Consider the following 72,089-nt stretch of genomic DNA (forward strand, 5'->3'; position numbering starts at 1 on the left):
GTCTAGCAGGGAGACAATGTTAATGACGTAAATGTCAGAGTATCTGAAAAAAAGCTAATGAGAACCTGTATGAAATACGCACAAGTTAGCGTTCTGGTGAATAAGCAATGAAATCAGAGTTTCTCCAACTTTAGAGGACTATTATTTTGTCTTGAAATTAGGGTTTAACACGTTATATTTACACAGACACATATAAATAAAATATACACCAAAACATTTCATTCAGCGTGTGCTACAAAGGGCTCCATTAGAGGATGTACAACACTAATAAAAGTTGTTACCCAAGGTTTATTCTCTCACAACTCTACAAAAATACAGTTCTATTTGGATGGTAAAACCAGCAATTCACTTATGTACTCCGTGTACCGCGCCGCAGTCACAGCACACTCCACCAGTCAGAGTGCCTTGCAAGCAATCTCTGCCAACTCTGTCTTCCAAGAGGGAGTCCTGGCTGGAATCAGGGATCCGGAGCCCACCCTTTAGCTGCAAACAAGCTCTCTCCAGCCCCAGATTGTTTCTGGGAGGTTTGGCAATACTTTGACTTGCAGTTCCACTTACTAGTTACAAGTGGGTCCCTCTGTCCTGAGGGAGAGAGCCATTCGGAAGCAATTCCTTGGGAAGTACTCACAGTATTTTTTTTAAGGTGCAAAACATTTGTTGTCAGTGAAAAAAAACTTGATTGCAGCACCAAAAGACTCTGGGATGTCACCATACAGCGGGTATGGCACTGATACCACTGCCAGGACAGCAACTGTCACACCGTATGGCTCTGTCACTCTAATCCTCCTCCACTTAGTACCAGCCCCCTAAGATCCCTGGCACTCAGTACTGTGTCCTCCTGATCAGTGTCCATAGAATCATCATCACTCTGTCCTCCTAACATGACCTGCTGTACAGCCAGGGTGGCACCATCTGAGGTCAGAGATTGCAAACTGTCTGCTCCAAGAGAACCGGGGGCAGAAAGAGTCACCACTGTACCTGTCAAAACACAACAATATATTGGATATTGGAATAGCAGAAAGAGCAAGAACTGAGGTAAACAGTATATTCATATGATTACTAAGAGGGAGGAATACTGAGACCTGAGAGAGTAACAGTGAAGGAGGACGGCCTGAGAAAGTGACAGTGAAGGTGGACGGCCTGAGAGATGACCAGTGAAGGAGGACGGCCTGAGAGAGTGACAGTGAAGGTGGACGGGCTGAGAGTGACAGTGAAGGAGGACGGGCTGAGAGAGTAACAGTGAAGGAGGACGGGCTCAGAGAGTAACAGTGAAGGAGGACGGGCTCAGAGAGTAACAGTGAAGGAGGACGGGCTGAGAGAGTAACAGTGAAGGAGGACGGGCTGAGAGAGTAACAGTGAAGGAGGACGGGCTGAGACAGTAACAGTGAAGGAGGACGGCCTGAGAGAGTAACAGTGAAGGAGGACGGCCTTAGAGTGTAACAGTGAAAGAGGTTGGTCTGAGACAGTAGCAGTGAAGGAGGAAAGGAAGACGGGCTGAGAGGTCGGGCAGTGAAGGAGGTCGGGCTGAGACAGTAACAGTGAAGGTGGACAGGCTGAGAGAGTAACAGTGAAGGAGGTCGGGCTGAGAAAGTAACAGTAAAGGTGGACGGGCTGAGACAGTAACAGTGAAGGAGGACGGGCTGAGACAGTAGCAGTGAAGGAGGACGGGCTGAGAGAGTAACAGTGAAGGAAGTCGGGCTGAGACAGTAACAGTGAAGGTGGACGGGCTGAGACAGTAACAGTGAAGGAGGACGGGCTGAGACAGTAACAGTGAAGGAGGTCGGGCTGAGACAGTAACAATGAAGGAGGTCGGGCTGAGACAGTAACAGTGAAGGTACAGGCTGAGACAGTAACAATGAAGGAGGACGGGCTGAGACAGTAACAGTGAAGGAAGTCGGGCTGAGACAGTATAAGTGAAGACAGTGGTGTCACAACTACTGTATGACCCAACACGTAGAACTATGAAACACAAAACAACATATACCGGGCCTTAGAATGGCTGGACTTAACATTAAGAGAAAGGTCAATAAACAAGCCTAAGTCAGGGTTATACATGGAGACAAAAACGTAATACTAGCCAAAAGTCAGGGATACCAAAAGTAGGGAAAGTCAAATACCAGAAATATCAATGAACAGGAACGCACTCTGACAACCAACAACTGGAACCCACAACAGGGCACTGAGAAAAGGCTAGTCAGGGTTTAAATATGCCTCTCTGTGTACTGATTGGCTAGTATATGACTTTTGACCCCAAAACGTGTGTGCGTCGATGACGTGACGTCACACGCAAGTTGGCGCCATATTTGTTATGGACAAAAGGAATACTGTTATTAAACTCATGACCACAGTGGCCAGCGCCCCTTAGAACGTCACACCGGCAGGGAACCGTCGGCAGGGCCGGACTGGCCCACCGGGATACCGGGAAATTTCCCGGTGGGCCGCGGCACCTGGGGGCTGCTCTGGCAATATATGTGCCACCGGGTGGCCGGTCCGGTGGCACACACTATGAGGGGGCCGGCCGGCAGGCGGCCGCATTGCACGCTGCAGCCTCACCGGTCCGGCGGCACACCTAATGCTGAGGGCTGAGGGAGGAGCATGTCTCTCTACCATGCTCCCTCGCGGTTCCCACAATGCCCAGCAGCATCCGTGCTGGGGATTGTGGGAACCGCGAGGGAGCATGGTAGAGATATGCTCCCTCCCCCTTCAGCCTTCAGCATTAACAGTGCTGCCGGACCGGCGAGGCTGCAGCGTGCAATGCGGCCGCCCCCCTGACTCCTCTCAGGTGGGTGGGGGGGATGGAAGTGGGGGTGTGAATAGAGAGAGAGACAGGGGGGGTGAAAAGAGAGAGAGAGAGAGAGAGAGACAGGGGGGGTGAAGAGAGAGAGACAGGGGGGTGGAGAGAGAGAGAGACAGAGGGGGGGTGGAGAGAGAGAGACAGGGGGGGTGAAGAGAGAGAGAGACAGGGGGGGTGGAGAGAGAGAGACAGAGGGGGGGTGAAGAGAGAGAGAGACAGAGGGGGGTGAAGAGAGAGAGAGAGAAAGGGGGGGTGAAGAGAGAGAGACGGGGGGGTGAAGAGAGAGAGAGACAGAGGGGGGTGAAGAGAGAGAGAGACAGAGGGGGGTGAAGAGAGAGAGAGACAGAGGGGGGTGAAGAGAGAGAGAGACGGGGGGTGAAGAGAGAGAGAGAGACAGAGGGGGGGTGAAGAGAGAGAGAGAGACAGAGGGGGGGGTGAAGAGAGAGAGAGACGGGGGGGTGAAGAGAGAGAGAGACAGAGGGGGGGTGAAGAGAGACAGAGGGGGGGTGAAGAGAGACAGAGGGGGGTGAAGAGAGACAGAGGGGGGTGAAGAGAGAGACGGGGGGGGTGAAGAGAGAGAGAGACAGAGGGGGGGTAGAGAGAGAGAGACAGGGGGGGGAGAGTGCCACAGGGAGAGGGGGAGAGTGAAACACAAGGGGGGAGAGAGGGGCGAATAGAGAGAGACAGAGGGGGAGGGAGAGTGCCAGAGGGAAAAGAGGGATAAAGAGACAGAGGGGGGAGAGTGAGACAAAAGGGGAGAAAGAGGGGTGAATAGAGAGAGACAGAGGGGGAGGGAGAGTGCCACAGGGAAACTCTAGCCCTGGAGCTACGGGATTCCTGGTGGTCCAAGTGGTGAGAGTGAACTCTAGCCCCATACAAACACTGCCCACACACACCATACACATTCACACACTGCCCCCCATACACTTACACAGCCACCCATACACACATTGCCCCACGCACCCTACACACTGAACCTTTCACACACATTGCACCCCTCACACATTGCACCACTGCTCCTATACCCTACTACAGCCCCATATCCCAGCAGACCCCAGGTAAGTTGTCAAACTGTACTTAAACGGTTTGACTACTTACTCTGGGAGCGGGTCCCGGCACTCCTGGCACCATACCCACTACACAGAGCAGTAGTGGTTTTTGTGCATGGATTATTTCTTTAAATAATCTATAGGTGCCCCTCCTGAGATCAGGCTCTGGATCCGACACTGATTTATATTATATATATATATATAATTATGCCTATTATATTTACACATATATTAATGTACATTTATATATGCATAATACACTATGAAATGTCATTGATATGTACAATATGTAATAAGCAGATATTGGCCCAGTCTTGTTGCTAGGTGCATAATCCAGCACAAGAACATATTTAAAGTGAAGAGTGCACCCACAGGACCTCAAAATAAACAAGATAACGTCATTTTTTACAGTTGTGCACTACATACATTCACCATTTCAGTCCCATTACCAAGCTTTCCTTAATATGTCATGGTAGTTGGACTGAAACATTGGTTATATGCAAAGGCACGTCTGCTTAAAATAAATCTGCACTCTTTTTTTTTTAAGCCTATGAGTGCTTTTTTTCACGTTGGAGTAATAATTTTAATTTTAAGTTATCTTTTCTAACTCTGTATCTGCACACTATGCTGGCGCGACGCATTATGGGGCTGGTAAATAATTTTTTTCCCGGGCTGCTTTTAATTCCCAGTCCGGCCCTGACCGTCGGGGAAGAGGATCGGGCAGCTATCCGCCGTGATCCGGGTAAGTAATTTTCTCCCTTTTCAGTGCGACCGCTCTGCTAAGGTGTGGCCGCGCCGACTGGGGTCTTGGGCAGAGTAACAACATCGGCGAGAGAGTAACAGTGAAAGTGGCTGGGATAAGAGGGTAACAGTGACAGAGGGAGCAGGCTGAGAGTCACAGAGAAGGGAGCAGGCTGAAAATGACAAAGAAATAAGCAGGCTGAGTCACAAACATGTAATACTGGCTGAGGATGACAGTGAAGGGGACAAGCTAAGAGAGCCAGATAAGACAGAGGGCTTTAAAAGTGACAGTAATGGGATGGCCTGAGAGTGTCAGAGAGAAAGTGACAATGAAAGGGTGGGCTGAGAGAGAAAGTAGTGGACAGGTTGAGAGAGTGAAAGAAAGGAGACAGCCTGGAAGAATTACAGTGAAGTTAAACAGGCTGCTGGCTACAGTAAAGGTGAACTCTTACCCTCTGACATGCTCATGTCCTCCCCATGCTGAGTTAAGCTTCCTGCAATAGAGTCTGGCCAAAATCTCTGCACAGGTCGGCTCTGGCCACTCTTCTTCTTGGTTTTTGGAGTGTCACTGCTACTGGAATCTAACATAGGCTGAAGGATTCTTCGTCGAGCATTAATAAACCTGACATGAAGTTACACACATACAGTTGCTCAGTAGATAACAGTAATATTAAAGGACAAATAAACGCACCGAGACTGCTTCATCTCAAGTAAGTGATCTGGGCACAGTGGTCTTGTCATTTTTAACTCTTCAATGTAAAACATTTGCCATTTGGTAGAAATTGCAATGTTTCCATTGTAGGGTTACATACACCTCTACTGGCCGTTTCCTTATAGCCACCGGTGGGATGTCCTCCTCAACTCAGTCCTGCAACCATCATCCATAGAAACATACAATGTGACGGCAGATAAGAACCATTCGGCCCATCTAGTCTGCCCAATTTTCTAAATACTTTCATTAGTCCCTGGCATTATCTTATAGTTAGGATAGCCTTATGCCTATCCCACGCATGCTTAAACTCCTTTACTGTGTTAACCTCTACCACTTCAGCTGGAAGGCTATTCCATGCATCCACTACCCTCTCAGTAAAGTAATACTTCCTGATAGTATTTTTAAACCTTTGTCCCTCTAATTTAAGACTATGTACTCTTGTTGTGGTAGTTTTTCTTCTTTTAAATATAGTCTCCTCCTTTACTGTGTTGATTCCCTTTATGTATTTAAATGTTTCTATCATACCCCCCCTGTCTCGTCTTTCCTCCAAGCTATACATGTTAAGTTCCTTTAACCTTTCCTGGTAAGTTTTATCCTGCAATCCATGAACCAGTTTAGTAGCCCTTCTCTGAACTCTCTCTAAGGTATCAATATCCTTCAGAAGATACGGTCTCCAGCACTGTGTACAGTACTCCAAGTGAGGTCTCACCAGTGTTCTGTACAATGGCATGAGCACTTCCCTCTTTCTACTGCTAATACCTCTCCCTATACAACCAAGCATTCTGCTAGCATTTCCTGCTGCTCTATTACATTGTCTGCCTACCTTTAAGCCATCAGAAATAATCACCCCTAAATCCCTTTCCTCAGATGTTGAGGTTAGGACTCGATCAAATATTCTGCACTCAGTCCTTGGGTTTTTACGTCCAAGATTAAGATTACATTGAAAGGGCCTTCTATATCTCGTCTCTGCTATTTTATGTATGTAACTTACTTGTTGTTAAATATCCCCATTTTATAATTGTAAATTTCTGCAAAGTATGTTTGCGCGATACAAATACTACTAATAATAATTTGATTGGAGAAGGGTTTTGTTTTGTTGCACATGCGTATCTCATCACCAATGCTTCTCAATAAAAAGCATTGGATGGGAACCAGGAAGTGTCAGCAGGCATGGTGTCTCTGAGCTCGAAATGAAATTAGTGATCTTTAGGAAACTAAAAACGTTTAAAATACCAAATGGGGTGGACAGAGATCACAGAAACAGAAGGGAACCCATAGCCCCCAAAAAAACTTTGTTATTTTCAGAACTCTAGGTTCTCTTTAAATCCACTAATTCTGAGTTTATCTCTGGTGAAGTCAGCAGTCTGCACAGTGTAAGAGCTGAATACGTACCAGTTATTAACTTGAAGTAACGTAAGGTTAGTCTGAGCAGCAATCTGCTTCTTCTCATCTTCCGTGGGGTACGGATGCTGCAGAGAGACACAGACTATCAGCATTCTGACTGGGAAACATGTTTGAGGCAAACTTTTTTTCACAAAGACGAATTGATTAATTTTATTTTCAGTGCACCCATATTTCTTGGCTTTCGGCTGCGAAATGTACATATGATTCGGTAGTTAGTACTGCTGGATATACGCTATCATAGCCAATTGATCTTCATTGTGATATAGAGTCAGGAATGCTAGATGTACGCCATCGGTATCATAGCCAATTAATATTTATTATGATACAGAGCCAGGATCACTCGATGTACACTATCTGTATCATAGCCGAATAACATTCATTATAATACAGAGCCAGGATCGCTCGATGTACACTATCTGTATCATAGCCGAATAACATTCATTATAATACAGAGGCAGGATTGCTCGATGTACACTATCTGTATCATAGCCGATTAACATTCATTATGATACAGAGCCAGGATCGTTCGATGTACACTATCTTTATCATAGCCGATTAACATTCATTATGATACAGAGTCAGGATCGCTAGTTGTACACCAACGGTATCATAGCCGATTAACATTCATTATGATACAGAGCTAGGATCGCTCGATGTACACTATCTGTATCATAGCCGAATAACATTCATTATGATACAGAGTCAGGATCGCTAGTTGTACACCAACGGTATCATAGCCGATTAACATTCATTATGATACAGAGCCAGGATCGCTCGATGTACACTATCTGTATCATAGCCGATTAACATTCATTATGATACAGAGCCAGGATCGCTCGATGTACACTATCTGTATCATAGCCGATTAACATTCATTATGATACAGAGCCAGGATCGCTCGATGTACACTATCTGTATCATAGCCGATTAACATTCATTATAATACAGAGCCAGGATCGCTCGATGTACACTATCTGTATCATAGCCGATTAACATTCATTATGATACAGAGTCAGGATCACTCGATGTACACTATCTGTATCATAGCCGATTAACATTCATTATAATACAGAGCCAGGATCGCTCGATGTACACTATCTGTATCATAGCCGATTAACATTCATTATGATATAGAGTCAGGATCACTCGATGTACACTATCTGTATCATAGCCGATTAACATCCATTATAATACAGAGCCATGATCGCTCGATGTACACTATCTTTATCATAGCCGATTAACATTCATTATGATACAGAGTCAGGATCACTCGATGTATGCTATCTGTATCATAGCCGATTAACATTCATTATGATACAGAGTCAGGATCACTCGATGTACACTATCTGTATCATAGCCGATTAACATCCATTATAATACAGAGCCATGATCGCTCGATGTACACTATCTTTATCATAGCCGATTAACATTCATTATGATACAGAGTCAGGATCACTCGATGTATGCTATCTGTATCATAGCCGATTAACATTCATTATGATACAGAGTCAGGATCGCTCGATGTACACTATCTGTATCATAGCCGATTAACATTCATTATAATACAGAGCCAGGATCGCTCGATGTACACTATCTGTATCATAGCCGATTAACATTCATTATAATACAGAGGCAGGATCGCTCGATGTACACTATCTGTATCATAGCCGATTAACATTCATTATAATACAGAGCCATGATCGCTCGATGTACACTATCTTTATCATAGCCGATTAACATTCATTATGATACAGAGGCAGGATCGCTAGTTGTACACCAACGGCATCATAGCCGATTAATCTTCAATATTATACAGTTTGGATGACTGGATGTACGCTATCTGTATCATAGCTGATCAATCTTCCTTATGATACAGATTTAGCATTTGTTATATTGTTTAGGTGAATAGGTTATTTAGTGATTATAACACTTACCCCAATGTGTTGAAAAAGCCACGATCTCATGACATTAGTAGCCTGTTTGGGGAGCACTCCTCGCTTGTTCTTTCCAGACCCATCATCTGAATGCAGAAGCCCTAGATCCTGGCTGAGTTGTAACTGGAGCTACAGAAAAAAATATACATATATTTACAGAAAAAATAAACAAAAAAAGATAAAAAAAAGATTGTGGATCTAGCGATAAAGAGGTGGGATTACGACTTGGGGACGTTAAGAAGTGGAATCTAGAGGAGAGGCAGGATAATGTCAGGAGACGCTAGGAATCAGAATCTAGAGAGAGGTGGGATTATATCAGGAGACGTTAGGAATCAGAATCTAGAGAGAGGTGGGATTATATCAGGAGACGTTAGGAATCAGAATCTAGAGAGAGGTGGGATTATATCAGGAGACGTTAGAAAGCAGAATCTAGACAGAGAGGGATATTAACTATGAGGAGTGAGAAAGAAGGACAAAGGTAACAGGGATGGGATGACTAAAGAGCAGAGAATTGAGATTGTCCAACATATTTGCTTAGAAAGAGATATGTCAGACATTTTTGCAGGTGGTACTAAATACATGCTTACCAATAAATGAATAGTTATCTGCATGGTCACGGTTCAAGATCCATAGCACATGGGATATTGGTTCACCAATTGGCGAGGCGCAACAGTCCCAGAACACCCTGCAGTCACCATGTCCTTCCTGCTCCATTAGCTTTTTAGTCAAATAGAGGAGAAGGACACCAGCATGAAACGGACAGGAACAGGAAGAACTCAGAGCAGAACAGAACCATCACGGAGAAAAAGCACCAAGGAGGGCCTTGTTGACCATGGCCAGACAGATAATAGTTTATGAGTAAGCATACATCTACTTTGTAATCATACTGTGGTCATGGTTCACACAATCCATATCAAATGGGAGAAGGTCTACCCAAGCAGCATGGACATAAAAACAGGTTGTCATGGCAAAAAGTGCAGGAGATTAAATGGGAACAACTTCCTCTAGAACTGTTCTGCCAAATAAAGCGTCAATGGATGCAAACACATCAAAACATTAAAATATGGCAAAAGTGTGCAAGGAGGACCAACTGGCGGCTTTTAAAATATGCTCCATGGACGTGTCATTTATACCCTGTGTGTCAAATAACTCATTACTCCATTACTGTCAGGACTAACCGAACCCTAACGTAAAGTTGTACTGGTCCTTAAAGTGGCTGAGCTGGCGACAGTGACAAATGAATATCTTAAAGCAGACAAAAAGGTACAGTTCAATAGGCCAAGGTCAAGGACAACAGAGGAGCACAGTATTGAGCCGAGGTCAGAATTACCGAGAGGAAGAATATAGCCAGACCAGCCAAGGTCAGAATTACCGAGAGGAAGAATATAGTCAGACCAGTCAAGGTCAGGATTACCGAGAGGAAGAATATAGTCAGACCAGTCAAGGTCAGGATTACCGAGAGGAAGAATATAATCAGACCAGCCAAGGTCAGGATTACCGAGAGGAAGAATATAGTACGACCAGTCAAGGTCAGGATTACCGAGAGGAAGAATATAGTCAAACAAGCCCAGATCATGATTACCGAGAAGAAGGATAGTCAGACAAGCCAAGGTCATGATTACAGAGAGGAAGAATATAGTCAGACAAGCCCAGATCATCATTACTCAGAGGAAGAATAGTCAGACAAGCTAAGGTCAGGATTACCGAGAGGAAGAATATAGTCAGACCAGCCAATGTCAGGATTACCGAGAGGAAGAATATATAGTCAGACAAGCCAAGGTCAGGATTACAGAGAGGAAGAATATAGTCAGACCAGCCAAGATCATGATTACCGAGAGGAAGAATATAGTCAAACCAGCCAAGGTCAGGATTACCGAGAGGAAGAATATAGTAAGACCAGCCAAGGTCAGGATTACCGAGAGGAAGAATATAGTCAGACAAGCCCAGAGGAAGAATAGTCAGACAAGCCAAGGTCATGATTACCGAGAGGAAGAATATAGTCAGACCAGCCAAGGTCAGGATTACCGAGAGGAAGAATATAGTCAAACCAGCCAAGGTCAGGATTACCGAGAGGAAGAATATAGTCAGACCAGTCAAGGTCAGGATTACAGAGAGAAAGAATATAGTCAAACCAGCCACGGTCAGGATTACAGAGAGGAAGAATATAGTCAAACCAGCCAAGGTCAGGATTACCGAGAGGAAGAATATAGTCAGACAAGCCAAGGTCATGATTACAGAGAGGAAGAATATAGTCAGACAAGCCAAGGTCATGATTACAGAGAGGAAGAATATAGTCAGACAAGCCAAGGTCAGGATTACAGAGAGGAAGAATATAGTCAAACCAGCCAAGGTCAGGATTACAGAGAGGAAGAATATAGTCAAACCAGCCAAGATCAGGATTACCGAGAGGAAGAATATAGTCAAACCAGCCAAGGTCATGATTACAGAGAGGAAGAATATAGTCAGACAAGCCCAGATCATGATTACTGAGAGGAAGAATAGTCAGACAAGCCAAGGTCAGGATTACAGAGAGGAAGAATATAGTCAAATAGCCAAGGTCAGGATTACCGAGCGGAAGAATATAGTCAGACCAGCCAAGGTCAGGATTACTGAGCGGAAGAATATAGTCAGACCAGCCAAGGTCAGGATTACCGAGAGGAAGAATATAGTCAGACCAGCCAAGGTCAGGATTACAGAGAAGAAGAATATAGTCAGACCAGCCAAGGTCAGGATTACAGAGAGGAAGAATATTGTCAGACCAGCCAAGGTCAGGATTACAGAGAGGAAGAATATAGTCAAACCAGCCAAGGTCAGGATTACAGAGAGGAAGAATATAGTCAGACCAGTCAAGGTCAGGATTACCGAGTGGAAGAATATAGTCAGACAAGCCCAGATCATGATTACCGAGAGGAAGAATATAGTCAGACAAGCTCAGATCATGATTACCGAGAGGAAGAATAGTAAAACAAACCAAGGTCAGGATTACAGAGAAGAAGAATATAGTCAGACCAGCCAAGGTCTTGATTACGGAGATGAAGAATATAGTCAGACAAGCTCAGATCATGATTACAGAGAGGAAGAATAGTTACTAGGTCAGACAACAGAATAGCCAAAATAGTATGAACCATGACAGACAAAGAGTTGCAGAAAGAAAAGTCTTTTAAAGGACCAGGAGAACTAACTTTTCTCGTCAAAAATGACACCAAAATGCAAGTGACCTGCTATCACAAAGACTATATATAGCAGATATAAGATAAGACTAGTATAAATGTATTACCGGGCTTTAGAGTGGCCAGACTTAACATAATAAATAGAGAAACCGTAGTCAATAAACCTAGGTCAGGGTAACAGAGAGACAGCAAAATCGCAAACAACCAGAGATCAGATACACAGTAAATAAAACAGGCAGGCAAACAGGACAGGTAAGGGTTACAGAGAAATTCAGGGTCAAGAACAAAAGCCAAGGTCAATACCAGAAAACACTATGAATCAAGGAATGCATTATAGTATTACTATATAGGTTGGATTGCGCGAATGAATGTGGAATTCTCTGCACGCAGACCCTTCAGAGATCCCTTCCCTGCATGGGCTGCACAAACAGCTCTTGCGTTCAGCAAGCACAGCATCAGGACCGGGTAAGTAACGCTACACCTGTATAGTTGGAAAATCACAGATTGGCTCGCCGTCAAATTAAGATGCAGGTCTTGGGGCTTATAAACAGAGCACAAAGGGAAGTTCTGTGACATCAAAAATGCCAGAATGACGCTCTGCGTCACTACGGATGTCAGTCAGGTTGCACATCAATATCGACACAGGAGTGATGCCGTGTGTCAAAAGTGATAAACAGTGTCAATATACACAGCATATCTATGCCTAGCAGATCCAGGTAACTTAACAATTATTTCAGAAACACAGGGTGGACACAGATGCAGGCGGAGACAATATGCAGCAACAGAACAAGGCCTGCACATACTCACCAAAGCAACCTAATTGGCAAATTACTGCAAGATGAAAGCTCAAGATTGTTCTCCCAGCCAGACCATCCTTGGAACCACCAAATGGTCGCTAGCCCAGGTCTACATCCTATCAATAACTACTTGCAGGGTAGAAGATCTTGATTGCAAGGTAAATTAAAAAAATCTTGCATAGTTTCTAAAGTTCAGTCATCTCAAAAGGAGGCAGAGCCATATTGGAGTATTAAAAGTGGGGAAATGGAAGGAGGTGTTGACTGCAAGGGTCTCTGACATTCTTCTGGGTTTCCTTTTGGGTACCAAAATCCCACATGTAACGTATCTCATGGAACATGCCCACATTAAGATGCAATTAAAGTTAATGTCTGAAGAGGATTTAAATGTTTTTACCAGGTCACAATAAACATTAGAAGCCAAAGTAGATTACATTGTATATAATGGATTGCCTCTTACCTGGTTCCTGATGGTCTCATGCCAGATGCAAATCCTGCTGTTCATTTATTGGCTGAGAGCATCAGCTGAGTTCTCTCAGTCAATGAATAAACCTCTATGCAAAGAATAAGCACAAAACATTATTCAGAATGGAACTGTTGCTCCAGGCTGGCTAATGAAGGCTGCCGGATGAGGACTTACACCACTAGCAATATAAAATATCCAAATATGAGCTGAGTTTAATACAGAAATGCTCACATATAAGATCATCGCATCATGACCACTTTAAAACACTGAAGTAAACCGGCACCTCCCTACATTGCTGGTGGAACTGTCCCAAACTCAAACTGCTCTGGGCCCAGGTGGGCGACCTCATCGAAACGATCCTCGACAAACTGATCACCGCGCAACCATGGACCATGCTACTTAGTAAACCGCTGGACTCACTAACCAGGAGCGAAAACAAACTAGCCGCCCGGATCACCCTAGTAACGCGATGGGCAATAGCGGAACTATGGGCAGATAAACGAACCCCCGAGCTATCAACCATAATCAGCAAAATTAAAGAAACCCGTGACCTGGACAAACTAACGGCACAGATACACGACACGTACAAAGCATTCCACCGAACCTGGGACCCCTGGGACACGAACCACATGAAACTGAACATAACCTCAAAGAGCTAACCACCCCAAGTCAATACCACCCCTCCACCGATATCACCCCGAACAGAAAAGACCCAGCACACGATGAACGCCACAACCAACACAACAACAGAACACCCAGCAAAGATACCACAACAGGGCACCCCCACCCCCCACTTCCTTCCCTCTCCTCCCTTTCCTCATCTTCTCCACCCCCTCTTATCCTACAGGGGCCCGGCTGGCGCGGGCACGTGGGGTGGGAAGCTAGCCCACATCCAACACCATCCACACAATCCCCCTCGCTGACAACACACAAGGCACCTGGTTTAACTGGGACGGGGGCGGAACGGGGCAAAATTCAGGTTGGAGACGCACTAAACACCCAACCCAGTCCTTACAATGGCTTCCTGTATCCTATAGGAGTCAATACAAAGTACTAATCCATACCTATAAAGCATTGAACAATTCTAGCCCCTCCGTAGGTATGCCCCGTCTCGGTCTCTCTGCTCTGTCCATGATCTTTTCCTGTCCGCTGCTCGCACACATACGGCCAACTCACGCTTGCAGAACTTGTCGCGGGCGACTCCCTTCCTATGGAATAGCCTGCCTACCGCCATCAGACTTACCCCTAGTCTTCAATCGTTTAAGAAGTGCCTTAAAACCCATCTCTTCGGGAAAGCTTATGGCCTCCCAGAGTAATCTCTACCTCACATACCTGTCCCTTGCTCTCTCCTAAAGGGCAGCACTCTATTCTCTCCCCAATCTCTGCTTCACTCCACCTCGTTTGATTGCTATCTCCTGTCCGGTTGTGTTTTACACCACACCTCCTATAGACTGGAAGCTCATCTGAGCAGGGTCCTCTTCAACCTATTGTTCCTGTAAGTTTTTGTAATGGTCTCATTTGTTGTTTAAATCTTCCCCTTTTACAATATTGTAAAGAGCTATGGAATATGTTGGCGCTATATAAATGCCAAAAATAAATAACGAAATATTTCATACAACATTACAATACAATTGTGCTTTTATCAAGTAGAAAATATGTAGTAGAACACCCCCAATGCCCCTTGTTCTAAGGACCATAGCAAAGAGCATAGCATGGGTATCCTGTAACTTAGTGAGACACCTCTAACATTAAACAGTTACCTGTGAATTCTGGATCCTGATGGTGCCCGGCGACAATGCTTGAGCCACAACTTGTCCCTGTGGAGTGACCACTGTCACTGGTTGGTATACCGTGCCACCTTGTAGGCAGGAAGAATGGGGAAAGGTAGGACATAAAGCATTAACTAGAGCAGAATTCAATAGGCTTAGATAAGAGAGATTGATGCTTTTATTACCTGCTACTGTTGCCACAGCCACATTTCCTTGCTGCAAAGCAGATGCAGGAACCACAATCCCTTGAGGGCTGAGAGCACCACTAAGTCCACTCTAGAAGTAAGAAATAACAGACTTCCTGTTACCGCAATCATTATACATCAGACCTAAAGTCAAGGATGGAAGAGGCAAGATACAGGGGAGCCAACCACTTTGGAAGTTGAAGGATGAAAGCAAAGCAGTGTGATTTGGATGCTGAATAGTGGAAGCAGAGCATTTTGGAGGCTGGAGAATGGAATCAGAGCACTTTGATGGATGAATAGTGGAAGCAGAGTGTTTTGAAGGCTGAATAAGGGAAGCAGATGGTTTTGGAGGCTGAATAAGGGAAGCAGAGCATTTTGGAGGCTGAATAAGGGAAGCAGAGCGTTTTGAAGGCTGAATAAGGGAAGCAGAGCGTTTTGAAGGCTGAATAAGGGAAGCAGAGCGTTTTGAAGGCTGAATAAGGGAAGCAGAGCGTTTTGGAGGCTGAATAAGGGAAGCAGAGCATTTTGAAGGCTGAATAAGGGAAGCAGAGCATTTTGGAGGCTGAATAATGGAAGCAGAGCGTTTTGAAGGCTGAATAAGGGAAGCAGAGCATTTTGGAGGCTGAATAAGGGAAGCAGACCGTTTTGGAGGCTGAATAAGGGAAGCAGAGGGTTTTGGAGGCTGAATAAGGGAAGCAGAGCATTTTGGAGGCTGAATAAGGGAAGCAGAGCGTTTTGGAGGCTGAATAAGGGAAGCAGAGGGTTTTGGAGGCTGAATAAGGGAAGCAGAGCATTTTGGAGGCTGAATAAGGGAAGCAGAGGGTTTTGGAGGCTGAATAAGGGAAGCAGAGGGTTTTGGAGGCTGAATAATGGAAGCAGAGCGTTTTGGAGGCTGAATAATGGAAGCAGAGCGTTTTGAAGGCTGAATAATGGAAGCAGAGCATTTTGGAGGCTGAATAAGGGAAGCAGAGTGTTTTGGAGGCTGAATAATGGAAGCAGAGCGTTTTGAAGGCTGAATAAGGGAAGCAGACCGTTTTGAAGGCTGAATAATGGAAGCAGACTGTTTTGAAGGCTGAATAATGGAAGCAGACTGTTTTGAAGGCTGAATAAGGGAAGCAGAGTGTTTTGGAGGCTGAATAATGGAAGCAGAGCGTTTTGAAGGCTGAATAATGGAAGCAGAGCATTTTGGAGGCTGAATAAGGGAAGCAGACCGTTTTGAAGGCTGAATAATGGAAGCAGACCGTTTTGAAGGCTGAATAATGGAAGCAGACTGTTTTGAAGGCTGAATAAGGGAAGCAGAGCATTTTGGAGGCTGAATAAGGGAAGCAGAGCATTTTGGAGGCTGAATAAGGGAAGCAGAGGGTTTTGGAGGCTGAATAAGGGAAGCAGAGGGTGAAAAATAAGGGAAGTGTGACAAATGAAGAGTTAGATGAACAGGACAAAGAATGTGGGAGAAAAGGGGTTCAGAAACTCATTTCACAGACTGATGATGGGACAAAGGGGAGCTGTACACATGGATTGCTGAATTTGGAACCCCAAATTGCCATGTTGGGGGGAGAAAACAGGGGAGCTGAGCATCTCCATATGGAACAAGTGGAGAAGTGGAGGATATTAGAGGTGAATGATAAGATATTGGCCGAGAGTGTTACTATAGATGGAGATAGGAAGCGTACAGGAATGTCAAGGTGCATGAAAACAGCTAGCACCTCTACTACTCCTTCTTTCTAGGGAAGAGAATACAATCTGACATGATGTACTAGTGCTGGAATGTGTGCCCCCCCCCCGGGAATCATGATCAGGTGTCAGCCCATAGGGTCTACCTGCACTGGGGAGTAGGGTCCGCCAGCATCTCCACTCAGTAAAGTTTCACTGTTCATCTTGGTCTTAAGGCAGGAAATGTAGCGGCTGCAGAAATCCTTGCACAGTTCATTCACTTTCTCCAACTCTAACAGGTGGATCCTCAGAACCTGGATTGCTTTCACCATCTGCAACACACAGTAATAGAACGGGTAGTACAGCGTCACAGCACACACAGTAATAGAACGGGTAGTACAGCGTCACAGCACACACAGTAATAGAACGGGGAGTACAGCGTCACAGCACACACTAACAACACACAGTAATAGAACGGGGAGTACAGTGTCACAGCACAGACTAACAACACACAGTAATAGAACGGGTAGTACAGTGTCACAGCACACACTAACAACACACAGTAATAGAACGGGGAGCACAGCGTCAAAGCACACACTAACAACACACAGTAATAGAACGGGGAGCACAGCGTCACAGCACAGACTAACAACACACAGTAATAGAACGGGTAGTACAGCGTCACAGTACACACTAACAACACACAGTAATAGAACGGGGAGTACAGCGTCACAGTACACACTAACAACACACAGTAATAGAACGGGGAGTACAGCATCACAGCACACACTAACAACACACAGTAATAGAACGGGTAGTACAGTGTCACAGCACACATTAACAACACACAGTATTAGAACGGGGAGTACAGCGTCACAGCACACACAGTAACAGAACAGGGAGCACAGTGTCACAGCACACACTAACAACACACAGTATTAGAACGGGGAGTACAGCGTCACAGCACACACAGTAACAGAACGGGGAGTACAGCGTCACAGCACACACAGTAATAGAACGGGGAGTACAGTGTCACAGCACAGACTAATAACACACAGTATTAGAACGGGTAGTACAGCGTCACAGCACACACTAACAACACACAGTATTAGAACGGGGAGTACAGTGTCACAGCACACACAGTAATAGAACGGGGAGTACAGCGTCACAGCACACACTAACAACACACAGTATTAGAACGGGGAGCACAGCGTCACAGCACACACAGTAATAGAACGGGTAGTACAGCGTCACATCACACACTAACAACACACAGTATTAGAACGGGGAGTACAGCGTCACAGCACACACAGTAATAGAACGGGGAGCACAGTGTCACAGTACACACTAACAACACACAGTAATAGAACGGGGAGCACAGTGTCACGGTACACACTAACAACACACAGTATTAGAACGGGGAGTACAGTGTCACAGTACACACTAACAACACACAGTAATAGAACGGGGAGTACAGCGTCACGGTACACACTAACAACACACAGTAATAGAACGGGGAGCACAGCGTCACAGCACACACTAATAACACACAGTATTAGAACGGGTAGTACAGCGTCACAGCACACACAGTAATAGAACGGGTAGTACAGCGTCACAGCACACACTAACAACACACAGTAATAGAACGGGGAGTACAGCGTCATAGCACACACTAACAACACACAGTAATAGAACGGGGAGTACAGCGTCACAGCACACACTAACAACACACAGTAATAGAACGGGGAGTACAGCGTCACAGCACACACTAACAACACACAGTAATAGAACGGGTAGTACAGCGTCACAGCACACACAATATTAGAACGGGTAGTACAGCGTCACAGCACACACAGTAATAGAACGGGGAGTACAGTGTCACAGCACACACTAACAACATACAGTAATAGAACGGGGAGTACAGCGTCACAGCACACACTAACAACATACAGTAATAGAACGGGGAGTACAGTGTCACAGCACACACTAACAACACACAGTAATAGAACGGGGAGTACAGTGTCACAGCACACACTAACAACACACTGTAATAGAACGGGGAGTACAGCGTCACAGCACACACTAACAACACACAGTAATAGAACGGGGAGTACAGCGTCATAGCACACACTAACAACACACAGTAATAGAACGGGGAGTACAGCGTCACAGCACACACAGTATTAGAACGGGTAGTACAGCGTCACAGCACACACAGTATTAGAACGGGTAGTACAGCGTCACAGCACACACTAACAACACACAGTAATAGAACGGGGAGTACAGTGTCACAGCACACACTAACAACACACAGTAATAGAAAGGGGAGTACAGTGTCACAGCACACACTAACAACACACAGTAATAGAAAGGGGAGTACAGTGTCACAGCACACACTAACAACACACAGTAATAGAACGGGGAGTACAGTGTCACAGCACACACTAACAACACACAGTAATAGAACGGGGAGTACAGTGTCACAGCACACACTAACAACACACAGTAATAGAACGGGGAGTACAGCGTCATAGCACACACTAACAACACACAGTAATAGAACGGGGAGTACAGCGTCATAGCACACACAGTATTAGAACGGGGAGTACAGTGTCACAGCACACACTAACAACATACAGTAATAGAACGGGGAGTACAGTGTCACAGCACACACTAACAACATACAGTAATAGAACGGGGAGTACAGCGTCACAGTACACACTAACAACACACAGTAATAGAACGGGGAGTACAGCGTCACAGCACACACTAACAACACACAGTAATAGAACGGGGAGTACAGCGTCATAGCACACACAGTATTAGAACGGGGAGTACAGTGTCACAGCACACAGTAACAACATACAGTAATAGAACGGGGAGTACAGTGTCACAGCACACACTAACAACATACAGTAATAGAACGGGGAGTACAGTGTCACAGCACACACTAACAACATACAGTAATAGAACGGGGAGTACAGTGTCACAGCACACACTAACAACATACAGTAATAGAACGGGGAGTACAGTGTCACAGCACACACTAACAACATACAGTAATAGAACGGGGAGTACAGTGTCACAGCACACACTAACAACATACAGTAATAGAACGGGGAGTACAGCGTCACAGTACAAATTAACAACACACAGTAATAGAACGGGGAGTACAGCGTCATAGCACACACTAACAACACACAGTAATAGAACGGGGAGCACAGTGTCACAGTACACACTAACAACACACAGTAATAGAACGGGGAGTACAGCGTCACAGTACAAACTAACAACACAGAGTACATAGAACAGGAAATGTCCAAACAACATAAATGAGGTCGTTAAGCGCAAACAGTGATTATAGTTACCTCCGGCAAGGTAATAAGATTCCTATACAATATAAAAGAGAAACATCATTGTGCAGTATGTATATGCAGAAACAAGAAAAAAATAAAATAAATTTTAAAAGGGAAAGTAAACGTACTGGGAAGACACAATCTATAGAGCCTATAAGTTGGCTCTAAACTGTGAAGGCATCAAACAAAGGCTTGAAGATACACTTTGCTTGTAATAGATGAAGGTTCTTTATAGCAGCATAAAGTTTTAGGAACCAAAATAATACATTTGAATTACATTTTATTAGTATAACACTTCAATAAAATAAAATATAACCGCACAATGCGTTTTAACTGTTACACAGACTTCCTCAGGTGAATATAGCTAGCAGACTAAAGGTATGGTATATATAACCCTAATAGCCCTAATTAGAATTACACCCAACTTTAATTAGTACCCAACTTTAATTCCGTACACCATAACCTTACCTCCATATTAGTAGATGATATGTAAATGCCAGTCAAAATATGATGCCATATGATTGTGCCGCCATATTGCGACTGGCATTTACATATCTACTAAATAGAAGTGTTCCCTATTTTGCAATTGGCCCACTTCCTGTTTCCATATATGGAATGGTTGAGTTGTTTTCCAATTAAAGTTGGGTGTAATTCTAATTAGGGCTATTAGGGTTATATATACCATACCTTTAGTCTGCTAGCTATATTCACCTGAGGAAGTCTGTGTAACAGTTGAAACGCATTGTGCGGTTATATTTTAATTTATTGAAGAGTTATACTAATAACATGTAATTCAAATGTATTATTTTGGTTCCTGATATGCTGCTATGAACAAGCTACTCCTGGAACCTACATCTATTACAAGCAAAGTGTATCTTCAAGCCTTTGTTTGATGCCTTCACATTTTAGAGCCAACTTGTAGGCTCTGTAGATTGTGAGTCTTCCCAGTACCTTTCCATTTTCTGTTTCTGCATATACATACTGAACTATGTTTCTCTTTTATATTATATAGGAATCTTATTACCTTGCAGGAGGTAACTAATCACTGTTTGCACGGTACATGGAATGAGTAGCACAGGGTGACCGTAACACTGCTAGCACACAGTGACACACGGTACACGGAATGAGTAGCACAGGGTGACCGTAACACTGCTAGCACACAGTGACACACATGGTACATGGAATGAGTAACACAGGGTGATCGTAACACTGCTAGCACACAGTGACACACGGTACATGGAATGAGTAGCACAGGGTGACAGTAACACTGCTAGCACACAGTGACACACACGGTACATGGAATAAGTAGCACAGGGTGACCGTAACACTGCTAGCACACAGCGACACACGGTACATGGAATGAGTAGCACAGGGTGACAGTAACACTGCTAGCACACAGTGACACACGGTACATGGAATAAGTAGCACAGGGTGACCGTAACACTGCTAGCACACAGCGACACACGGTACATGGAATGAGTAGCACAGGGTGACAGTAACACTGATAGCACACAGTGACACACGGTACATGGAATGAGTAGCACAGGGTGACCGTAACACTGATAGCACACAGTGAAACACGGTACATGGAATGAGTAGCGCAGGGTGACAGTAACACTGCTAGCACACAGCGACACACGGTACATGGAATGAGTAGCACGGGGTGACCGTAACACTGCTAGCACACAGCGACACACGGTACATGGAATGAGTAGCGCAGGGTGACAGTAACACTGATAGCACACAGTGACACACATGGTACATGGAATAAGTAGCACAGGGTGACAGTAACACTGCTAGCACACAGCGACACACGGTACATGGAATGAGTAGCACAGGGTGACAGTAACACTGATAGCACACAGCGACACACGGTACATGGAATGAGTAGCACAGGGTGACCGTAACACTGCTAGCACACAGTGACACACACGGTACATGGAATGAGTAGCACAGGGTGACCGTAACACTGCTAGCACACAGTGACACACACGGTACATGGAATAAGTAGCACAGGGTGATCGTAACACTGCTAGCACACAGCGACACACGGTACATGGAATGAGTAGCACAGGGTGACCGTAACACTGCTAGCACACAGTGACACACACGGTACATGGAATGAGTAGCACAGGGTGACAGTAACACTGATAGCACACAGTGACACACGGTACATGGAATGAGTAGCACAGGGTGACCGTAACACTGCTAGCACACAGTGACACACGGTACATGGAATGAGTAGCACAGGGTGACCGTAACACTGCTAGCACACAGTGACACACACGGTACATGGAATAAGTAGCACAGGGTGATCGTAACACTGCTAGCACACAGCGACACACGGTACATGGAAGGAGTAGCACAGGGTGACCGTAACACTGCTAGCACACAGTGACACACACGGTACATGGAATGAGTAGCACAGGGTGACAGTAACACTGATAGCACACAGTGACACACGGTACATGGAATGAGTAGCACAGGGTGACCGTAACACTGCTAGCACACAGTGACACACACGGTACATGGAATAAGTAGCACAGGGTGATCGTAACACTGCTAGCACACAGCGACACACGGTACATGGAATGAGTAGCACAGGGTGACCGTAACACTGCTAGCACACAGTGACACACACGGTACATGGAATAAGTAGCACAGGGTGATCGTAACACTGCTAGCACACAGCGACACACGGTACATGGAATGAGTAGCACAGGGTGACCGTAACACTGCTAGCACACAGTGACACACGGTACATGGAATGAGTAGCACAGGGTGACCGTAACACTGCTAGCACACAGCGACACATGGTACATGGAATGAGTAGCGCAGGGTGACAGTAACACTGATAGCACATAGCGACACACGGTACATGGAATGAGTAGCACAGGGTGACCGTAACACTGATAGCACACAGTGACACACGGTACATGGAATGAGTAGCACAGGGTGACCGTAACACTGATAGCACACAGTGACACACACGGTACATGGAATGAGTAGCGCAGGGTGACCGTAACACTGCTAGCACACAGCGACACATGGTACATGGAATGAGTAGCACAGGGTGATCGTAACACTGCTAGCACACAGTGACACACGGTACATGGAATGAGTAGCACAGGGTGACCGTAACACTGATAGCACACAGTGACACACACGGTACATGGAATGAGTAGCACAGGGTGACAGTAACACTGATAGCACATAGCGACACACGGTACATGGAATGAGTAGCGCAGGGTGACCGTAACACTGATAGCACACAGCGACACACGGTACATGGAATGAGTAGCGCAGGGTGACAGTAACACTGATAGCACATAGCGACACACGGTACATGGAATGAGTAGCGCAGGGTGACAGTAACACTGATAGCACACAGCGACACACACGGTACATGGAATGAGTAGCACAGGGTGACAGTAACACTGATAGCACACAGCGACACACGTTACATGGAATGAGTAGCACAGGGTGACCGTAACACTGCTAGCACACAGCGACACATGGTACATGGAATGAGTAGCACAGGGTGACCGTAACACTGATAGCACACAGTGACACACGGTACATGGAATGAGTAGCACAGGGTGACCGTAACACTGATAGCACACAGTGACACACACGGTACATGGAATGAGTAGCGCAGGGTGACCGTAACACTGCTAGCACACAGCGACACATGGTACATGGAATGAGTAGCACAGGGTGATCGTAACACTGCTAGCACACAGTGACACACGGTACATGGAATGAGTAGCACAGGGTGACCGTAACACTGATAGCACACAGTGACACACACGGTACATGGAATGAGTAGCACAGGGTGACAGTAACACTGATAGCACATAGCGACACACGGTACATGGAATGAGTAGCGCAGGGTGACCGTAACACTGATAGCACACAGCGACACACGGTACATGGAATGAGTAGCGCAGGGTGACAGTAACACTGATAGCACATAGCGACACACGGTACATGGAATGAGTAGCGCAGGGTGACAGTAACACTGATAGCACACAGCGACACACACGGTACATGGAATGAGTAGCACAGGGTGACAGTAACACTGATAGCACACAGCGACACACGTTACATGGAATGAGTAGCGCAGGGTGACAAGTAACACTGATAGCACACAGTGACACACGGTACATGGAATGAGTAGCACAGGGTGACAGTAACACTGATAGCACACAGTGACACACACGTTACATGGAATGAGTAGCGCAGGGTGACAAGTAACACTGATAGCACACAGTGACACACGGTACATGGAATGAGTAGCACAGGGTGACAGTAATACTGATAGCACATAGCGACACACGTTACATGGAATGAGTAGCGCAGGGTGACAGTAACACTGCTAGCACACAGTGACACACGGTACATGGAATACGTAGCACAGGGTGACAGTAATACTGATAGCACACAGTGACACACACGGTACATGGAATAAGTAGCACAGGGTGATCGTAACACTGCTAGCACACAGCGACACACGGTACATGGAATGAGTAGCGCAGGGTGACAGTAACACTGATAGCACACAGTGACACACACGGTACATGGAAAAGGTAGCACAGGGTGATCGTAACACTGCTAGCACACAGCGACACACGGTACATGGAATGAGTAGCGCAGGGTGACAGTAACACTGCTAGCACACAGCGACACACGGTACATGGAATAAGTAGCGCAGGGTGACAGTAACACTGATAGCACATAGTGACACACGGTACATGGAATGAGTAGCGCAGGGTGACAGTAACACTGATAGCACACAGCGACACACGGTACATGGAATAAGTAGCACAGGGTGATCGTAACACTGCTAGCATACAGCGACACACGGTACATGGAATGAGTAGCGCAGGGTGACAGTAACACTGCTAGCACACAGTGACACACGGTACATGGAATGAGTAGCACAGGGTGACAGTAACACTGATAGCACACAGTGACACACACGGTACATGGAATGAGTAATGCAAGGTGACAGTAACACTGCTAGCACACAGCGACACACGGTACATGGAATGAGTAGCACAGGGTGACAGTAACACTGATAGCACACAGTGACACACACGGTACATGGAATGAGTAGCACAGGGTGATCGTAACACTGATAGCACACAGTGACACACGGTACATGGAATGAGTAGCACAGGGTGACAGTAACACTGATAGCACACAGTGACACACACGGTACATGGAATGAGTAGCACAGGGTGACCGTAACACTGCTAGCACACAGCGACACACGGTACATGGAATGAGTAGCGCAGGGTGACAGTAACACTGATAGCACACAGTGACACACACGGTACATGGAATGAGTAGCGCAGGGTGACAAGTAACACTGATAGCACACAGCGACACACGGTACATGGAATGAGTAGCGCAGGGTGACAGTAACACTGCTAGCACACAGCGACACACGGTACATGGAATGAGTAGCACAGGGTGACAGTAACACTGCTAGCACACAGTGACACACACGGTACATGGAATGAGTAGCACAGGGTGACAGTAACACTGATAGCACACAGCGACACACGGTACATGGAATGAGTAGCGCAGGGTGACAGTAACACTGATAGCACACAGCGACACACGGTACATGGAATGAGTAGCGCAGGGTGACAGTAACACTGCTAGCACACAGTGACACACGGTACATGGAATGAGTAGCGCAGGGTGACAGTAACACTGCTAGCACACAGCGACACACGGTACATGGAATACGTAGCACAGGGTGACAGTAACACTGATAGCACACAGCGACACACGGTACATGGAATGAGTAGCGCAGGGTGACAGTAACACTGATAGCACATAGCGACACACGGTACATGGAATGAGTAGCGCAGGGTGACAGTAACACTGATAGCACACAGCGACACACGGTACATGGAATGAGTAGCGCAGGGTGACAGTAACACTGCTAGCACACAGCGACACACGGTACATGGAATGAGTAGCGCAGGGTGACAGTAACACTGATAGCACACAGCGACACACGGTGCATGGAATGAGTAGCACAGGGTGACAGTAACACTGATAGCACACAGCGACACACGGTACATGGAATGAGTAGCGCAGGGTGACAGTAACACTGCTAGCACACAGCGACACACGGTACATGGAATAAGTAGCACAGGGTGACAGTAACACTGCTAGCACACAGTGACACACACGGTACATGGAATAAGTAGCACAGGGTGACAGTAACACTGCTAGCACACAGTGACACACGGTACATGGAATGAGTAGCGCAGGGTGACAGTAACACTGATAGCACACAGCGACACACGGTACATGGAATAAGTAGCACAGGGTGACAGTAACACTGCTAGCACACAGCGACACACGGTACATGGAATGAGTAGCACAGGGTGACAGTAACACTGCTAGCACACAGTGACACACGGTACATGGAATGAGTAGCGCAGGGTGACCGTAACACTGATAGCACACAGTGACACACACGGTACATGGAATAAGTAGCACAGGGTGACAGTAACACTGCTAGCACACAGTGACACACGGTACATGGAATAAGTAGCACAGGGTGACAGTAACACTGCTAGCACACAGCGACACACGGTACATGGAATAAGTAGCACAGGGTGACAGTAACATTGATAGCACACAGTGACACACGGTACATGGAATGAGTAGCACAGGGTGACAGTAACACTGATAGCACACAGTGACACACGGTACATGGAATGAGTAGCACAGGGTGACAGTAACACTGATAGCACACAGTGACACACGGTACATGGAATGAGTAGCGCAGGGTGACAGTAACACTGATAGCACACAGTGACACACGGTACATGGAATGAGTAGCACAGGGTGACAGTAACACTGATAGCACACAGTGACACACGGTACATGGAATGAGTAGCACAGAGTGACAGTAACACTGATAGCACACAGCGACACACGGTACATGGAATGAGTAGCACAGGGTGACAGTAACACTGCTAGCACACAGCGACACACGGTACATTGAACAAATACACAAGTCTCTTAATGGACAAACCCACCAAGCTGTCTGTCTCTGGATCATCGGAGAAGAAATCCTTTCCCTCCTTGTGCTGCCTCCTCACAAAGGTTTCAATGTCCAGGTCAAAACTGGCGGAAGTTGTACCTTCAGAGCCCTGTGTGCAGCCCTCACACTTCTCAAAGAGCAGGGCAAGCAAGGGGAAGAGTGGATGTCTAGGGGAAATAACGGTAATAATTGTAATGGAGACAGAAAGAAAAAACACCATTACATCATAAATCATTCCAAATCACCTACAACCTGTCTTAACTCTTCCTATGTGATGCCCTATTGCCTTTATTCTACATTAAGTAGTCACAATCCTGGCACACAATGATTGTCTCTCTACACTGACTGTTAGGTGTAAAGGACAGAGCTTCTAACAATAACAGCAGAGAGCTAAAATGGACGCGCTGAATTCCCAAAGAGAGCTAAACACAGTGTGGATGCAGAATTTACATTTTCACACGTATTTGTTTAATATTTTGTTACCTACAGTTATAATTCATGTGCAGGGAGACAGGGGATGTCCTTACAATATAACCTTATAGCTGCAGCATAAAACACTGTGTGCAGGGAGACAGGGGACCTCCTTACACCATAACCTTATAGCTGCAGTTATAATACACTGTGTGCGGGGAGACAGGGGACCTCCTTACACCATAACCTTATAGCTGCAGTTATAATACACTGTGTGCGGGGAGACAGGGGACCTCCTTACACCATAACCTTATAGCTGCAGCATAAAACACTGTGTGCAGGGAGACAGGGGACCTGCTTACACCATAACCTTATAGCTGCAGTTATAATACACTGTGTGCAGGGAGACAGGGGATGTCCTTACACCATAACCTTATAGCTGCTGTTATAATACACTGTGTGCGGGTAGACAGGGGACCTCCTTACACCATAACCTTATAGCTGCAGTTATAAAACACTGTGTGCGGGGAGACAGGGGACCTCCTTACACCATACCCTTATAGCTGCAGTTATAATACACTGTGTGCGGGGAGACAGGGGACCTCCTTACACCATAACCTTATAGCTGCAGTTATAATACACTGTGTGCGGGGAGACAGGGGACCTCCTTACACCATAACCTTATAGCTGCAGTTATAATAAACTGTGTGCAGGGAGACAGGGAATGTCCTTACACCATAACCTTATAGCTGCAGTTATAATAAACTGTGTGCAGGGAGACAGGGGATGTCCTTACACCATAACCTTATAGCTGCAGTTATAATACACTGTGTGCGGGGAGACAGGGGACCTCCTTACACCATAACCTTATAGCTGCAGTTATAATACACTGTGTGCGGGGAGACAGGGGACCTCCTTACACCATAACCTTATAGCTGCAGCATAAAACACTGTGTGCAGGGAGACAGGGGACCTCCTTACACCATAACCTTATAGCTGCTGTTATAATACACTGTGTGCGGGGAGACAGGGGACCTCCTTACACCATAACCTTATAGCTGCAGTTATAATACACTGTGTGCGGGGAGACAGGGGACCTCCTTACACCATAACCTTATAGCTGCAGTTATAATACACTGTGTGCGGGGAGACAGGGGACCTCCTTACACCATAACCTTATAGCTGCAGCATAAAACACTGTGTGCAGGGAGACAGGGGATGTCCTTACACCATAACCTTATAGCTGCTGTTATAATACACTGTGTGCGGGGAGACAGGGGACCTCCTTACACCATACCCTTATAGCTGCAGTTATAATACACTGTGTGCGGGGAGACAGGGGACCTCCTTACACCATAACCTTATAGCTGCAGTTATAATACACTGTGTGCGGGGAGACAGGGGACCTCCTTACACCATAACCTTATAGCTGCAGTTATAATAAACTGTGTGCAGGGAGACAGGGAATGTCCTTACACCATAACCTTATAGCTGCAGTTATAATAAACTGTGTGCAGGGAGACAGGGGATGTCCTTACACCATAACCTTATAGCTGCAGTTATAACACACTGTGTGCGGGTAGACAGGGGACCTCCTTACACCATAACCTTATAGCTGCAGTTATAATACACTGTGTGCAGGGAGACAGGGAATGTCCTTACACCATAACCTTATAGCTGCAGTTATAATAAACTGTGTGCAGGGAGACAGGGGATGTCCTTACACCATAACCTTATAGCTGCTGTTATAATACACCGTGTGCGGGGAGACAGGGGATCTCCTTACACCATAACCTTATAGCTGCAGTTATAACACACTGTGTGCGGGTAGACAGGGGACCTCCTTACACCATAACCTTATAGCTGCAGTTATAATAAACTGTGTGCAGGGAGACAGGGGATGTCCTTACACCATAACCTTATAGCTGCAGTTATAATACACTGTGTGCGGGGAGACAGGGGACCTCCTTACACCATAACCTTATAGCTGCAGTTACAATACACCGTGTGCGGGGAGACAGGGGATCTCCTTACACCATAACCTTATAGCTGCAGTTATAAAACACTGTGTGCGGGGAGACAGGGGACCTCCTTACACCATAACCTTATAGCTGCAGTTATAAAACACTGTGTGCGGGGAGACAGGGGACCTCCTTACACCATAACCTTATAGCTGCAGTTATAATACACTGTGTGCGGGGAGACAGGGGACCTCCTTACACCATAACCTTATAGCTGCAGTTATAATACACTGTGTGCGGGGAGACAGGGGACCTCCTTACACCATAACCTTATAGCTGCAGCATAAAACACTGTGTGCAGGGAGACAGGGGACCTCCTTACACCATAACCTTATAGCTGCAGCATAAAACACTGTGTGCAGGGAGACAGGGGACCTCCTTACACCATAACCTTATAGCTGCAGTTATAATACACTGTGTGCGGGGAGACAGGGGACCTCCTTACACCATAACCTTATAGCTGCAGTTATAATACACTGTGTGCGGGGAGACAGGGGACCTCCTTACACCATAACCTTATAGCTGCTGTTATAATACACTGTGTGCAGGGAGACAGGGGACCTCCTTACACCATAACCTTATAGCTGCAGTTATAAAACACTGTGTGCGGGGAGACAGGGGACCTCCTTACACCATAACCTTATAGCTGCAATTATAAAACACTGTGTGCGGGGAGACAGGGGACCTCCTTACACCATAACCTTATAGCTGCAGTTATAATACACTGTGTGCGGGGAGACAGGGGACCTCCTTACACCATAACCTTATAGCTGCAGTTATAAAACACTGTGTGCGGGGAGACAGGGGACCTCCTTACACCATAACCTTATAGCTGCAGTTATAAAACACTGTGTGCGGGGAGACAGGGGACCTCCTTACACCATAACCTTATAGCTGCAGTTATAATACACTGTGTGCGGGGAGACAGGGGACCTCCTTACACCATAACCTTATAGCTGCAGTTACAATACACTGTGTGCGGGGAGACAGGGGACCTCCTTACACCATAACCTTATAGCTGCAGTTATAATACGCTGTGTGCGGGGAGACAGGGGATCTCCTTACACCATAACCTTATAGCTGCAGTTATAACACACTGTGTGCAGGGAGACAGGGAATGTCCTTACACCATAACCTTATAGCTGCTGTTAAATACACTGTGTTCGGGGAGACAGGGGACCTCCTTACACCATAACCTTATAGCTGCTGTTATAATACACTGTGTGCGGGGAGACAGGGGACCTCCTTACACCATAACCTTATAGCTGCAGTTATAATACGCTGTGTGCGGGGAGACAGGGGACCTCCTTACACCATAACCTTAAAGCTGCAGTTATAATACACCGTGTGCGGGGAGACAGGGGACCTCCTTACACCATAACCTTATAGCTGCAGTTATAATACACTGCGTGCAGGGAGACAGGGGATGTCCTTACACCATAACCTTATAGCTGCTGTTAAATACACTGTGTTCGGGGAGACAGGGGACCTCCTTACACCATAACCTTATAGCTGCTGTTAAATACACTGTGTGAGGGGAGACAGGGGACCTCCTTACACCATAACCTTATAGCTGCAGTTATAATACACTGTGTGCAGGGAGACAGGGAATGTCCTTACACCATAACCTTATAGCTGCAGTTATAATACACTGTGTGCAGGGAGACAGGGAATGTCCTTACACCATAACCTTATAGCTGCTGTTAAATACACTGTGTTCGGGGAGACAGGGGACCTCCTTACACCATAACCTTATAGCTGCTGTTATAATACACTGTGACAGGACCTCCTTACACCATAACCTTATAGCTGCTGTTAAATACACTGTGTGCGGGGAGACAGGGGATCTCCTTACACCATAACCTTATAGCTGCAGTTATAAAACACTGTGTGCGGGGAGACAGGGGATCTCCTTACACCATAACCTTATAGCTGCTGTTATAATACACTGTGACAGGACCTCCTTACACCATAACCTTATAGCTGCTGTTAAATACACTGTGTTCGGGGAGACAGGGGACCTCCTTACACCATAACCTTATAGCTGCTGTTATAATACACTGTGACAGGACCTCCTTACACCATAACCTTATAGCTGCTGTTAAATACACTGTGTTCGGGGAGACAGGGGACCTCCTTACACCATAACCTTATAGCTGCTGTTATAATACACTGTGACAGGACCTCCTTACACCATAACCTTATAGCTGCTGTTAAATACACTGTGTTCGGGGAGACAGGGGACCTCCTTACACCATAACCTTATAGCTGCTGTTATAATACACTGTGACAGGACCTCCTTACACCATAACCTTATAGCTGCTGTTAAATACACTGTGTGCGGGGAGACAGGGGATCTCCTTACACCATAACCTTATAGCTGCAGTTATAAAACACTGTGTGCGGGGAGACAGGGGATCTCCTTACACCATAACCTTATAGCTGCTGTTATAATACACTGTGACAGGACCTCCTTACACCATAACCTTATAGCTGCTGTTAAATACACTGTGTTCGGGGAGACAGGGGACCTCCTTACACCATAACCTTATAGCTGCTGTTATAATACACTGTGACAGGACCTCCTTACACCATAACCTTATAGCTGCTGTTAAATACACTGTGTTCGGGGAGACAGGGGACCTCCTTACACCATAACCTTATAGCTGCTGTTATAATACACTGTGACAGGACCTCCTTACACCATAACCTTATAGCTGCTGTTAAATACACTGTGTTCGGGGAGACAGGGGACCTCCTTACACCATAACCTTATAGCTGCTGTTATAATACACTGTGACAGGACCTCCTTACACCATAACCTTATAGCTGCAGTTATAATACACTGTGTGCGGGGAGACGGGGGCCTCCTTACACCATAACCTTATAGCTGCAGTTATAATACACTGTGTGCGGGGAGACGGGGGCCTCCTTACACCATAACCTTATAGCTGCAGTTATAATATACTGTGTGCGGGGAGATAGGGGACCTCCTTACACCATAACCTTATAGCTGCCGTTATAATACACTGTGTGCAGGGAGACAGGGGACCTCCTTACACCATAACCTTATAGCTGCTGTTATAATACACTGTGACAGGACCTCCTTACACCATAACCTTATAGCTGCTGTTAAATACACTGTGTTCGGGGAGACAGGGGACCTCCTTACACCATAACCTTATAGCTGCTGTTATAATACACTGTGACAGGACCTCCTTACACCATAACCTTATAGCTGCAGTTATAATACACTGTGTGCGGGGAGACGGGGGCCTCCTTACACCATAACCTTATAGCTGCAGTTATAATACACTGTGTGCGGGGAGACGGGGGCCTCCTTACACCATAACCTTATAGCTGCAGTTATAATATACTGTGTGCGGGGAGATAGGGGACCTCCTTACACCATAACCTTATAGCTGCAGTTATAATACACTGTGTGCAGGGAGACAGGGGACCTCCTTACACCATAACCTTATAGCTGCAGTTATAATACACTGTGTGCGGGGAGACAGGGGATGTCCTTACACCATAACCTTATAGCTGCAGTTATAATACACTGTGTGCGGGGAGACAGGGGACCTCCTTACACCATAACCTTATAGCTGCAGTTATAATACACTGTGTGCGGGGAGACAGGGGACCTCATTACACCATAACCTTATAGCTGCAGTTATAATACACTGTGTGCGGGGAGACAGGGAACCTCCTTACACCATAACCTTATAGCTGCAGTTATAATACACTGTGTGCGGGGAGACAGGGGACCTCCTTACACCATAACCTTATAGCTGCAGTTATAATACACTGTGTGCAGGGAGACAGGGGACCTCCTTACACCATAACCTTATAGCTGCAGTTATAATACACTGTGTGTGGGGAGACAGGGGACCTCCTTACACCATAACCTTATAGCTGCTGTTAAATACACTGTGTGAGGGGAGACAGGGGACCTCCTTACACCATAACCTTATAGAATACACTGTGTGAGGGAAGACAGGGGACCTCCTTACACCATAACCTTATAGAATACACTGTGTGAGGGGAGACAGGGGACCTCCTTACACCATAACCTTATAGAATACACTGTGTGAGGGAAGACAGGGGACCTCCTTACACCATAATCGACTAAGTAGAATAAGTTGTTATGGTGCTTGCAGTAAAACAGGGAGGGTGCAATTAAAATAAAGAAGGGATGACTTGGAATGTTGGGATGAGGAAGGGCACACCGACCTGTAAATAGCCTGTTTATCAGTTTCCATGGGGTTATCTGCAGTTGCAGGACTCTGTGTTGCGGGCTCTGCACACACAGGGTCCTGTTCAGTCTTAAATTGAGTCACCACTTGTATCTAGGGAAACATAAGAAAAAGTTCAATATTTGCAGAAGCTGATTTTGAACGTTTGCCCACTTACAAAGAAATAATCAGTCTGTAATTTTAATAGTATGTGTATTTTAACAGTGAGAGACAGAATAACAAAAAACATTTTCCAGAAAAACGCATGTCAAAAAAGTTATAAATTGATTTGCATGTCAATGAGTGAAAGTATTTGACCCCTTCGACTTGGCACTTCGTACTTAACATAGAAACATAGAATGTAACGGCAGATAAGAACCATTCGGCCCATCTAGTCTGCCCAATTTTCTAAATACTTTCATTAGTCCCTGGCCTTATCTTATAGTTAGGAGATATAGAAAGATACCAGGACCAGTAGAGGCAGGGGATATATAAAGATATCAGGACCGTTAGGGGCAGGGCATTTATAAAGATACCAGGACCGGTAGGGGACAGGAAATATATAAAGATAACAGGACCGGTAGTGGCAGTGGATATTTAATGATACCAGGACCGGTAGGGGACAGGAAATATATAAAGATAACAGGACCGGTAGTGGCAGTGGATATTTAATGATACCAGGACCGGTAGGGGCAGGGGATATATAAAGATACCAGTACCGGTAGTGGCAGGGGATATATAAAGATACCAGGACCGGTAGGGGCAGGTGATATATAAAGATACCAGTACCGGTAGTGGCAGGGGATATATAAAGATACCAGGACCGGTAGGGGCAGGGGATATATAAGATACCAGGAGCGGTAGGGGCCTGAGGATATATAACTGTGGCGAAACCAGCTTCGCCACTGTGAACTGGAGAGGCCTGGCTGCTAGCCTCCTGCCCTGCGACTACGGCCCCTGGACATATTGCTCTAGAAACACTATATTTGGGCATGTAATAATTCATATTGCTGCTACTGGCCCTTTAAAAGCAGCGATGGACATATTGGGACTTTTGGGACTACTGTACCTTTAAGACTGTGGAGCGTAGTACAGTAATCCTGCCTTTAATACTTTAATGTCATGTATGTATTTTTGTATGCAGTTAACCTGGGTTATATATATGTACAGCATTCATCTGATTGTTCGGTAGAATCACTCCATTCATTGTATTGAGGAAACTACCGAACAACCAGACCACCCAGGACTAAGTGTGCCTCCAATTACCGTTTGCAACAATGTTGCAAACGGGTAATTGGCAATCAGTGTAGTGTGGTCTGTGTCCTCTGGGTGGCCGCCATTCGGGAAACAAACACGTGGCGGCGGCCATCTTAAACTACCAAACAGCGGTGTTTTGCCGTCGAGTGTCTGGAACTGAAATCGGACACTCGACTAGGCAAACACCGCTGAGACCTCCATACTCCCAGAAATTCGTATAGAAACTACCGAATGACCCGCCGTTCGGTAGAAAGAAACATACGAACTAGGGGATTCATGCGAATCCCCCTTAGTCTCTATAACCCAAGTAATTCGTCTGTTTCATTCACTTGTTTGTGACCGACCGCAGGGCCAAAATGCATGGAACTGTTTTCGGATACTTTACCCATGCGGTCGGTCAAATCTTTGGAACTTCATATCTCCCGAACCATTCATCCGAATGACCTGATTCTTGGATATGTTGTCCCCCTGAATAAGGGCTATCAGGGGATACCTGTTTTGGAGGTGTAGCATATGTATTTGGGGTACATCCAGGAATTGGGGAAAAGGATGTACGGTATAATTATGTTAAGTGCTAATCTAAGGGGAGGAAATGTGTGGGAAGTACATCCATGTGATTGGTTAAATTCATCCTCCCCCTGGGAGTGTCCTGTATGTACTTGTTTGTAATAAAAGCCAGACTGGGTGTCCCAGTCCAGAGTTCTTGCTTAACCCTCAAAGCGATGTGTCGTCTCGGTCTTTGGGGGAATGGGATTGTATGCTGACTGCCAAGAGTGTAAGCCGATGTCTGCTTTTCTTGTTCAGCTGTTCCAGTGTTCGTGTGGATCCAGTCGGGAGAATGGTGTTTGCAGTAGCTGCCGGTGCATCTGGAAAGGGGATTATCGCCTAAACTGGGTTTTATCCTCTTGTAAGTGAAACGGTCCGTTACAATTGGTGGCAGCGGTGGGATCGTTCCTACAACCAGAGGGACAGCTACAGACAACACCATTTCTGGATTACAAATTGAGGGCAACGCTAGTATCCGTACAGCGACCCTATCTACAAAGGAAATCAGGAAAATGGAAGGAGACAGAGTCGCAGCTGCTGCAGCACCTCCGAGGGAGGAGGAGGAATCCGAGTTTTCCAGGGAATATAGGAGCAGGATGGCTCTATTCTCACCAGCCCGAGCGGAGCGGATGGCAGACCGGGTCTACAACGATGTACAGGCGTACCTCATGCTGCGAACGACGCAGAGGAACCAACAAGCTGCGGGATTGTTCCCACAGCCAGAAGGACAGCTACAGAACACCAATTCCTTGGAGTTACAAATTGAGGGCAACGTTAGCATTCGTGCAGCGCCCCTGGCAGCAGAGGTATCCAGCGACTTGGAGCAGACAAGTATGGAAGGCTCTGACGCTGAAGATGATTTTATGGCCAAGGTGAGGCAGCAAGTGGCCCAGTATGGGGGTTATATATCCATGGACACATTCCAGGGGATCTGGAACCAGGTCATGGCTGAGCAAAACTCAAAGATGGATGAAGAGTATGATGAGCAGGAAGAGTGGTACAGCAGCAGAGTAGAGGCTGCATCCGAGGAGGTTAGCCGCCCCCCCCCGAGGCGGCAGGAAGAACACGAAGTAGGGGTCCTCATAGATTGGTCCTGTGAGGAACCACAACAGGCAGGTGGAGATGGGACCGAGGTCTCTCTACCGGCCCTACAGGGATGCTGGGCAGTCGGCCCAGATCCCCAGCGGCAGTGTGTAACCCAGGGAGCTGATGGTGTCGTCCATCCTCCCCAGCGGCAGAGTAAGTCCCAGGGAGCTAAAGGTGTCGTCCTTCCTCCCCAGCGGCAGATTGTATCTCAGGGAGCTGAAGGTGCCGTCCTTTCTCCCCAGCGGCAGTGTGTGTCCCAGGGGGATGAAGGTGTTGTCCTTCCTCCCCAGCGGCAGGCTGAGTTACAGGGGGCAGAGGTTGTTGTTCCTGCCCCCCAGCAGAAAAGTGATATGCCAGGAAGGCAGTGTGAAGTAAAGGGAGAGGAGAGCAGCGTCCTCCCTCCCCAGCGGCAGTGTGTGTCTCCGGGAGCTGATGGTGTCGTCCATCCTCCCCAGCGGCAGGCTGAGTTACAGGGGGCAGAGGTTGTTGTTCCTGCCCCCCAGCAGCAAAGTGATATGCCAAGAAGGCAGTGTGAAGGGAAGGGAGAGGAGAGCAGCGTCCTCCCTCCCCAGCGGCAGTGTGTGCCCCAGGGAGCAGAAGGTGCAGTCCTTCCTCCCCAGCGGCAGTGTGTGTCTCCGGGAGCTGATGGTGTCGTCCATCCTCCCCAGCGGCAGGCTGAGTTACAGGGGGCAGAGGTTGTTGTTCCTGCCCCCCAGCAACAAAGTGATGTGCCAGGAAGGCAGGGTGAGGTGAAGGGAGAGGAGAGCAGCGTCCTCCCTCCCCAGCGGCAGTGTGTACCTCAGGGAGCAGAAGGTGCAATCCTTCCTCCCCAGCGGCAGTGTGTACCCCAGGGAGCAGAAGGTGCCATCCTTTCTCCCCAGCGGCAGTTTGCCATCCAGAGAGAGGAACTTGTTACACCCTCTCTCCCACGGCAACCTAACCCACCAAGGGGAGATGTTAAGCCCCACAACTGTGCAGATGGGACCGTAGTCTCTGCACTTACAGCACAAGGGATAGGGACGGTCGGTCCTGTTCCCCAGCCTCAGTGTGATGGATCCAAAGGGGAGACAGTCGGTCTCCCCCTCCGGCAGTCGAGCTGTGCACCTAAAGGGGAGACAGCCAGTCTCCAGCAACCAGGCGCCCACCAGACTACTCCCGTGGTAGTGCTGGCAACAGGACAGAGTACCGCTGGTCTCTGCCCCCTCAGCAACCCACCAAGGCAGCCTACCCGTCTCCCACCCAGCAGTGGTGAAACACCAGAACTTGGCCAAAATTCTTCCTCACCCAGATGTAGTAACCGGTTAGTGTGGGTGGGCTGCTCTGTTATTTCTGTTTTGTGGGTGGGTTGCTGGACTAACCAGGGCACTGACCGGCAGAAAGTCAGGTACCCTGTTAGTCTAATTGGCAAAGGGGAGAAATGTGGCGAAACCAGCTTCGCCACTGTGAACTGGAGAGGCCTGGCTGCTAGCCTCCTGCCCTGCGACTACGGCCCCTGGACATATTGCTCTAGAAACACTATATTTGGGCATGTAATAATTCATATTGCTGCTACTGGCCCTTTAAAAGCAGCGATGGACATATTGGGACTTTTGGGACTACTGTACCTTTAAGACTGTGGAGCGTAGTACAGTAATCCTGCCTTTAATACTTTAATGTCATGTATGTATTTTTGTATGCAGTTAACCTGGGTTATATATATGTACAGCATTCATCTGATTGTTCGGTAGAATCACTCCATTCATTGTATTGAGGAAACTACCGAACAACCAGACCACCCAGGACTAAGTGTGCCTCCAATTACCGTTTGCAACAATGTTGCAAACGGGTAATTGGCAATCAGTGTAGTGTGGTCTGTGTCCTCGGGGTGGCCGCCATTCGGGAAACAAACACGTGGCGGCGGCCATCTTAAACTACCGAACAGCGGTGTTTTGCCGTCGAGTGTCTGGAACTGAAATCGGACACTCGACTAGGCAAACACCGCTGAGACCTCCATACTCCCAGAAATTCGTATAGAAACTACCGAATGACCCGCCGTTCGGTAGAAAGAAACATACGAACTAGGGGATTCATGCGAATCCCCCTTAGTCTCTATAACCCAAGTAATTCGTCTGTTTCATTCACTTGTTTGTGACCGACCGCAGGGCCAAAATGCATGGAACTGTTTTCGGATACTTTACCCATGCGGTCGGTCAAATCTTTGGAACTTCATATCTCCCGAACCATTCATCCGAATGACCTGATTCTTGGATATGTTGTCCCCCTGAATAAGGGCTATCAGGGGATACCTGTTTTGGAGGTGTAGCATATGTATTTGGGGTACATCCAGGAATTGGGGAAAAGGATGTACGGTATAATTATGTTAAGTGCTAATCTAAGGGGAGGAAATGTGTGGGAGGTACATCCATGTGATTGGTTAAATTCATCCTCCCCCTGGGAGTGTCCTGTATGTACTTGTTTGTAATAAAAGCCAGACTGGGTGTCCCAGTCCAGAGTTCTTGCTTAACCCTCAAAGCGATGTGTCGTCTCAGTCTTTGGGGGAATGGGATTGTATGCTGACTGCCAAGAGTGTAAGCCGATGTCTGCTTCTCTTGTTCAGCTGTTCCAGTGTTCGTGTGGATCCAGTCGGGAGAATGGTGTTTGCAGTAGCTGCCGGTGCATCTGGAAAGGGGATTATCGCCTAAACTGGGTTTTATCCTCTTGTAAGTGAAACGGTCCGTTACAATAACGATACCAGGACCGGTAGGAGATATAGAAAGATACCAGGACCGGTAGAGGCAGGGCATATATAAAGATACCAGGACCGGTAGTGGCAGTGGATATTTAATGATACCAGGACCGGTAGTGGCAGGGGATATATAAAGATACCAGTACCGGTAGTGGCAGAGGATATATAAAGATACCAGGAACGGTAGTGGCAGGGGATATATAAAGATACCAGGACCGGTAGTGGCAGGGGATATATAAAGATACCAGGACCGGTAGGGGATATATAAGATACCAGGAGCGGTAGGGGCCTGAGGATATATAACTATACCAGGACCGGTAGGAGATATAGAAAGATACCAGGACCGGTAGAGGCAGGGCATATATAAAGATACCAGGACCGGTAGTGGCAGTGGATATTTAATGATACCAGGACCGGTAGGGGCAGTGAATATATAAAGATACCAGTACCGGTAGTGGCAGAGGATATATAAAGATACCAGGACCGGTAGTGGCAGGGGATATATAAAGATACCAGGAACGGTAGTGGCAGGGGATATATAAAGATACCAGGACCGGTAGTGGTAGGGAATATATAAAGATACCAGGACCGGTAGAGGCAGGGCATATATAAAGATACCAGGACCGGTAGTGGCAGGGGATATATAAGATACCAGGAGCGGTAGGGGCAGGGGATATATAAGATACCAGGAGCGGTAGGGGCCTGAGGATATATAACGATACCAGGACCGGTAGGAGATATAGAAAGATACCAGGACCGGTAGAGGCAGGGGATATATAAAGATACCAGGACCGGTAGAGGCAGGGCATATATAAAGATACCAGGACCGGTAGTGGCAGTGGATATTTAATGATACCAGGACCGGTAGGGGCAGTGAATATATAAAGATACCAGTACCGGTAGTGGCAGAGGATATATAAAGATACCAGGAACGGTAGGGGCAGGGGATATAGAAAGATACCAGAACCAGTTGGGGCAGGGGATAAAGACAGATACCAGGACCGTTAGGGGCAGGGATATATAACGATACCAGGACCAGTAGGGGCAGGGATATATAAAGATACCACGACCGGTAGTGGCAGTGGATATTTAATGATACCAGGACCGGTAGTGGCAGGGGATATATAAAGATACCAGTACCGGTAGTGGCAGAGGATATATAAAGATACCAGGAACGGTAGTGGCAGGGGAAATATAAAGATACCAGGACCGGTAGTGGCAGGGGAAATATAAAGATACCAGGACCGGTAGGGGATATATAAGATACCAGGAGCGGTAGGGGCCTGAGGATATATAACGATACCAGGACCGGTAGGAGATATAGAAAGATACCAGGACCGGTAGGGGATATATAAGATACCAGGAGCGGTAGGGGCCTGAGGATATATAACAATACCAGGACCGGTAGGAGATATAGAAAGATACCAGGACCGGTAGAGGCAGGGCATATATAAAGATACCAGGACCGGTAGTGGCAGTGGATATTTAATGATACCAGGACCGGTAGGGGCAGTGAATATATAAAGATACCAGTACCGGTAGTGGCAGAGGATATATAAAGATACCAGGACCGGTAGTGGCAGGGGATATATAAAGATACCAGGAACGGTAGTGGCAGGGGATATATAAAGATACCAGGACCGGTAGTGGCAGGGGATATATAAAGATACCAGGACCGGTAGAGGCAGGGCATATATAAAGATGCCAGGACTGGTAGTGGCAGGGGATATATAAGATACCAGGAGCGGTAGGGGCAGGGGATATATAAGATACCAGGAGCGGTAGGGGCCTGAGGATATATAACGATACCAGGACCGGTAGGAGATATAGAAAGATACCAGGACCGGTAGAGGCAGGGGATATATAAAGATACCAGGACCGGTAGAGGCAGGGCATATATAAAGATACCAGGACCGGTAGTGGCAGTGGATATTTAATGATACCAGGACCGGTAGGGGCAGTGAATATATAAAGATACCAGTACCGGTAGTGGCAGAGGATATATAAAGATACCAGGAACGGTAGGGGCAGGGGATATAGAAAGATACCAGAACCGGTTGGGGCAGGGGATAAAGACAGATACCAGGACCGTTAGGGGCAGGGGATATAAAAAGAAACCAGGACCAGTAGGGGCAGGGATATATAACGATACCAGGACCAGTAGGGGCAGGGATATATAAAGATACCATGACCGGTAGTGGCAGTGGATATTTAATGATACCAGGACCGGTAGGGGCAGTGAATATATAAAGATACCAGTACCGGTAGTGGCAGAGGATATATAAAAGATACCAAGACCGTTAGGGGCAGGGGATATATAAAGATACCAGGACCAGTACGGGATATATAAAGATACCAGGACCGGTAGGGGATATATAAAGATACCAGGAACGGTAGGGGCAGGAAATATATAAAGATAACAGGACCAGTAGAGGCAGGGGATATATAAAGATACCAGGACCAGTAGGGGCAGGGATATATAAAGATACCAGGACCGGTAGAGGATATATAAAGATACCAGGAACGGTAGGGGCAGGGGATATAGAAAGATACCAGAACCTGTTGGGGCAGGGGATAAAGACAGATACCAGGACTGGTAGTGGCAGTGGATATATAAAGACCCCAGGACCGACAGAGGATATATAAAGACCCCAGGACCAGCAGGGGATATAAACCTGTACAGGTAAGAGATATAGAAGAGGTTGTTAGAGGTTAGTACAGTACCTGCTGTTCATCTGAATAATTGTCCATGCTCAGCTGATCAGTGGACATCATTCTGAGCAGAGTAATGAAAAATGTTCATATCATGGCGTTACAATGATCTGTAGGAAACATTAATCCCATTAATATCATAAAACAATGAAAACAGAAGCATTTAATTAGAGCCCTCCATGTCTCTGTATGTATATGTATACTGTTAATGTGTATGTCTTTGTATGTATATGTGTACAGTTAGTGTGTATGTCTCTGTATGTATGTGTACAGTTAGTGCGTATGTCTCTATATGTATATGTGTTCAGTTAGTGTTTATGTCTCTGTATGTATATGTGTTCGTTAGTGTGTATGTCTCTGTATGTATATGTATACTGTTAGTGTGTATGTCTTTGTATGTATATGTGTACAGTTAGTGCGCATGTCTCTGTATGTATATGTATACTGTTAGTGTATATGTCTTTGTATGTATATGTGTACAGTTAGTGCATATGTCTCTATATGTATATGTGTTCGTTAGTGTGTATGTCTCTGTATGTATATGTATACTGTTAGTGTGTATGTCTCTGTATGTATATGTGTACAGTTAGTGCGTATGTCTCTATATGGATGTGTTCAGTTAGTGTTTATGTCTCTGTATATATGTGTATGTCTCTGTATGTAAATCTATACTGTTAGTGTGTATGTCTTTGTTTGTATGTGTACAGTTAGTGCGTATGTCTTTGTATGTATATGTTTACAGTTAATGCGTATGTCTCTGTATGTATATGTGTAGTTAGTGTGTATGTCTCTATATGTTCGTGAGTATGAATCTATGTGTAAAGCAAGCAATGTACGGGGAGCAATAGGAAGGAAGCAGAAATGGGGGAGCAATAGGAGAGAAGCAGGAATGTGGGAGCAATACGAGAGAAGCATAAATGGGGGGAGCAATATGAGAGAAGCATGATTGGGGGGAGTAATAGGAGAGAAGCATAAATGGGGGAAGCAATATGAGAGAATCAGAAATGGGGGGAGTAATAGTAGAGAAGCAGAAATGAGGGCTGCCAGGCATACAGAGTTTATAACAATGATTGACAGGAAGCGGAGATTGAGGTGGCTCTCTCTACACTGGCTGCCAGGCATACAGAGTTTATGACAATGATTGACAGGAAGTTGAGATTGAGTTGGCTCTCTCGACACTGGCTGCCAGGCCCACAGAGTTTATAACAATGATTGACAGAGATTTGAGATTGACCATGGCTCTCTTTACGCTGGCTGCCAGGCATACAGAGTTTAGAACAATGATTGACAGGAATCTGAGATTGAGGTGGCTCCCTCTACGCTGGCTGCCAGGCCTACAGAGTTTATAGCAATGATTGACAGGGAGCTGAGATTGAGGTGGCTCTCTCTACGCTGGCTGCCAGGCATACAGAGTTTATAGCAATGACTGACAGGGAGCTGAGATTGAGGTGGCTTTCTCTACACTGGCTGCCAGGCATACAGAGTTTATAACAATGATTGACAGGAAGCTGAGATTGAGTTGTCTCTCTCTACGCTGGCTGCCAGGCATACAGAGTTTATAGCAATGATTGACAGGGATCTGAGATTGAGGTGGCTCTCTCTACACTGGCTGCCAGGCATACAGAGTTTATAACAATGATTGACAGGAAGCTGAGATTGAGGTGGCTCTCTCTAAACTGACTGCCAGGCATACAGAGTGTATAACAATGATTGACAGGAAGCTGAGATTGAGTTGTCTCTCTCTATGCTGGCTGCCAGGCATACATAGTTCATAGCACTGACTGACAGGAAGCTGAGATTGAGGTGGCTTTCTCTACACTGACTGCCAGGCATACAGAGTTTATAACAATGATTGACAGGAAGCTGAGATTGAGGTGGCTTTCTCAACACTGGCTGCCAGGCATACAGAGTTTATAACAATGATTGACAGGAAGCTGAGATTGAGTTGGCTCTCTCTATGCTGGCTGCCAGGCATACAGAGTTTATAGCACTGACTGACAGGAAGCTGAGATTGAGGTGGCTTTCTCTATGCTGGCTGCCAGGCATACAGAGTTTATAACAATGATTGACAGGAAGCTGAGATTGAGTTGGCTCTCTCTACACTGGCTGCCAGGCATACAGAGTTTATAACAATGATTGACAGGAAGCTGAGATTGAGTTGGCTCTCTCTACACTGGCTGCCAGGCATACAGAGTTTATAACAATGATTGACAGGAAGCTGAGATTGAGTTGGCTCTCTCTATGCTGGCTGCCAGGCATACAGAGTTTATAACAATGATTGACAGGAAGCTGAGATTGAGTTGGCTCTCTCTATGCTGACTGCCAGGCATACAGAGTTTATAGCAATGATTGGCAGGGAGCTAAGATGGAGGCGCCCAGAGATGAGGATTTCTACATTTAATGGTATATTTTACAAACACAAGTAGAGATTTGGTAAAACCTCAAGGACGGTCGTCGTACTGTGCCACCCTGCAGATCACTTCCCCCTGTGATGTATGTATATACACGTTCCACAGTGATCTATATGGGGGGTACTGCCTTACATCCAGGGCCGGCGCTTCCTATAAGGCGAACTAGGCAGCCGCCTAGGGCGCCATATAGGAGGAGGCGCCCTGCGCTTCCATCGTCGGCACTTTAAATGCTGCAGCCGCCCGCGAGCTCTGTAGAGAGCCTCAGGCGGCTGCAGCACTGCTTCTCTCCTCACCTCCCCTTCCCTGTAGTATGACCGAGCTCCTCTCCAGTCCGCGGTATACCAGGCCGGACTGACAGGAAGTGCACACTCAGTGTGCAACATCCTATCAGTCCGGCCGGGTACAGGAAATAGAAGCTCCTGTACTGCGGACCGGAAAGGAGCTTGGCCACCCACGCTACAGGGAAGGGAAGGTGAGGAGAACACAGGGAGGGGGAGGGAGAAGAGGAGAACACAGGGAGGGGGGGAAGAAAAGGAGTACACGGGGGGGGGGGGAGAAGAGCATAACACAGGGGGAGGGGGGAGAAGAAGAGGAGCACACAGGGAGGGGGGAAGAAGAGGAGGAGTACACATGGAGGGGGGGAAGGGAGAAGAGGAGTACACAGGGAGGGGGGGAAGGGAGAAGAGGAGAACACGGGGGAATAAGAGGAAAACACGGGGAAGAAGAAGAGGAGAACACAGGGAGGGGGGAAGAAGAGGAGGAGAACACACGGAGGGGGGAAGAAGAGGAGGAGAACACACGGAGGGGGGAAGAAGAGGAGTAGAACACAGGGAGGGGGGAAGAAGAAGAGGGAGGGGGGAAGAAGAGGAGGAGAACACATGGAGGGGGGAAGAAGAGCAGAAGAACACAGGGAGGGGGGAAGAAGAGGAGGAGAACACAGGGAGGGGAGAAGAAGAGGAGGAGAACACAGGGAGGGGTGAAGAAGAGGAGGAGAACACAGGAACACTCCTCTGCATGGAAGCGCTGAATGTTACCCATAGAGGACATACGAAAAGCATTGGCTTAGCTGAGATCATTAACCCCTTCAGGACGGAGTCAATAGTACACGTTCTGATCAAAACAAAACGTAAACAAAAACTGGAATTTGCGCTATGTGTCTGTTCACCCGTAGTTCCCCTCTTTTATATTATATGCACCCACACTTATTATATATCATTTTGTTCAGGAGAAACAGGGCTTTAATTTATCATGAACTATTCATATATGGAACATAATTCATTATGAATAACATTTAAAAAAAATTTGAGAAAATAAGATTTTTTTTTACATTTGTATTTCCGTCTGACATTTTAGCAGTGAATGTCATAATACTGTTAGGTTTTACTGCACAAAAATGCACATATTTGTAATCAGCGATGTCTCACGAGAATAACAGTACCCACCATTAACAGGTTTTATGGTGTTTTGGAAAGTTACAGGTAGGGATCGACCGATTATCGGTTTTACCAATATAATCGGCCGATATTCGGTATTTTCGGCAATATCGGTATCGGCCAATAGGGATACCGATATTGCCGATAATACCTCCCAGGACCGCCAGGCTCATTACAAGCTTGGCGGTCCTGGGGGGGCGGGCAGCAAGCATTTACTCACCTCCCTGCAACTCCTCCAGGTCCCCAGTGTAAATCTCGCGAGACCCGCGGCCAGCTCTGACGGCCGCGGGTCTCGCGAGATTTACACTGGGGAGCTGGAGGAGCTGCTGGGAGGTGAGTAAACGCTTGCTGCCCACCCCACCCCCCCTCCCCTCGCTAAACTAATGCCACTGGACCACCAGGGATTAACATATCCCCCCTCCCTGGCAAGGAAACAAGCAGGGAGGGGGGACAACAAAAAAGAAATAATAATTAAATATATATATAAAAATAAATAATATAAAAAAAAAAAAAAAAATTTATTAAAAAATGCCCCCTCACACACACACTATTATTATACACATACACTACACAAACACACTGTGTATATAATTCAGTGTGTTTGTATAGTGTGTGTGTATATATAATGCAGTGTGTTTGTATAGTGTGTGTATATAATGCACACTACACAAACACACTGTATTATATACACACACACACACAGCATTATATACACACTATACAAACACACTGCATTATATACACACACTATATAAACACTACACAAACACACTGCATTATATAAACATTACACAAACACACTGCATTATATACACAGTGTGTTTGTGTAGTGTATTTATATAATGCAGTGTGTTTGTGTAGTGTGTTTATATAATGCAGTGTGTTTGTGTAGTGTGTTTATATAATGCACACTACACACACACTCTGCATTATATACACACACTATACAAACACACACACTCTGCATTATATAAACACACTACATTCACTATACACACACAACACAAATACACACACTCTGCATTCCTTATATGCACACACTACACAAACACACACACTTTGCATTTAGTATATACAGCATTCACTTTACACACACTGCATTCACTTTACGCACACTACCCACACACTACACAGACACGCTGCTTTCATTATATACACACTAGACAAATACACACTGCATCCACTACACAAACACACACTGCATCCACACCACTCACACTACACAAACACACACTGCATCCGCTACACACACACTGCATCCGCTACACACACACTGCATCCGCTACACACACACTGCATCCGCTACACACACACTGCATCCGCTACACACACACTGCATCCACTACACACACACTGCATCCACTACACACACACTGCATCCACTACACACACATACACAGCTCCCCTGTCTAAACACACTGCATCCACTACACGTGGCATGTATATTTTGTGCATTTACCTTTAGAAATAGTTTTTTATTTTCCAAAATGGTAAATGTACAGAATATCGGCAAATTATATCGGCTATCGACCTGAAAGTTCACAGAATATCGGTATCGGTACCGGCTCTAAAAAATCAATATCGGTCGATCCCTAGTTACAGGGTCAAATATAGAACGTTCCATTTTCAAATTGAAATTTTCCAGATTAGTAATGTTACCTTTGAGACGGTGTGGTAGCCCAGCAATGAGAATTACCCCCATAATGGCATACCATTTGAAAAAGTAGACAACCAAAGGTATTGAAAGTGGGGTATGTTTAGTCTTTTTTAGTAGCCACTTAGTCACAAACACTGGCCAAAGTTAGCGTTCATATTTGTTTTTGTGTTAAAAAAGCAAAAAACTAATATTTGGCCAGTGTTTGTGACTAAGTGGCTACTAAGAAAGGCTGGACATACCCCACTTGCAATACCTTGGGTTGTCTACTTTTGCAAATGGTATGCCATCATGGGGGTAATTCTCATTCCTGGGCTACCATACGCTCTCAAAGGCAACATAACCAATCTGGCAAATTTCGATGTCAAAAAAATGAAATGCAAGCCTTATGTGACTCTCTAACTTTCCAAAACACCATAAAACCTGTACATGGGGGGTACTGTTATTCTCGGGAGATTTCACTAAACACAAATATTAGTGTTTTAAAACAGTAAAACATATTACAACAATAATATAGTCCATAAAAGTGCCATTCGTTTGTAAAAAATGCAAAAAACTTCACTTTTACTTAAAATATCATCGTTGTAATACAATTTACCAGTTTTAAACACTAATATTTGAGTTCAGCGAAGTCTCCCGAGTAAAACAGTACCCCCCATGTACAGGTTTTATGTTGTCTTGGAGAGTTACAGGGTCAAATATAGTGCTTGCGAATTAAATTCTCAGCACTTTCTCCCTGTGTTGTCAGGTATGTCAATCAAATTTTAATTAATCAAATCACCTAATTATGTTAAAAGATTACTTAAATATACACGTAGAATTTTAATATATATGCATTTATAGGTATTTAAATTCTACGTGTATACTAATGTAATCTTTTATGTAATTATATGTATTTATCTATATATATATATATATTTGCGGTTATTTGCATTTTATATATAGATAGATATATATAGAATGTCATTCCAAGTGTATTTTGTTACCGATATATATATTAATAACAAAATACAGTTAGAATGAAATTACATATGGATATATAATTTATATTACATTTTGTTTCAATATTTTATTTATTAATTTTATTATTTTATTTATTTATTATTGTAATTATACGTATTTATATATATAATATATATATGTATATGTATATCTATTATATATATATATATATATATAATATATGTATATTATATATATGTAACGTCATTCTAAGTGTATTTTAATACTAATATATATATATACTTATATTAGTATTAAAATACACTTTGTATGACGTTAAATATATATTATATATATATATAAATGCATTTAAATTTATTTTATAACCTGTCTAATATTTTTTTTTTTACACTACCTACCAGCAGTCCCCCTGACTGTCAGATCCACAGCCAGCTATAGGGGGCCATGTGATCGCTCTTTGAGAGCGATCACATGGCCCCTGGGGGCCTGATTTGCCGTGGGAGGGCTGCCTGGGCTGTGAGGCAGTCCTCCCGAAGCGGAGCGCCGGGAAGGTGAGTATACCGGGCGCTCCAGGGGCTTCAGCCGTTACGGCGTGCTATGCCGTCACAACGGCTTTAAAGCCCACTTAATCCGTGACGGCATAGCACGTCGTAACGGCGGGAAGGGGTTAAGATTGATGATCTCAGCTATGGAGGCGGAACAAGCCGTGGTGAAACCGACACGGCGTGGGGAAAAAGGTGAGTTAAAATACCAATCATGTAAAGGGAGGGGGGCAGGTACCTAAACAGACACACACTCTCTGACAGACATACACACAGTGACAGACATACACACAAACATTGACAGACACACACAATGACAGAGACATACACACACTCACACTGACATATACACAAAAACACTGACAGAGACACACACACTTTCTATAACACTCACAACAAATGTATATTTTTAATCATAATCCACCAGCCTCCCTACCTTTGAAAGAGCTGAGTGGACTTTCCCTGGGGTCCATTGGGGCTGCTCTCTTCCTGTATGCGAGGGAGTAGTAATCTACATGCAGCTCCCCTCTTCTCCCTGTTGGGATGCCAGGGCCGGAATGACATCATATTCCAGCTCTCGGCATCACTATACAGCACGAGGGAGCAGAGAGGAGCTGCAGGAAGATCACTGCTCCCTCACGCACTGCATCAGCCGACCACCGTGTTGCTCCCCAGGGCGGGCTGCTGGACAGCTACATGGCGACCTGTCATTTGTCGAGCCCTGACTTAGCCCTGACTAGTCTCTATACAAAACTGCTGCATTACACTAAAGTTGTTTTGATGACTATACTGTTCCTTCAAACGGTCACTATAGTCACCAAAAAATGAAAGTGTACTGAAGTAGTTTTGGTGTATAGATCAAGTCATTGAGTCTTACTGCTCAATTCTCTGCCATTTAGGAGTTAAACCGCTTTTGTTTCTGTTTATGCAGCCCAAACCAAAGCTCCCCTGGCTGTGACTGACACAGGCTGCATGAAAGAAAAACGGTTTCGTTTTCAATCAGATGTAATTTACTTTAAAAGTTTTGAACTTTAATTACATACAGAGGGCTCCTGCAGGTTCTAGCAAGCTATTAACAGAGCAGGAGATAAGAAATTCTAAATTAACCCCTTAAGCACACATGACATGTGTGACATGTCATGATTCCCTTTTATTCCAGAAGTTTGGTCCTTAAGGGGTTAAACAGGATTTGCAATAACGGTGTAAACATTAGATGACTCTTTATAGGAAGTGTTTAGAAAGGGTGCGTAAGTTACATGCAGGGAGGCGTGCCTAGGGCTGCACAAACATAATATTATGTCTGTCTATCTGTTATTGAGTAATATTATGTCCATATATCTGTCTGTTATTGAGTAATATGTCTTATCTGTCCAGTAATATTATGTATGTCTGCCTTTTTATTAATATTATTTCTGTCTGTCTAGTAATAATAAATATGTCTGTCTAGTAATATTATATTTGTGTGTCTGTTCAGTAACATTAGGTCTATGTCTGTCTGTCTAGTAATATTATGTCTGTCTATCCGGTAATAGTATATCTGTCGGTCTAGTAATATGCCTGTCTGTTCAGTAATATTATGTCCATGTCTGTCTGTCCAATAATATTATGTATGTCTGTCATTGAGTAATAGTATGTCTGTCTGTTATTCAGTTACATTATGTCTGTCTGGTCACATTCGGTCAGTCAGTCAGTCTGGTCACATTCGGTCAGTCAGTCAGTCTGGTCACATTCGGTCAGTCAGTCAGTCTGGTCACATTCGGTCAGTCAGTCAGTCTGGTCACATTCTATCAGTCTGGTCACATTCTATCAGTCAGTCAGTCAGTCTGGTCACATTCTATCAGTCAGTCAGTCAGTCTGGTCACATTCTATCAGTCAGTCAGTCTGGTCACATTCTGTCAGTCAGTCTGGTCACATTCTGTCAGTCAGTCTGGTCACATTCTATCAGTCAGTCAGTCTGGTCACATTCTGTCAGTCAGTCTGGTCACATTCTGTCAGTCAGTCAGTCAGTCTGGTCACATTCTATCAGTCTGGTCACATTCTGTCAGTCAGTCAGTCTGGTCACATTCTGTCAGTCAGTCAGTCTGGTCACATTCTGTCTGTCAGTCAGTCTGGTCACATTCTGTCTGTCAGTCAGTCTGGTCACATTCTGTCTGTCAGTCAGTCAGTCTGGTCACATTCTGTCAGTCAGTCAGTCTGGTCACATTCTATCAGTCAGTCAGTCTGGTCACATTCTGTCAGTCAGTCTGGTCACATTCTGTCAGTCAGTCTGGTCACATTCTGTCAGTCTGTCTGGTCACATTCTGTCAGTCAGTCTGGTCACATTCAGTCAGTCTGGTCACATTCTGTCAGTCTGGTGACATTCTGTCTGTCAGTCAGTCTGGTCACATTCTGTCAGTCAGTCAGTCTGGTCACATTCTATCAGTCTGGTCACATTCTGTCAGTCAGTCAGTCTGGTCACATTCTGTCAGTCAGTCTGGTCACATTCTGTCAGTCAGTCTGGTCACATTCTGTCAGTCAGTCTGGTCACATTCAGTCAGTCAGTCTGTCTGGTCACATTCTGTCAGTCAGTCTGGTCACATTCAGTCAGTCAGTCAGTCTGGTCACATTCTGTCAGTCTGGTGACATTCTGTCTGTCAGTCAGTCTGGTCACATTCTGTCAGTCAGTCAGTCAGTCTGGTCACATTCCATCAGTCTGGTCACATTCTGTCAGTCAGTCTGGTCACATTCTGTCAGTCAGTCTGTCTGGTCACATTCTGTCAGTCAGTCTGGTCACATTCTGTCAGTCAGTCTGTCTGGTCACATTCTGTCAGTCAGTCTGGTCACATTCAGTCAGTCAGTCAGTCTGGTCACATTCTGTCAGTCAGTCAGTCTGGTCACATTCTGTCAGTCAGTCAGTCTGGTCACATTCTGTCAGTCTGGTGACATTCTGTCAGTCAGTCTGGTCACATTCTGTCAGTCAGTCTGTCTGGTCACATTCTGTCAGTCAGTCAGTCTGGTCACATTCTGTCAGTCAGTCTGGTCACATTCAGTCAGTCAGTCAGTCAGTCTGGTCACATTCATTCTGTCTGTTTGGTCACATTCTGTCAGTCAGTCAGTCAGTCAGTCTGGTCACATTCTGTCAGTCAGTCAGTCAGTCTGGTCACATTCTGTCAGTCAGTCAGTCAGTCTGGTCACATTCTGTCAGTCAGTCAGTCAGTCTGGTCACATTCTATCAGTCTGGTCACATTCTGTCAGTCAGTCAGTCTGGTCACATTCTGTCAGTCAGTCTGGTCACATTCTGTCAGTCAGTCTGTCTGGTCACATTCTGTCAGTCAGTCTGGTCACATTCAGTCAGTCAGTCTGGTCACATTCAGTCAGTCAGTCAGTCTGGTGACATTCTGTCTGTCAGTCAGTCTGGTCACATTCTGTCAGTCAGTCTGTCTGGTCACATTCTGTCAGTCAGTCTGGTCACATTCTGTCAGTCAGTCAGTCTGGTCACATTCTGTCAGTCAGTCAGTCTGGTCACATTCTGTCAGTCAGTCTGGTCACATTCAGTCAGTCAGTCTGGTCACATTCTGTCAGTCAGTCAGTCTGGTCACATTCTGTCAGTCAGTCAGTCTGGTCACATTCTGTCAGTCAGTCAGTCTGGTCACATTCTGTCAGTCAGTCTGGTCACATTCAGTCAGTCTGGTCACATTCTGTCTGTCAGTCAGTCTGGTCACATTCTGTCAGTCTGGTCACATTCTGTCAGTCAGTCTGGTCACATTCTGTCAGTCAGTCTGGTCACATTCTGTCAGTCAGTCTGGTCACATTCTGTCAGTCTGGTGACATTCTGTCTGTCAGTCAGTCTGGTCACATTCTGTCAGTCTGGTGACATTCTGTCTGTCAGTCAGTCTGGTCACATTCTGTCAGTCAGTCTGGTCACATTCTGTCAGTCAGTCTGGTCACATTCTGTCAGTCAGTCTGTCTGGTCACATTCTGTCAGTCAGTCTGGTCACATTCAGTCAGTCAGTCAGTCTGGTCACATTCTGTCAGTCAGTCAGTCTGGTCACATTCTGTCAGTCAGTCAGTCTGGTCACATTCAGTCAGTCTGGTGATATTCTGTCTGTCAGTCAGTCTGGTCACATTCAGTCAGTCTGGTGATATTCTGTCTGTCAGTCAGTCTGGTCACATTCTGTCAGTCAGTCTGGTCACATTCTGTCAGTCTGGTGACATTCTGTCTGTCAGTCAGTCTGGTCACATTCTGTCAGTCAGTCTGGTCACATTCTGTCAGTCAGTCTGGTCACATTCTGTCAGTCTGGTGACATTCTGTCAGTCAGTCAGTCTGGTCACATTCTGTCAGTCAGTCAGTCTGGTCACATTCTGTCAGTCAGTCTGTCTGGTCACATTCTGTCAGTCAGTCTGGTCACATTCTGTCAGTCTGGTGACATTCTGTCTGTCAGTCAGTCTGGTCACATTCTGTCAGTCAGTCAGTCTGGTCACATTCTGTCAGTCAGTCAGTCTGGTCACATTCTGTCAGTCAGTCAGTCTGGTCACATTCTGTCAGTCAGTCAGTCTGGTCACATTCTGTCAGTCAGTCAGTCTGGTCACATTCTGTCAGTCAGTCAGTCTGGTCACATTCTGTCAGTCAGTCTGTCTGGTCACATTCTGTCAGTCAGTCTGGTCACATTCTGTCAGTCTGGTGACATTCTGTCTGTCAGTCAGTCTGGTCACATTCTGTCAGTCAGTCTGGTCACATTCTGTCAGTCTGGTGACATTCTGTCTGTCAGTCAGTCTGGTCACATTCTGTCAGTCAGTCTGGTCACATTCTGTCAGTCAGTCAGTCTGGTCACATTCTGTCAGTCAGTCTGTCTGGTCACATTCTGTCAGTCAGTCAGTCTGGTCACATTCTGTCAGTCAGTCTGGTCACATTCAGTCAGTCAGTCAGTCAGTCAGTCTGGTCACATTCATTCTGTCTGTCTGGTCACATTCTGTCAGTCAGTCAGTCAGTCTGGTCACATTCTGTCAGTCAGTCAGTCAGTCTGGTCACATTCTGTCAGTCAGTCAGTCAGTCTGGTCACATTCTATCAGTCTGGTCACATTCTGTCAGTCAGTCAGTCTGGTCACATTCTGTCAGTCAGTCTGGTCACATTCTGTCAGTCAGTCTGTCTGGTCACATTCTGTCAGTCAGTCTGGTCACATTCAGTCAGTCAGTCAGTCTGGTGACATTCTGTCTGTCAGTCAGTCTGGTCACATTCTGTCAGTCAGTCTGTCTGGTCACATTCTGTCAGTCAGTCTGGTCACATTCAGTCAGTCAGTCTGGTCACATTCTGTCAGTCAGTCAGTCTGGTCACATTCTGTCAGTCAGTCAGTCTGGTCACATTCTGTCAGTCAGTCTGGTCACATTCAGTCAGTCAGTCTGGTCACATTCTGTCAGTCAGTCAGTCTGGTCACATTCTGTCAGTCAGTCAGTCTGGTCACATTCTGTCAGTCAGTCTGGTCACATTCAGTCAGTCTGGTCACATTCAGTCAGTCTGGTCACATTCTGTCTGTCAGTCAGTCTGGTCACATTCTGTCAGTCAGTCTGGTCACATTCTGTCAGTCAGTCTGGTCACATTCTGTCAGTCTGGTGACATTCTGTCTGTCAGTCAGTCTGGTCACATTCTGTCAGTCAGTCTGGTCACATTCTGTCAGTCAGTCTGGTCACATTCTGTCAGTCAGTCTGGTCACATTCTGTCAGTCAGTCTGTCTGGTCACATTCTGTCAGTCAGTCTGGTCACATTCAGTCAGTCAGTCAGTCTGGTCACATTCTGTCAGTCAGTCAGTCTGGTCACATTCTGTCAGTCAGTCTGTCTGGTCACATTCTGTCAGTCAGTCTGGTCACATTCAGTCAGTCAGTCAGTCTGGTCACATTCTGTCAGTCAGTCAGTCTGGTCACATTCTGTCAGTCAGTCAGTCTGGTCACATTCAGTCAGTCTGGTGATATTCTGTCTGTCAGTCAGTCTGGTCACATTCTGTCAGTCAGTCTGGTCACATTCTGTCAGTCAGTCTGGTGACATTCTGTCTGTCAATCAGTCTGGTCACATTCTGTCAGTCAGTCAGTCTGGTCACATTCTGTCAGTCTGGTGACATTCTGTCTGTCAGTCAGTCTGGTCACATTCTGTCAGTCAGTCTGGTCACATTCTGTCAGTCAGTCTGGTCACATTCTGTCAGTCAGTCTGTCTGGTCACATTCTGTCAGTCAGTCTGGTCACATTCAGTCAGTCAGGTCACATTCTGTCAGTCAGTCAGTCTGGTCACATTCTGTCAGTCAGTCAGTCTGGTCACATTCAGTCAGTCTGGTGATATTCTGTCTGTCAGTCAGTCTGGTCACATTCTGTCAGTCAGTCAGTCTGGTCACATTCTGTCAGTCTGGTGACATTCTGTCTGTCAGTCAGTCTGGTCACATTCTGTCAGTCAGTCTGGTCACATTCTGTCAGTCAGTCTGTCTGGTCACATTCTGTCAGTCAGTCTGGTGACATTCTGTCAGTCAGTCTGGTGACATTCTGTCAGTCAGTCAGTCTGGTGACATTCTGTCAGTCAGTCAGTCTGGTCACATTCTGTCAGTCAGTCAGTCTGGTCACATTCTGTCAGTCAGTCAGTCTGGTCACATTCTGTCAGTCAGTCTGTCTGGTCACATTCTGTCAGTCAGTCTGGTCACATTCTGTCAGTCTGGTGACATTCTGTCTGTCAGTCAGTCTGGTCACATTCTGTCAGTCAGTCTGGTCACATTCTGTCAGTCAGTCTGTCTGGTCACATTCTGTCAGTCAGTCTGGTCACATTCAGTCAGTCAGTCAGTCTGGTCACATTCTGTCAGTCAGTCAGTCTGGTCACATTCTGTCAGTCAGTCAGTCTGGTCACATTCAGTCAGTCTGGTGATATTCTGTCTGTCAGTCAGTCTGGTCACATTCTGTCAGTCAGTCTGGTCACATTCTGTCAGTCAGTCTGGTGACATTCTGTCTGTCAATCAGTCTGGTCACATTCTGTCAGTCAGTCAGTCTGGTCACATTCTGTCAGTCTGGTGACATTCTGTCTGTCAGTCAGTCTGGTCACATTCTGTCAGTCAGTCTGGTCACATTCTGTCAGTCAGTCTGGTCACATTCTGTCAGTCAGTCTGTCTGGTCACATTCTGTCAGTCAGTCTGGTCACATTCAGTCAGTCAGGTCACATTCTGTCAGTCAGTCAGTCTGGTCACATTCTGTCAGTCAGTCAGTCTGGTCACATTCAGTCAGTCTGGTGATATTCTGTCTGTCAGTCAGTCTGGTCACATTCTGTCAGTCAGTCAGTCTGGTCACATTCTGTCAGTCTGGTGACATTCTGTCTGTCAGTCAGTCTGGTCACATTCTGTCAGTCAGTCTGGTCACATTCAGTCAGTCTGTCTGGTCACATTCTGTCAGTCAGTCTGGTGACATTCTGTCAGTCAGTCTGGTGACATTCTGTCAGTCAGTCAGTCTGGTGACATTCTGTCAGTCAGTCAGTCTGGTCACATTCTGTCAGTCAGTCAGTCTGGTCACATTCTGTCAGTCAGTCAGTCTGGTCACATTCTGTCAGTCAGTCTGTCTGGTCACATTCTGTCAGTCAGTCTGGTCACATTCTGTCAGTCTGGTGACATTCTGTCTGTCAGTCAGTCTGGTCACATTCTGTCAGTCAGTCTGGTCACATTCTGTCAGTCAGTCAGTCTGGTCACATTCTGTCAGTCAGTCACTCTGGTCACATTCAGTCAGTCAGTCAGTCTGTCTGGTCACATTCAGTCTGTCTGTCTGGTCACATTCTGTCTGTCTGTCTGTCTGTCTGTCTGTACTGTGAGCCAGAGTAACATTACTGATACTGGCTCCTCCCCCACAATCCAGCCCTCCCCTTATATTGAGCTAACCCCGCCCTCTAGCAGTCTACCAATCACCGAACATTAGCCATCACGCGGCAATAACCGCTAACCCACGCCCCTCTCCCCTATCTCGGTAACAGGGAGCCACAAGCAGCTGATTGGCTGAGCAGCGCAGTGAACGCATGTGATTGGTGTAAGGGGGAGCGCGCGCTCTGTGAGGGGAGGGCGGGAGGCGCGCGCGCGCCCTGTGAGGGAAGGGCGGGAGGGGGAGGCGCGCGCGCCCTGTGAGGGGAGGGCGGGAGCGGGAGGCGCGTGCTGTGTGGGGGGAGGGCGGGAGCGGGAACGCGCAGTGTTTTGGCCGTGTGAGGGGCTCCGGGGGCGCGCAGTCCGGGCTGCCATTGTCCCGGGGGCCGGACGGGGTGTGGGGAGGCTCGGGGTGACCCGGGGAGCGGCGCAGGCCGGCGGGCGGGCGCTGTGACTGACAGCTTACCCGGTGCCAATCTTCGTCACACTGACAAGCGGCTGCAGCAATCGGGACCCGCAGGGGCGCCTACGTCATCACGCTGGACGCTCGATATTAGCATACGTCGGAGGGGCGGGGTCACGGCATTACGTTCGGCCGCCCTTCCATAAATATTCCTACCTCTCTCTGCAAAGCGCTCGGTGATGATTAGCATACAGACCACGCCCATAGCATAGCCACGCCCACTCCGTGTCCCGCTACCGCGCATGCGCACTTAGGGTTTCAGAACACAACTAGCAATAACAATAATACTATATAATAATATACCCTGACTGTGTAATAATAATAATACTATATAATAATACACCCTGACTGTGTAATAATACTATATAATAATATACCCTGACTGTGTAATAATAATACTATATAATAATACACCCTGACTGTGTAATAATAATACTATATAATAATACACCCTGACTGTGTAATAATAATACTATATAATAATATACCCTGACTGTGTAATAATAATACTAATAATACTATATAATAATATACCCTGACTGTGTAATAATAATACTATATAATAATATACCCTGACTGTGTAATAATAATACTAATAATACTATATAATAATATACCCTGACTGTGTAATAATAATACTATATAATAATATACCCTGACTGTGTAATAATAATACTATATAATAATATACCCTGACTGTGTAATAATAATACTATATAATAATATACCCTGACTGTGTAATAATAATACTAATAATACTATATAATAATATACCCTGACTGTGTAATAATAATACTATATAATAATATACCCTGACTGTGTAATAATAATACTATATAATAATACACCCTGACTGTGTAATAATAATACTATATAATAATACACCCTGACTGTGTAATAATACTATATAATAATATACCCTGACTGTGTAATAATAATACTATATAATAATACACCCTGACTGTGTAATAATACTATATAATAATATACCCTGACTGTGTAATAATAATACTATATAATAATACACCCTGACTGTGTAATAATAATACTATATAATAATATACCCTGACTGTGTAATAATAATACTATATAATAATATACCCTGACTGTGTAATAATAATACTATATAATAATACACCCTGACTGTGTAATAATAATACTATATAATAATATACCCTGACTGTGTAATAATACTATATAATAATATACCCTGACTGTGTAATAATAATAATACTATATAATAATACACCCTGACTGTGTAATAATAATAATACTATATAATAATATACCCTGACTGTGTAATAATAATACTATATAATAATATACCCTGACTGTGTAATAATACTATATAATAATATACCCTGACTGTGTAATAATAATACTATATAATAATATACCCTGACTGTGTAATAATAATACTATATAATAATATACCCTGACTGTGTAATAATAATATACCCTGACTGTGTAATAATAATACTATATAATAATATACCCTGACTGTGTAATAATAATACTATATAATAATATACCCTGACTGTGTAATAATAATACTATATAATAATATACCCTGACTGTGTAATAATAATACTATATAATAATATACCCTGACTGTGTAATAATAATATACCCTGACTGTGTAATAATAATACTATATAATAATACACCCTGACTGTGTAATAATAATACTATATAATAATATACCCTGACTGTGTAATAATAATATACCCTGACTGTGTAATAATAATACTATATAATAATATACCCTGACTGTGTAATAATAATACTATATAATAATACACCCTGACTGTGTAATAATAATACTATATAATAATACACCCTGACTGTGTAATAATAATAATACTATATAATAATATACCCTGACTGTGTAATAATAATACTATATAATAATACACCCTGACTGTGTAATAATAATACTATATAATAATATACCCTAACTGTGTAATAATAATAATACTATATAATAATACACCCTGACTGTGTAATAATAATACTATATAATAATATACCCTGACTGTGTAATAATAATACTATATAATAATAATAATATACCCTGACTGTGTATTAATAATAATACTATATAATAATACACCCTGACTGTGTAATAATAATAATACTATATAATAATACACCCTGACTGTGTAATAATACTATATAATAATATACCCTGACTGTGTAATAATAATACTATATAATAATACACCTTGACTGTGTAATAATAATACTATATAATAATACACCCTGACTGTGTAATAATAATACTATATAATAATACACCCTGACTGTGTAATAATAATAATACTATATAATAATATACCCTGACTGTGTAATAATAATACTATATAATAATACACCCTGACTGTGTAATAATAATACTATATAATAATACACCCTGACTGTGTAATAATAATACTATATAATAATACACCCTGACTGTGTAATAATAATACTATATAATAATACACCCTGACTGTGTAATAATAATAATACTATATAATAATATACCCTGACTGTGTAATAATAATAATACTATATAATAATACACCCTGACTGTGTAATAATAATAATACTATATAATAATACACCCTGACTGTGTAATAATAATACTATATAATAATACACCCTGACTGTGTAATTATAATACTATATAATAATATACCCTGACTGTGTAATAATAATAATACTATATAATAATACACCCTGACTGTGTAATAATAATAATACTATATAATAATACACCCTGACTGTGTAATAATAATACTATATAATAATATACCCTGACTGTGTAATAATAATACTATATAATAATACACCCTGACTGTGTAATAATAATACTATATAATAATATACCCTGACTGTGTAATAATAATACTATATAATAATACACCCTGACTGTGTAATAATAATAATACTATATAATAATATACCCTGACTGTGTAATAATAATACTAGATAATAATACACCCTGACTGTGTAATAATAATAATACTATATAATAATATACCCTGACTGTGTAATAATAATACTATATAATAATACACCCTGACTGTGTAATAATAATACTATATAATAATACACCCTGACTGTGTAATAATAATAATACTATATAATAATATACCCTGACTGTGTAATAATAATAATACTATATAATAATACACCCTGACTGTGTAATTATAATACTATATAATAATATACCCTGACTGTGTAATAATAATAATACTATATAATAATACACCCTGACTGTGTAATAATAATACTATATAATAATACACCCTGACTGTGTAATAATAATACTATATAATAATACACCCTGACTGTGTAATAATAATACTATATAATAATATACCCTGACTGTGTAATAATAATACTATATAATAATACACCCTGACTGTGTAATAATAATACTATATAATAATACACCCTGACTGTGTAATAATAATACTATATAATAATATACCCTGACTGTGTAATAATAATACTATATAATAATAATAATATACCCTGACTGTGTATTAATAATAATACTATATAATAATATACCCTGACTGTGTAATAATAATAATACTATATAATAATATACCCTGACTGTGTAATAATAATAATAATACTATATAATAATATACCCTGACTGTGTAATAATAATAATACTATATAATAATACACCCTGACTGTGTAATAATAATACTATATAATAATACACCCTGACTGTGTAATAATAATACTATATAGTAATACACCCTAACTGTGTATTAATAATAATACTATATAATAATACACCCTGACTGTGTAATAATAATACTATATAATAATATACCCTGACTGTGTAATAATAATACTATATAATAATACACCCTGACTGTGTAATAATAATAATACTATATAATAATATACCCTGACTGTGTAATAATAATACTATATAATAATATACCCTGACTGTGTAATAATAATACTATATAATAATAATAATATACCCTGAATGTGTAATAATAATACTATATAATAATATACCCTGACTGTGTAATAATAATACTATATAATAATATACCCTGACTGTGTAATAATAATACTATATAATAATACACCCTGACTGTGTAATAATAATACTATATAATAATATACCCTGACTGTGTAATAATAATACTATATAATAATACACCCTGACTGTGTAATAATAATACTATATAATAATACACCCTGACTGTGTAATAATAATACTATATAATAATATACCCTGACTGTGTAATAATAATAATACTATATAATAATACACCCTGACTGTGTAATAATAATACTATATAATAATACACCCTGACTGTGTAATAATAATACTATAGAATAATACACCCTGACTGTGTAATAATAATACTATATAATAATATACCCTGACTGTGTAATAATAATACTATATAATAATATACCCTGACTGTGTAATAATAATAATATATAATAATACACCCTGACTGTGTAATAATAATAATACTATATAATAATATACCCTGACTGTGTAATAATAATACTATATAATAATACACCCTGACTGTGTAATAATAATACTATATAATAATACACCCTGACTGTGTAATAATAATACTATATAATAATACACCCTGACTGTGTAATAATAATACTATATAATAATACACCCTGACTGTGTAATAATAATAATACTATATAATAATATACCCTGACTGTGTAATAATAATAATACTATATAATAATACACCCTGACTGTGTAATAATAATAATACTATATAATAATACACCCTGACTGTGTAATAATAATACTATATAATAATACACCCTGACTGTGTAATTATAATACTATATAATAATATACCCTGACTGTGTAATAATAATAATACTATATAATAATACACCCTGACTGTGTAATAATAATAATACTATATAATAATACACCCTGACTGTGTAATAATAATACTATATAATAATATACCCTGACTGTGTAATAATAATACTATATAATAATACACCCTGACTGTGTAATAATAATACTATATAATAATATACCCTGACTGTGTAATAATAATACTATATAATAATACACCCTGACTGTGTAATAATAATAATACTATATAATAATATACCCTGACTGTGTAATAATAATACTAGATAATAATACACCCTGACTGTGTAATAATAATAATACTATATAATAATATACCCTGACTGTGTAATAATAATACTATATAATAATACACCCTGACTGTGTAATAATAATACTATATAATAATACACCCTGACTGTGTAATAATAATAATACTATATAATAATATACCCTGACTGTGTAATAATAATAATACTATATAATAATACACCCTGACTGTGTAATTATAATACTATATAATAATATACCCTGACTGTGTAATAATAATAATACTATATAATAATACACCCTGACTGTGTAATAATAATACTATATAATAATACACCCTGACTGTGTAATAATAATACTATATAATAATACACCCTGACTGTGTAATAATAATACTATATAATAATATACCCTGACTGTGTAATAATAATACTATATAATAATACACCCTGACTGTGTAATAATAATACTATATAATAATACACCCTGACTGTGTAATAATAATACTATATAATAATATACCCTGACTGTGTAATAATAATACTATATAATAATAATAATATACCCTGACTGTGTATTAATAATAATACTATATAATAATATACCCTGACTGTGTAATAATAATAATACTATATAATAATATACCCTGACTGTGTAATAATAATAATAATACTATATAATAATATACCCTGACTGTGTAATAATAATAATACTATATAATAATACACCCTGACTGTGTAATAATAATACTATATAATAATACACCCTGACTGTGTAATAATAATACTATATAGTAATACACCCTAACTGTGTATTAATAATAATACTATATAATAATACACCCTGACTGTGTAATAATAATACTATATAATAATATACCCTGACTGTGTAATAATAATACTATATAATAATACACCCTGACTGTGTAATAATAATAATACTATATAATAATACACCCTGACTGTGTAATAATAATACTATATAATAATACACCCTGACTGTGTAATAATAATAATACTATATAATAATATACCCTGACTGTGTAATAATAATACTATATAATAATACACCCTGACTGTGTAATAATAATACTATATAATAATATACCCTAACTGTGTAATAATAATAATACTATATAATAATACACCCTGACTGTGTAATAATAATACTATATAATAATATACCCTGACTGTGTAATAATAATACTATATAATAATAATAATATACCCTGACTGTGTATTAATAATAATACTATATAATAATACACCCTGACTGTGTAATAATAATAATACTATATAATAATACACCCTGACTGTGTAATAATACTATATAATAATATACCCTGACTGTGTAATAATAATACTATATAATAATACACCCTGACTGTGTAATAATAATACTATATAATAATACACCCTGACTGTGTAATAATAATACTATATAATAATACACCCTGACTGTGTAATAATAATAATACTATATAATAATATACCCTGACTGTGTAATAATAATACTATATAATAATACACCCTGACTGTGTAATAATAATACTATATAATAATACACCCTGACTGTGTAATAATAATACTATATAATAATACACCCTGACTGTGTAATAATAATACTATATAATAATACACCCTGACTGTGTAATAATAATAATACTATATAATAATATACCCTGACTGTGTAATAATAATAATACTATATAATAATACACCCTGACTGTGTAATAATAATAATACTATATAATAATACACCCTGACTGTGTAATAATAATACTATATAATAATACACCCTGACTGTGTAATTATAATACTATATAATAATATACCCTGACTGTGTAATAATAATAATACTATATAATAATACACCCTGACTGTGTAATAATAATAATACTATATAATAATACACCCTGACTGTGTAATAATAATACTATATAATAATATACCCTGACTGTGTAATAATAATACTATATAATAATACACCCTGACTGTGTAATAATAATACTATATAATAATATACCCTGACTGTGTAATAATAATACTATATAATAATACACCCTGACTGTGTAATAATAATAATACTATATAATAATATACCCTGACTGTGTAATAATAATACTAGATAATAATACACCCTGACTGTGTAATAATAATAATACTATATAATAATATACCCTGACTGTGTAATAATAATACTATATAATAATACACCCTGACTGTGTAATAATAATACTATATAATAATACACCCTGACTGTGTAATAATAATAATACTATATAATAATATACCCTGACTGTGTAATAATAATAATACTATATAATAATACACCCTGACTGTGTAATTATAATACTATATAATAATATACCCTGACTGTGTAATAATAATAATACTATATAATAATACACCCTGACTGTGTAATAATAATACTATATAATAATACACCCTGACTGTGTAATAATAATACTATATAATAATACACCCTGACTGTGTAATAATAATACTATATAATAATATACCCTGACTGTGTAATAATAATACTATATAATAATACACCCTGACTGTGTAATAATAATACTATATAATAATACACCCTGACTGTGTAATAATAATACTATATAATAATATACCCTGACTGTGTAATAATAATACTATATAATAATAATAATATACCCTGACTGTGTATTAATAATAATACTATATAATAATATACCCTGACTGTGTAATAATAATAATACTATATAATAATATACCCTGACTGTGTAATAATAATAATAATACTATATAATAATATACCCTGACTGTGTAATAATAATAATACTATATAATAATACACCCTGACTGTGTAATAATAATACTATATAATAATACACCCTGACTGTGTAATAATAATACTATATAGTAATACACCCTAACTGTGTATTAATAATAATACTATATAATAATACACCCTGACTGTGTAATAATAATACTATATAATAATATACCCTGACTGTGTAATAATAATACTATATAATAATACACCCTGACTGTGTAATAATAATAATACTATATAATAATATACCCTGACTGTGTAATAATAATACTATATAATAATATACCCTGACTGTGTAATAATAATACTATATAATAATAATAATATACCCTGAATGTGTAATAATAATACTATATAATAATATACCCTGACTGTGTAATAATAATACTATATAATAATATACCCTGACTGTGTAATAATAATACTATATAATAATACACCCTGACTGTGTAATAATAATACTATATAATAATATACCCTGACTGTGTAATAATAATACTATATAATAATACACCCTGACTGTGTAATAATAATACTATATAATAATACACCCTGACTGTGTAATAATAATACTATATAATAATATACCCTGACTGTGTAATAATAATAATACTATATAATAATACACCCTGACTGTGTAATAATAATACTATATAATAATACACCCTGACTGTGTAATAATAATACTATAGAATAATACACCCTGACTGTGTAATAATAATACTATATAATAATATACCCTGACTGTGTAATAATAATACTATATAATAATATACCCTGACTGTGTAATAATAATAATATATAATAATACACCCTGACTGTGTAATAATAATAATACTATATAATAATATACCCTGACTGTGTAATAATAATACTATATAATAATACACCCTGACTGTGTAATAATAATACTATATAATAATATACCCTGACTGTGTAATAATAATACTATATAATAATACACCCTGACTGTGTAATAATAATACTATATAATAATACACCCTGACTGTGTAATAATAATACTATATAATAATATACCCTGACTGTGTAATAATAATACTATATAATAATAATAATATACCCTGACTGTGTATTAATAATAATACTATATAATAATACACCCTGACTGTGTAATAATAATAATACTATATAATAATACACCCTGACTGTGTAATAATACTATATAATAATATACCCTGACTGTGTAATAATAATACTATATAATAATACACCCTGACTGTGTAATAATAATACTATATAATAATACACCCTGACTGTGTAATAATAATACTATATAATAATACACCCTGACTGTGTAATAATAATAATACTATATAATAATATACCCTGACTGTGTAATAAGAATACTATATAATAATACACCCTGACTGTGTAATAATAATACTATATAATAATACACCCTGACTGTGTAATAATAATACTATATAATAATACACCCTGACTGTGTAATAATAATACTATATAATAATACACCCTGACTGTGTAATAATAATAATACTATATAATAATATACCCTGACTGTGTAATAATAATAATACTATATAATAATACACCCTGACTGTGTAATAATAATAATACTATATAATAATACACCCTGACTGTGTAATAATAATACTATATAATAATACACCCTGACTGTGTAATTATAATACTATATAATAATATACCTTGACTGTGTAATAATAATAATACTATATAATAATACACCCTGACTGTGTAATAATAATAATACTATATAATAATACACCCTGACTGTGTAATAATAATACTATATAATAATATACCCTGACTGTGTAATAATAATACTATATAATAATACACCCTGACTGTGTAATAATAATACTATATAATAATATACCCTGACTGTGTAATAATAATACTATATAATAATACACCCTGACTGTGTAATAATACTATATAATAATATACCCTGACTGTGTAATAATAATACTAGATAATAATACACCCTGACTGTGTAATAATAATAATACTATATAATAATATACCCTGACTGTGTAATAATAATACTATATAATAATACACCCTGACTGTGTAATAATAATACTATATAATAATACACCCTGACTGTGTATGTAGCGGAACGCAGTAAGCCTGTCCTGCAAAATGCCTGTGTGACTGTAATTGTTATATTTTTTCCTATGTTGAAATTGCTATTCGCCTATTTAATATGTGAATTATATGTTATTCGGTAGTTTCCATCCGTATTATATACTTATGGAAACTACCGAACGGAGAGACCACCCCGGAGAGAAGTGTGCCAGCAATTAAGGTTCACATTCTCTCCAAACCGCAAGTTAACCGGCTCATTAACAGTGTGTCTGGGTGGCCGCCATTCGGCATGCGTACACGTGGCGGCGGCCATCTTACGCATGAAAATCTCAGCGGTGTTTTGTCGTCGAGTGTCTGGAACTCAAATCGGACACTCAAACAACCAAACACCGCTGAGACCTCCAGAGCTCCGTAACTACCGAACGGAGAGACTTAACGAATCCCCATTCGGTAGTTACAAAGTACCGAATGAGCGAATCACTATCTAGGTGAATTAAAGTATGGATGGCAGTTATAAATGTCTGTTTTAACTGCCGAAAGGAGACCGACCGCAGGGCCCATTCTCATGGAACCCTTTTCGGATACCAACTCGTGTGCAGTCGGTCAAACTTCACCTTCCTGTAACTGCCGAACCACTGGTCCGATCTGGGTGAATTTTGGATATTATATTCACCCAGATCAGGGCTACCTAGCGGTACCCTAATATTAAGGATATGTGATGGTTTAGGGGTACATCCAAGTTTGGGGTAAAGTACTGTACAAGTTAAGGGGATTATGACTCACTCTGAGGGGAGGAGATGTGTGGGAGGTAACAAGCACTGTATTGGTTACTGTCATAATTGCTGGAGTTCCCTCCCTTGCATGGGAGCAGGCTTTATAAGAAACCCTGGAATAAACGATTGTCAGTTCTACTCCTGAAACTGTGTGTCGTCCAGTTATTGGGAGTGCGGTGGGGATATTTCTGTACCTTTTTACCTGCTGGAAACTCTGCTGTGGATTTACTAATGACTTGTTCCTGAGCCTTCCTTGGATCTAAAGTGGAGAATAGCTGCGAGAAATCAGCTCTCCGCTACATTGGTTGGCAGCGCTGGGATCCAGACTCACAGAGGAACAAGGATTAATGGAGATTGACCTTTCTACGCTAAAGAGAACCACATTGAAAGACCTTCTGGAAGCGAAAGGTGTTTCTGCCAGCAGCAAATCCAAAGCAACGCTTATCACCGAAGTAATGGCAGAGTACAGAGCAGAAGAGGTCCAGGCCACGGAACAAAGACCTGAAACAGAACAGGAGGAGTTCCAAAGGCATTTACAATTCAGACTGGCCTTTTATGGGGAAAACCCACCAACAGAGATCATCTCTAAAACAATGACAGAGGTGCAGGAGTTTGTGATGAGAAACAGGAGACCACAAACACCGGAAAGAGGTGCAGCAGGAGCTGTGGCACAAGAGGGTAAGCCTAAAATTCCCTATCAAGCGTTTAAAACGTATGTGGAAGCAGAGGAGGATATAGATGCCTTCCTCCAAGATTTTGAGAGACTGTGTACGCTGCATAACATACCAAGGGAAGAATGGGTACCCATATTAGCAGGACGGCTGTCAGGAAGGGCAGCTGAAGCTTACCGCACTGTGCCTGATATTGAAATTAGGAACTATAGCCGGGTAAAAGAAATTATCCTGGCCCGGTATGCAATAACAGCAGAGGCATACCGGAGGCGCTTCAGGGAATTGAAAAAGGCGGACAAAGATTCGCACGCAGAGTGGGCTTGCCGACTAGAAAGGGCAGCTCTTGGGTGGATGCAGTCGAGTAAAGCGCGGTCCATGGAGGACTTGTTACAAATGCTGCTGTTGGAGCAGTTTTATGAGGGGATATCCTCAGAGCTACAGGAATGGGTGAGGGATCGTAACCCCACCACCCTCACCGAGGCTGCCAAAAAGGCAGATGATTTTATGGACGCTCGCAGACAAACCAAAGCAGTGAGTACCAAACCTGTCATGCGACCACTAGGGGGGAATTCCTTCTCTCCTAACCCTCAACCCCCACCAAGACAACTCCCTCCACCAGCACCAGCAGCAGCGCAGCAGAGATACCGCACACCTGCTTCTGTGCAATGCCACCGATGCCAGAAGTGGGGACATTTCCAACGAGATTGTCCGCAGTCTAGAGACCGCACCACCTGGATCCGACCAGGGCCTCCACCACCACCACCGAGAGCAGCAGCGCATCACTACCAGGACGAGGTACCACTTCCCTACAGCTCTGCCGTCCCAGTCACGACTGTAGAACAGTGGGAAGTGCTGCATGAGGCCAACCCGTTACAAGCACAGGCAGATAATCGGCAACACCATAGGCAGACCGTGTATCTGGAAGGGAAGCCTATGCAGGGGCTCAGAGACTCGGGGGCCACCATCACCCTGGTGCAAAGCCATTTGGTTTCGGACAAAGCTAAACTGAATAAGACTGTGGCTGTCAGGGTTGCAGGGGGAGCCGTGTATCGGCTGGACACAGCCAGGGTACACTTGCATTGGGGTGCGGGGTTTGGGAATGTGGAAGTGGGGCTAATGCCGCAATTACCTGCTGAGGTGGTCCTAGGGAATGATCTGGGCAAACTCACCTCCGCATTTGAACCACAAACTACTGAGGAAGCACACCCAGTAGTCACCAGGCAACAGGCCCGCACCCAACACAACAACGCACTGCCGGAGGTCCAGGTAAGAGATTCCTCCCCTTCCCTAGACTGTATCCCTTGGGCCCCTCCTGACGAGTTTGTAGCCGAGGTGATCACTGACCCTACCTTACAAGTATACCGAGACAAGGTCACCTCTATCCAACCGGGGGCGGAGGGGGAAAGATTTGTATGGGACAGGCAGCTATTATACCGGGAAACGAGTAAAGAGATAGCTGGGTCAGACCCCATTACTGCAAGACAGCTGGTGGTACCTCAGAGGTACCGAACCGAATTACTCCGGATAGCGCACGATATTCCGCTATCCGGACATTTGGGGGTCAGCCGTACCAGATATCGGCTGACCCAAAGTTTCTTCTGGCCAGGGATTAGCCAGGAGGTGCGCAGGTATTGTAATACCTGCGATACGTGCCAGAGGGTAGGAAAGAGAGGGGATAAGCGTAAGGCGAAGCTGCACCCCCTACCCATAATTGAGGAACCCTTTCATAGGGTTGCAGTAGACATTGTAGGCCCCTTCCGGAAGCCTAGCCCATCAGGCAAACGGTACATTTTGACCGTAGTGGACTACGCCACTCGCTACCCCGAGGCGGTAGCCTTAACTAATATACATGCAGAGACGGTGGCTGAGGCGCTGATGCAGATTTTCTCCCGGATGGGGTTACCCAGGGAGATCATCTCGGATCAGGGCACTCAGTTCACGGCAGAGGTCACCCAACAGCTCTGGAAGTTTTGTAAAATTAAGCCCATAATTAGTGCTCCGTACCACCCCCAGACTAATGGGCTCTGCGAACGGTTCAATGGCACCTTAAAACAGATGCTCCGAACCTTCGCAGAGACTCACCGAGACTGGGAAAAATTCCTGCCGCACTTACTGTTTGCTTACAGGGAGGTGCCGCAGGAATCTACGGGATTTTCCCCCTTTGAACTGCTATTCGGGAGGAGAGTAAGGGGGCCCCTGGACTTGATTAGAGAGCACTGGGAGGGAGACCGTAGCACTGACGGCACCCCTATTGTACCATATGTGTTGGCCCTCCGAGATCGCCTGGAAGCCCTCACAAAGACGGTAAAGGAAAACCTACAGGCAGCTCAGACACGTCAGCGCACCTGGTACGATAGGGGCGCCAGGGACCGCAGCTTTCAGGTCGGACAGAAAGTTTTAATTTTAAAACCTGTCAGACACGATAAGCTACAGGCCGCCTGGCAAGGCCCTTATAAAGTGGTAGAACAAAGGTGTGACACCACTTATATAATTGGCCACTGCGCAGGGAATGGGGGGCGACGCATGATCCATGTGAACATGCTGAAGCCTTACCAAGAACGATCAGAGGAGGTGACAGCTATCTGCGCCCCCACCTCTGAAGAAGGCGACAGCCTACCTCTCCCCGATCTGTTAGAAGACGGACAGCTAGCTGGGGATTTAGGAGCGGTTGTACTGGGGGATCGGTTGAGCCCACAGGAGCGTATCGAGGTACAACAACTACTGCAAGAAAAGCAGGAGACCTTTTCTAATGTACCTGGATACACCCCTCTGGCTACCCACCGAGTAGAAACCCCTGGTCAACTTCCCATGCGCCAGACTCCGTACCGCATCCCTGAAGCGGTACGGGAGAATATGCGCAAAGAGATTGAAGAGATGATACAGTTAGGAGTCATTGAGCCCTCAGATAGCCCTTGGGCCTCTCCAGTAGTCCTCGTACCAAAGCGGGACGGCACGACCCGTTTTTGCGTGGACTACAGGAGATTGAATGAGAAGACCGTATCCGACGCATATCCGATGCCTAGGATAGATGAGTTGCTGGACCGGATGGCCAGGGGTCAATACCTTACCACTATTGATTTGTGTAAAGGGTATTGGCAGATTCCCCTGGCCCCGGACGCTATCCCTAAGTCCGCCTTTGTCACCCCATTCGGCCTGTACCAATTTAAGGTCATGCCGTTTGGGATGAAAAACGC

The 72,089-nt window shown here is 43.3% G+C and overlaps 1 protein-coding gene across 2 annotated transcripts; it reads right to left on the reverse strand.

Annotated features, from left to right (window-relative positions):
• Positions 1-268: 268 nt before the first annotated feature.
• PKNOX1 (PBX/knotted 1 homeobox 1) lies at positions 269-57,487 on the reverse strand. 2 transcript variants are annotated; one of them, XM_063445577.1, is made up of 11 exons: positions 57,413-57,487; positions 42,111-42,208; positions 33,771-33,886; positions 27,098-27,269; positions 16,839-17,003; positions 15,019-15,109; positions 14,825-14,922; positions 8,635-8,763; positions 6,689-6,765; positions 5,037-5,206; positions 269-978 (listed from the first exon to the last, which is right to left on the reverse strand). In XM_063445577.1, the coding sequence occupies exons 2-11, from the start codon at positions 42,159-42,161 to the stop codon at positions 773-775; spliced, it is 1,275 nt and encodes a 424-aa protein (XP_063301647.1). In that variant the 5' UTR covers positions 42,162-42,208; positions 57,413-57,487; the 3' UTR covers positions 269-772. The 2 variants fall into 2 exon arrangements, with proteins under 2 accessions (XP_063301647.1, XP_063301638.1); XM_063445568.1 differs by lacking the exon at positions 57,413-57,487 and adding an exon at positions 49,538-49,825.
• Between the last annotated feature and the right edge of the window lie 14,602 nt (positions 57,488-72,089).

Source organism: Pelobates fuscus, chromosome 1 (genome assembly GCF_036172605.1).
Source record: "Pelobates fuscus isolate aPelFus1 chromosome 1, aPelFus1.pri, whole genome shotgun sequence".
NCBI lineage: Eukaryota > Metazoa > Chordata > Amphibia > Anura > Pelobatidae > Pelobates > Pelobates fuscus.

Bases quoted from the DNA above. Each gene is read 5' to 3' on its own strand.
- PKNOX1 (XM_063445577.1), bottom strand. From the start codon at position 42,161: ATGATGTCCACTGATCAGCTGAGCATGGACAATTATTCAGATGAACAG. The intron at 33,887-42,110 runs GTACTGTACTAA...ATGTTTCCCTAG, and splicing joins ATTATTCAGATGAACAGCAG to ATACAAGTGGTGACTCAATT. The intron at 27,270-33,770 runs GTCGGTGTGCCC...TATTTCCCCTAG, and splicing joins GATAAACAGGCTATTTACAG to ACATCCACTCTTCCCCTTGC.